Source organism: Phasianus colchicus, chromosome 29 (genome assembly GCF_987193195.1).
Source record: "Phasianus colchicus chromosome 29, bPhaCol1.hap1.1, whole genome shotgun sequence".
Lineage (NCBI taxonomy): Eukaryota > Metazoa > Chordata > Aves > Galliformes > Phasianidae > Phasianus > Phasianus colchicus.
In genome coordinates, this window is record NC_143464.1 from 1,466,459 (window position 1) to 1,534,510 (window position 68,052).

Consider the following 68,052-nt stretch of genomic DNA (forward strand, 5'->3'; position numbering starts at 1 on the left):
TGGCCTTGCACAGGAACCATTTCTACACAGCAAGGGAAGTCCTTCACTGCCTTAGGATGTGAGTAACACAGAGGAAGGGCCCCAAAGCCTTCAAAACATGCTATCAAGCCACCGGGCAAAGGTAGGGAGAGCCTTTTAGCCCCACATTCCCTTATAACCCACCCTACAGCCCCGTATCACCCTATGGCCCCACACAACCCTTTAGAGATCCATATCCCCCATAGACTCCCTATAGCCCCATTCTCCCTATACCCACCAATAACCTCCCACAGCCACCCTATTTCCTCCCCACAGCCTCCCTCACAACCCCTCATAGCACAACATCCCTCTCTATAGCCCCCTGCCTCCTATCACCCCAAACCCTCTCACAGCCCACCACAAACCCTTATAACCCTATATCCCTCTATAACACCCCTTATAATTCTATATCCCCCTATAACACCCCCCCTATTGCCCCATATCTCCCTATATCCCTCCACAACCCCCTGTACCTCCCCAATAGAATTGTATAGCCCCTTACAGCCCCATTTCGCCCCGATAGCCCCCTGAGATCCCAACAGCCCCCTATAGAGCCCACATAGCCCTAAAACCCTCCCTACAGCCCTCCCTTTATAGCCACCCACAGCCCCACATCAGCCCTGTACCCCCCCACGGCGCCCCACAGTCCCCTATATCACCCCCACAGCCCCTCTTGTTCCATATCCTCTTATACCCCTTCTATAGTCCCCCACAGCTTTCTATACCCCATATCCCCCAGAGCCCCCGACAGCCCCCATCACCCCTACATTCTGCTCAGAACTTCCTGTTTCCTCACAGCCCCCGATATCCCCCCATATCCACCCCTACAGACCCCCCACAGCCCCCAGTATCCCCACATTACTCCATGCCCCCCTGTAGCCCCACAGTACCCCACATCCCCCAATACCCCCCAATATCCCCACAGCCCCTAAACTCCCACATCCCCCCGGATCTCCCCCACCGCCCCCCGCACCCACAGCCCACCTCAGCCCCGGGGGGCACCGCGAGCAGCGCTGCCGGCTCCTCTCCCCGGCCCCGGCCCGGAGCCGTTCTCCCGCGCACCTCCGGCGCCGCTGTCCTCAGCACCGCTCCCGTCGTGCCGCGGTTCCGTCTCGGTGCTGCCCGGACAGCTCCGGCGCGCAGCGGCTGTGGGACCGGCGCCGTCCGAGGGGAGAGCCGGCTGCCGACGGCCGTTCCCGCGCGCGGCGCCTCAGCCAATCGGAGCCGGCGGCGCTACCGCTGACCAATGAGAGGCACGAATGAGCCGGAACTGCCTATAACTAGAGAGAGGCGGGGGCGGGACAGAGCAGCACTTGACCAATGAGATGCTGCGACAAGCCGGAACTGCCCCTGACCAATGAGAGCCCGGGGGCGGGACGGAGCTGCGGAGGGGGCGGGGCTCGGAGTGTTCCCTATTGCTGTAGGGGATGGGATTGGGATTGGGATTGGGATTTGGGATGAGGGATTGGGATTGACAGGTGTGAGATGGGGTTGGGATGAGGGATGGGGAATGAGATTTGGAATTGGGATTGGGATGTGGGATATAGGATGTGGGGTTGGCATGTGGGATACAGAATGTGGGCTATAGGATATGGGGTTGGGATGGGGGATATAGGACATGGGTTTGGGATATGGAGTTGGGATGTTGGATGTGAGGTTGGAATGTGCAGTTGGGATGTTGGATGTGGCATTGGGATGTGGGGTGCGGGAATATGGATATGGGATGGATACGGGATGGGATATCGGGAAATGGGATATATATGGGCTGGGCTCTGCATACGGGATGGACTTGGAATGGATATGGCAGCTAGCGTGGAAGCTTAGAAGCACAGAACGGCTCAGGTTGGCAGAGCAGCGCTCCCTCTGAACTCGGTGCCGTCTGTGAACGCACTGAGGGTGCACTCAGTGCCCTGCTCAAGGTCATTGATAAAGGTGTTCAGTAGGAGTGGCCCCAGTCCCCAGCCCTGGGGGACAGCACTCGTGAGCGGCCGCCAGCTGGAAAATCCTGCTCTGGGTGTACAGACTTGGCCGGGTCCCCGTCTGCAGACAAAAGTGCCAGGAGCCAAACGGTGTGGGGGAGGAAGAGCCGTGACGTGGGAGGCGTCTTGATGCCTGTCTGTCCGTCTGCACGGCAGGCCCAGCCGCCCCTGCTTCCCCCCTCCATGGGAACTGCCCCTGCTGCCGCTGCCGGAGTCTCTGCTGGCCACGGTGAGCCGATGCGATTCCCCTCCATCCGCCCGTGCCCTGCCTGCTGCCCATCCCCACGGCAATTCACAGCACTGGGCAGAGCAGGCGAGCTGTGTGAAACGCCCTCTGCATCCTGCTGCACAAAGGACTGCAGGGAGAGAGGAGGGCTGGGGCTGCTGGTGGCAGCTGAGGGACACCGTGGCCATCTGTGGTGCCCCATCCTGCCCCGGAGGTGGGCGTGGGGAGCTGGGGGGCTGTGACACAGCACAAATGACTGCAGGCAGAGGGACGTAGCAAAACACAAACACAAAGCTTTTAATAACCTATCCGAGAATACAACGAGAAACAGAAACGACAGTAATCGCCGCGCTGGAATAAACATTGGAGGAAACGGCAGCCAAGGTTTGCAGAGAGCTTCCAGATCGTGCCAGAGATAGGATATCAGAGTGCTGAGATGTTAATTATCACTAAGGGAAAATACAGCCTGAGCCATGTCCACATCATTAGCCCAGTGAGCGCAGAATCCAACCGCTTATTGAGGTCACAAAAGAGCAAAAGGGCTCCTCCTGCTCCATCCCGTCCCTTAAAATGAGAAAAAAAGAAGAAATATCAAGCAAAAGACACCCAGCCATACCTTTCCACTCACAAGGCAGAAATAGGAATAGCAGTCCTCTCCTTGCTGAGACATGACCAGTGAAGTGTCAGAGGAAACTGAAGTTCCGAGGGCTCTCTCCGCAGGAACTTCCCCCGCTCTTGGAAAGAGCTGGCTTCACTCTTCCTCAGACTGCCTCGATCCCCAGACTCTCCTTTTGGACAGGAATCCTGCAGAAAGCACCAACAAGCGACAAATCATGAGGAAGAAGCATTTTCCCACCTTTCTTCTGCCACGCAATTCAGTCTCTTGAGGAGGGCAATGTCTGCAAATCAGCTGGCTGCAAGAGCTGCCCAACCCTAGCTCCAGCTTGTGTCTGACTGCATGGCTTGTGTCAGCAAGTGCTCTTCTCCATCTCCTCAGCAGCTCTGCACCCAGCCATCCGTGGGGCAGCAAGGCACGACTTGAACTCTACGATGTTTGTGCTCTCCTTCCTTGTCAGGGTCTGACATGAAGGCGGGGGTCCGGCAGCAACTGACCAGGGGAGGAATGACATTTCATCATCCTCACCAAAACGTGGGATGGAATCACAACAAGAACCCATTTCCCCTGGAAACAGCCGTGCTGAGGGGCACTGCTGGAGCTGGGAACTCCTCCCCAGCCCAGCCTTCCTGCTGAGACAGCTCCCGGCAAGCAGCCGGCACCAAACCCAGCTCACCTGGTCCCTGCTCAGCCGGAGCTGTGCCCAGCTCACACACACGCCGCAGCGGTGCTTCTGACGGGCTCTCACAGGTGATCTGCTCCAAGGAAGGCTCACAGCTCAGTCTGCGTGCAGCACGCTCACCAGAGCACCAGCTCTGCTCACCAGCTGTGGCACAAACGCTCCCAGCCCAGCAACCACTGTGACCTCAGCGAGTGCCCGCATCGCTTCTGTGCCTTCATCACAAGGGAAGGAAACGGACGCCTCCCAGATCCAGCTTTTGGGAAATAAACACTGGGGTCACCCAATGGGGTTATGTGCAGTAAAGTAACGGAGAAGCGAGGATGACTTTGTGCAGCCCAATAGAAACCAGGAAAGACCAATACGGCCTCATGGTGGTCAGTGGAGTCCCAGGGAACCAGCAGCAGCACTAGGAATGCACATCTGTATGCCCCAGGGCCGGTGCTGGCCTCTGGCTGTGGCTTCAGGCCCCGGGGCCGATGTCGGCCTCCCGGGCTGTGGCTTCAGGCCCTGTGGCCAGTGCCGGCCTCGCTGGCTGTGGCTGTGGCTTTCGGTCCCTGGTCTGGTTCCAGCCTCTCGCGCTGTGTCTCTGGTCCCCAGGGCTGGTGCCGGCCTTTCTGGCTGTCGACGTGGCTTTAGGCCCCAGGGCTGCTGTCGGCCTCTGTGGCTGTAACTGGCTGAACAGCCCAGGGCTGGTGCTGGCCTCTCGAGCTGCGGCTCTGGCTTCAGGCCCTTGGCCTGGCTCTGGTCAGCATGCCATGACTAAACCTTCCATGCTAAGACTTGTCTCTTGATAGGGATGTTCCCTTAACCTCACACCTTTAGCACAACAGCTTCTGTTGAGATTCCCACCAGTGAAGAAGTATTAGTGCCACTCCTCACTCCTTGCTGCTAGGAGGGGCTGTTTGAAGACTGACGCACGTGCCGTGATCAAATCTCTCTTGCAGGAATAATGTGCTGAGAAAAAAGAATGTTTGGGCCAGGTGGCCTCAGAAACCTGGCTGTTCTGGATGATGGCTGCTGATGGAAACAGGTATTCTTGTGGCTGTTCAGCTTTTAACATGAGCCAGGTGTGCTGTAGCAAGAACCATTGGGCTCTAAAATGCCTTTAAACACGCACACTACCTATTTCTGTCCTGCATGCCATCTTTGCTGCTTTTTGGTGCAGGAGTTTTTACTAGCATGTATTGGGCTTGTTTGCTTGCGGAAGGAACATTATGTGTAGTTTTCACAGAGAACTTCTGTTATGATTTCTTTATGCTTTTAATTCTAACTATCAGGAGTGGTGCTGCAAGAAAGGGCCCTGCCAGTGCCAGTAAGTTCCTACCCAGCTCTGTGTGACAGACCCCACTGTGGAGGGAAGCATAAAGGATGGCAGTTCAGAATCCTCTCTTGCCAGCCTGACGTGCTGGATTTTGAGCATATGAAGTGTGCTCTGTCTACCCAAGGTGTTCCCTTCTGCTTTAAAGGAGAAGGCTGCAGGGTGATATTTCCCTTTTGTCTTGCAGATGCGCTCCTTGGCACAGACCTCTCTCGGCCTTCAGCATTGTTTCCTCGTGCCAGACTATTTTGCAGACTGTGGGTGTCCCAGATTCAGCCTTCTATTTCTCTAGTCTGACAAATATTTTATTTGGAGGAGGAAAGAAAGAATGTAGTTTAATGAGAATAACATCTGAGTGCTAACGCAGTGAGGTGAATGAGGGCCACAGAGGCAACTTGGTGCTGCTGAAGCACTGCCCAGTGACGAGGTCGGGGGTAACACCTGCTGGCAGATGAGGATAATGCTTTTGGACCGAGTGAGGAGAGAATGAAACACGATGACTGAGCTGCCTGCAAAGAGCTGCTGGGGGAAGCTTGGTGCCAACTTTGTGTTTGATCTGATAACCTCCTGTGCATGTTCTACGTTTATCCCACCCTCCATCTTTCCCACAGCCACACACGGGGCTCTGGGCAGCGGACGTTTCCGTTGCTGGGGGTCCTGCTGCCACCTCGAGGTGCTGAGCCAAACTGCCACCTTCTGTGTGAAACATGAGGAAAAAACGCAATTCTGAACCCGCAGCACCTCAAAGTCCCTTCAAGAGCCCCCACCTACTGTCCTCAGCCCTCCGGTTTTCCCTGCTGTCCCTTAGAAGCCTCAGGAGTGCCAGCAGCACCTTGTGCCTCAGGAGGCCTTGTGGATTTAATGAGGATGCACTCATCTCCTGCATCCTCTATCAAAAGAGGGGTGGCCAGCTGGGACAGGGAGGTGATTGTTCCCCTCTACTCTGCTCTTGTGAGGCCCCATCTGGAGTACTGCGTCCAAGTGTGGAGCCCCCAGTACAAGAAAGACAGGGAGCTGCTGGAGAGGGTCCAGAGGAGCCACAAAGATGATCAGGGGACTGGAGCACCTCCCCTATGAGGACAAGCTGAAGGAGCTGGGCTTGTTCAGCCTGGAGAAAAGAAAGCTGCGGGGTGACCTCATTGCAGCCTTTCAGTACCTAAAGGGAGCCTACAAACAGGAGGGGAATCAACTCTTTGAAAGGGTGAGTGACAGCAGGACAAGGGGAAATGGTTTTAAGCTGAGGGAAGGGAGATTTAGGTTGGATGTCAGGGGGAAATTCTTTACAGAGAGAGTGGTGAGGTACTGGAACAGCTGCCCAGAGAGGTTGTGGATGCCCCGTCCCTGGAGGTGTTCAAGGCCAGATTGGATGGGGCCCTGGGCAGCCTGGTCTAGCATTAGGTGGGAAGGTTGGTGGCCCTGCATGTGGCAGGGGCGTTGGAGATGCATGATCCTTCAGGTCCCTTCCAACCCTGGCAATTGTGTGTGTGATTCTGAGTGATCCTGATCACGGGCAAAAATATCGAACAGTGCTGACCCAAGCTGGGGGCTCAGTGGTGACATACAGGGAAACCTGCTGTGCTGCAGTGCGAGCCTCCGGTCCTGCTGCTGGGCACTGCTGGGTGCAGCCCGGCTCCGTCCTCTCTGCACCTCCCTGCAGGGTTTGATGGCTGTGCCCGGGATCCACCGAGCCTCCTCTTCTGCAGGCTGAGCCGCCCCAGCTCTCCCAGAATCCCACCCCAACCATTCCCCATCCTTACATTCTCAGGCAGTGCTGACTGAGGAAGAGAGGGGATTTTGGAGGGGTGGAATTGGGCCGGTGAGGGCAGGCCTGGGACACGGCCCTTTGTGCTGCCCCATCCTGCCCCATAGGTGTCTGTAGGGGACCTTGGGGGATTTGGTGCTGCATGAACAACTGCAGGTGGAGGCGTAGGAAAGTGAATGCAAAACATTTAATGATATAACGTAATGTCAAGTAAAATAATTGATCATAACTGAACAGAATCTAACAGGATTTAACATAACTTAATTTAACACAGTCCCACATCGTCCTAGTCCAAGATGACGTTTGTGGACAGCCCAGGTTTGGAGGAGTAGGGCTGGGCCAGTGCTGGTGCCCCTGGAGCACTGCTGCTGCTCTCTGTGTGCCACTGGGGCCGGCGAGGAGCCCAGGGCTACAGGTAGGCTTCTTTGTTGGCTATGGCCGTGCCTCCTGCTGCACCACGTGGGCCGGTTTCTGCGGAGGCTCCCGCTCGTGCTGAGCCCACCCAGCTTCACCTAGCGCCGGCGTTTCTGTCCTGGAGCGTCCTGGCCCAGGGGCAGCTCCCTCTTTCTGGTTGGGACGCTGCCAGTGTGCTGCTCGTGCCCTCTGCTCTTGCCTTTCCCGGTGGTGCAGGCGGGCGCTGGGCACTCGGCCGGCTCGGTGCCATCCCCGTGGGGGTCGTCTGGCACGTGGCAGGAGATGCAGCCGGGTGGCAGCGCCAGGCGGGTGAGAACCACCCGGGGCTGCCTCTGCCGCGCCTCTTCCGTCAGATGCCCAAAGGGCAGCGACTCGGAGAGCTGCCCACAGCATGCTGGCTGCCTCCAGAACAGGTCGCTGATGGGCCTGGCATCAGCCTCTGCCTCTCTGCTGAGCCCTGTGCCGGCCCAGGGAAAGTCAGGGAGCGCTGCGATGAAAGGAGCGCTGTCGAGGCTGCTGGGGACAGCTGGGCTCGGTGGCCGCGTGGCATCGATCCACCGCAGCAGCTCTGCCCTTTCCTGGACATTCAGTTCTGGCAGCAGCTCACTGTGACCATTTTCCATAGTCTCAGTGCAATCGGTCCCCTCTGCTTGGACATCAACCAGGTCCTGGTTCTGCTGGGGGACCTCCAGAGGACTCGTCACTTCTGAAAAAGCAAGAACATCCCCCAGAATGATGATCACAGCATTCCCACAGCCACCCAATGCAGACACCCCCCGCCAGCTCTGCAGCCCCCAGACTCACCATTGTTGACCCATGCCAGGAGGTCATCCATGTCCGGGATGTCGTCCGGGATCTCTGTGCTGGATGTCACTTCTGGAAAAGGGAAGAGAATCCCCACATGGGCAATTCCAGCTTTCCCACAGCCGCTCAATGCGAACAGCTCCCTGCCAGCTCTGCTGCCCCCAAACTCACCGCTGTTCATCCACGTCAGGAGGTCGTCGATGTCCATTATGTCCTGCGAGACGTCTGCGCTCGTTGTCGCTGCTGGAAAAGCAAGAAAATCCCCAGTGGGGCAATGCCAGCTTTCCCACAACCAGCCGGTGCGGACAGCCTGCCGCCCGCTCTGCAGCCCCCAAACTCACCACCTGATTCCAGCGCTGCGGTGCTGCAGGTGAGTGGAGCCGTGGTGGGATGGGGGCACACGTTGGTGGGCGCTGGGTGCCCCTGGTCCTCCGTGAGCACCACGGCATCTCCAAAGGGCCCCACTGCCTGCTCCCAGCTGGCGGGCAGCGTGCAGGGCACGGGGAGCACCTGCTGCTGCACCGAAGGTGCTGGCAGAAGGACGGGGCTGCCGGAGGCCTGCAGCGGGCAGCTGCCTGCGGGCTGCAGGGGCTCCCCATGGAACACGGCCCCAGGCCACAGCCCCATCGGCCGCTGGGGCTGCCGCGTCCCTGCCAGCAGGGGATGTCCCCAGCAGTGGGCAGGGGCCGTGGGGGGAGCCATGCCTGGGTGCTGATCCCAGGGTAGCAGCTGCAGCAGCGGTAAGTGCTGCCCCCCGGGTGGCAGCTGAACCACGGCTGGAGGCTCCCCAGGTGGGAGCTGCGCTCCCTGTCCCTGGATGCCTGGTAGCCCAGGCCAGACGGAGGCCTGAGGCGCCACGTGGGTGACACTGGGGACAGGGAGGGGTTGCGGTGACACCGGCACTGCTCCGCCGATGCTGGGCTGCATTGCAGCAGTGGCCGGTGGTGGCACAAGGGATCCAAAGAAAGCAGCGTTGGGTGTCGGAAGCACCGTCAGCGTCCCTGAAGGGATTCTCTCTGTGGGGAAATGCCCAAATGGGTACCGGGTTGAGATCTGGGGCACTGGGATCACCCGGAGGGCCGCAGTGCCAGGAGCAGAGCAGCCTGCTGCCTTACCTGCCGCAAGAGCTCAAGAGTGGCAGCGGGGGGTTCCGTGACCGCTGAGGTCAGCCCCTCTCCCCTGAGCTCACAAGGATTCTCTGTGACACTGTCACAGGCATTGCTCTCTGCCTGCCCCGTCACCAACACTCGCTGTGGCTGCTCACTGTGGCCTTCCATTGTTTCAGTGGAGATGATAAACTTGATGGAAATGAACTTTTTACGTGTCGAGATGTTGATCGGACAAAGGGGAACGGTTTTAACGTAAAGGGGGCAGATTTGGATTAGATGTCAGGGAAGTTCATCCCAGAGGCAGCCGAGGCCCTGGCACTGCTGCCCAGACAGGCCATGGGTGCCCCAGCCCTGCAGCTGCACACAACTCAGCTCCCATTGCAGTGAAGGGAGACAAAGGGAGGGACGTGGCTGATGACGCTCAAACAAGCGGTGGCATCGCAGGGCTGCGGCGCTCTGACTCTGCAAAGCCACCAAACTTCCACCTGCTGGCCGTCTCCCTTCACACATCTGCCTGTCACAGAAGCACAGGGGCTGGAAGGGATCTCTGCAGATGAGCGCAGTACAACCTCTCCCAGAGCAGCTTCCCTGCAGCGCTTCCACAGGAGAGGCTGCCTGGAGCTGCGGAGCCCAGAACTGACCCAGAGCTCCATACGTGCCCAGCGCTTCCTGCGGCCGTCCACAGCCTCCCAGGGCCACCAGTCCTGCCCAGTGCCCCCACTGGGGCCAACACACCCGACGCTCAGTACATGACCATCTCCTTCCCCGGGCACAAAGCAGGGCGACGGGGGCACTGGCGGCAGCAGCGAGGAGGAGCTGGAGGAGCCGCAGCTCTCGGCCCGCTGCAACCACCCCAACATCCCCCACTCCACGCCTCCCTGCGGGGACCGACGGCCGTGCCCGGGATCCCCCCGAGCCTCCTCTTCTGCGGGCTGAGCCGCCCCGGCTCTCCCAGAATCCCAGCCCAGCCATTTCCCACGCGGTGCCGAGGACGGCAGGGGATGCGGGGGGAGCGACGGGGCCGGCGCTCGCATCCTATGACGCGGCCGTTCGCGCCGCCCCGTCCTCACCCGGCGCCGGGCGCGGGGACGGGGCGGGTTATCGGAGCCGCAGAAACGACCGCGGGCAGAAGCGCCGGGAAACGAAGCTCCGACGTTTAATCGACGAACGCGCAGAGCGATCAACGGAAACGACCGCGTTCCCGACCGGCTCCCGTCCGAACGGCGACTCCGGAGGACGGCTCGGCGCCGACGGGGGACGGACGGCCCCGCGCCGCCTTCCCCTGACCGCCCGGCGTCCCCCGGACGGGGCCGTCGCAGCCGCGGCCGCCATTGGCGGAGAGCCCGCGCTCGGCTCGACCCCGCCGCGCTGCCATTGGTCGGGCCGCGGAACGGGGCGGGCTCTGCGCGCGGGGTCCTTTCTGTGGGTGGTCGCGCGCTTTTTTGCGTCATCACCGTCGCGTCCCGGCTGGCCCCGGGCTGGCTGCCCGCTTCCACGGCCGCTCGGAGCGTCTGTATGCGCGTGTGTGCAGAACCGTGCACACGAGTGCAAAGAGGCACTCACACGCACCCCTCTGCATTCACACACGCGGGCACTGATGTGCACGCAGCGCCCACGAGCGTGCAGCCGTGTGCAAAACCACGCAGCCACGTGCAAAGACCCCGATGCTCCCAGCCGTGGTTATGCAGGCACACACGCGCGTGCAGACACGTGTGCAACGCAGCCCTTTTGCACGCTCACACGCAGGTGCCGTCGAGGAAACATCCTCGTGCGCGTGCACGCGTGCAATCCCACCGCTCTGCACCGCCTTTGGCTGTCTGTCCGTCTGTCCGTCCCAGGGTACGTTTGGAGCTGACAGACAGGCTGTCTCAGGAGCAGAGGCGAGCAAACCACGCACCCAGAGCAGCACACGGCCCTGTGAGTTTCGTTCAGCACGCTCACACGGACACACACACAGGCACCCCTTGCAGGTGCTGGAAACATCCCAGTGATTTTTGTCAGGACGGGATCTCTGAGAAAAGCAGATTTTAGTCGCGATTGCAACGGCGGGCGTCCCACGGGCAGGAGCACCTCTGGACACAACACAACAGTCTGCATACCCTGTTCTTCCCCCCTTGCCTCCCGCGTTTCCCCGCTGGCTGGGTACTCCAGGTTCACAATCGTATCAAAGGTTCACATTTGTTAATTACTGTTAATTTGTTTGTTATCTGGTGTCAGCCCTGAAGATGTCTCAACTCTTCTTGTTCATACTGATATGGTGATTTTCTTCAGAGTCCTTGTTAAACAAAGGGTACGGAGGGGACGTGCCCCATCTTCCTCAATACCTTCTTCAGGCACTCCCTGAGCCATGTAACAAGTTGTCCTTTTAATTTGGGCAGGATACTCTTGCAGTGCGTGACATCTATTTTCAATGCTGGCTATACATAAGTTGTCGCTGGCCTATCTGTATGTTTTAAATTATTTATTACCTCTAGCTTGCCTTGGATACTGTCTCCCACAACATCCTTATAACAAAGCTGAGGAAGTGTGGACAGATGAGTGGACAGTGAGGTGGGTTGAGAACTGGCTGACTGGCAGAGCGCAGAGGGTCGTCGTTGGCGCTGCAGAGTCCGGTTGCAGACCTGTAACCAGCGGTGTTCCTCAGGGGTCGGTGCTGGGTCCGGTCTCATTCAACATCTTCATCAGTGACCTCGATGAGGGGACGGTGGCCACCCTCAGCAAGTTTGCTGATGATACGAAGTTGGGAGGATCGGCTGACACGCCTGAAGGCTGTGCTGCCATTCAGCGAGACCTGGACAGGCTGGAGAGCTGGGCAGTAAGAGACCAGATGAGGTTTAACAAAAAAAAGTGTTGAGTCTTGCATTTGGGGAGGAATAATCGCATGCACCAGTACAGGTTGGGGGATGAGCTGCTGGAGAGGAGCTCTGCGGAGAGGGACCTGGGTGTCCTGGTGGATGACAGTTTGGCCATAAGCCCGCAGTGTGCCCTTGTGGCCAAAAAGCCCAATGGCATTCTGGGGTGCATTAAAAAGAGCATGGCAAATGGGTCGAGGGAGGCGATCCTCCCTCTCTAATCTGCCCTGGTAAGGCCTCATCTGGAGTACTGTGTCCATTTCTGGGCTCCCCAGTACAAGAAAGACAGGGATCGCTTGGAAAGAGTCCAGCGGAGGGCCACAAAGATGGTGAAGGGCCTGGAGCATCTCCCCTATGAAGAAAGGTTGAGTGAGCTGGGTCTGTTTAGCCTTGAGAAAAGAAGACTGAGAGGGGACCTGAATCAAGTCTATAAATATCTAAGGTGTGGGGGGCAGAGTGTCGAGGCCAGACTCTTTTCAGTAGTATGTGGAGACAGGACGAGGGGAAACGGCAAGAAACTGGAGCATAGGAAGTTCCGCACCAATGTGCACAAGGACTTCTTTACGGCGAGGTGACGGAGCACTGGAACAGGCTGCCCAGGGAGGTGGTGGAGTCTCCTTCTCTGGAGATATTCAAGACCTGCCTGGACATCTACTTGTGTGACCTGGTGTAGGGAACCTGCTTTGGCAGGGGGGTTGACTCCATGATCTCTGGAGGTCCCTTCCAACCCCTACGACTCTGTGATTCTGTGATTCTGTGAAGAAGGGCTATGGAGAACTGCTCTGAGTTAGAGGATGGATGAGAAGGAACATGCTCTGCTTGCCCTCCTGCTGCAGTTTCGAGGGGGCTCTGGTCTCCTGCAGGTCCTATCGGAAAGCTGCCTGTTCCAGACAGGACCTCTGAGGCCTCTGGAGATGGCGTGGGATGCTTGTGATCACACAGTGGTGTTTTGCTCCTTATCATTTATCCTTCAATTAATGTGTTTCCTATTAACATTTATCATTTCCTATCTACCTATGTAAAGTACTTCTCCTATTGGGAAGGTGAACCACACTGGTGGGATATGGCTGAGGAGCATGCTCTGTTTTTAGGGAAGTTGTATTTTATTGCTGCTTGATTTAAAGTTGGAAACCTGTCCTGTGCCCGTGCGCAGAGAGTTCTCTAAGGAAAGCAGGTAAAGGAATGGTCTGAGGGAACTGTAACATCCAGCTGCAGACTTCAGTGGAGAATTCTGCTGTCGGGAAAAGTGATGCAAGTGCCAGGTGGCATACAGCAGACACGTCAGGCCTGGGGAGGTGAGCAGTCAGGTTGTCCGTACTGTGTCAGACCTCAAGCAATTGCTTTTCCTGCCTATGCAGCTCTCCTTAGGAGACTCTCTGGATCAACATCAGTTGGTGAATGATGCTCCATAAGCAACAAGATGCACTACTTTAAATCAGAAAAAAAATATTATCGGGTGCCCTTTGAAATCTTCTTCCTTTACTACATTATGAAACCTCTCCACCTAGCTGTATAAATCTTGACTTTAAGCATATTATGAAACAGACATGGCTCACTGCAACTTTCTGCACTTCAGAGAGACGCGTGGTACATTAGATGCCAGGTCTATCAACTTCAGGTACTGAGAGGAGAATGCTGTAAGCACTTGAGAAAGTAAAGTTGGAAGAAAAAGAGGAGGGATCTTGGCGTACTAATGGGGCCCACTGAGGGACATTACCAACACAGCCTCCCTTGGACTTGTTAGAGCAGGGAATTGGAGGCAATGATTATAGTTAGGTAAAGCATTGTGCTGAGAAATCTTCTGGTTTGCTTGATGAAGAAAGACAAGGCCTGACATCCAGACCCCGGAGGGGAGATCCATCGTATGTGAGGGAATGAGCTCAGGGCTCATCCTGGGGTTGGTGTGGTGGGGCAGATTGTACTCCATGTGAAGGACAGCGGTGTGACACCTCCCAGCCTCTGCACAGGGATGCAAGGAGGCATTGAGGCCCCATTACCATAACCATAATAAATCTCCTCAGAGGTAGAGCTGAGCTCATGGCAGCATTCCTACCCACCTCCTCCTTATGGCCTCAAGCTGATCAGTCACACGTCACCTCCTGTACAGACATCGCCTCACATTCATCACTGCATTACATGGATTTGCTCTAAGACTCCACCATTCCTGCTCTTCCCTGAAGAGCCAAGTACCCAAAGTTTAGGGTTAGGGGAGGGGTTGATGTTCAAGAGGGCAGAGCGCAGGAGCAGGGTCTGTGGGTGTTGGGTGTTCAGGATAGGGATTCAGGGTTAGACGTCACCTTTTGGGGCAGCAAGTAAGCAAAGGTTTAGTGAAAGGGCTTGGTGTTTTGCTAAGGTTTTCAGGACAGTGTTAGGGTACAGGTAAGCATTACGGATTAGCGTTCTGTTTTGGGCTGCAGTGAGGGTATTTAACAATTGTTAAATACAATACTATAATGCTAGCAATTAAAGCTTGGTAGGTACAAACAGAGTAGTACTTGATGTGGATAATGACATTTAAGTGAAAAACATTACAATAAATAAAACATGGAATAAAACAATCAATAAATTACACTTAGAAAACTAATATATAAACCAAGTAAGACAGTTTGATTCTGTTAAAATCTGTATTACAACTCTTAGATAGAAAAAGGTGGGCAATTCTCTGCTTTCGAAACACATTTGGTCATCAGTTTCCGAAGAGCATCCTTGAGCTCCTGGTTCCTCATGCTGTAGATGAGGGGGTTCACTGCTGGAGGCACCACCGAGTACAGAAATGACACCACCAGGTCCAGGGATGGGGAGGAGATGGAGGGTGGCTTCAGGTAGGCAACCATGGCAGTGCTGAGAAACAGGGAGACCACGGCCAGGTGAGGGAGGCACGTGGAGAAGGCTTTGTGCTGTCCCTGCTCAGAGGGCATCCTCAACACGGCCCTGAAGATCTGCACATAGGACACAACAATGAATACAAAACAAGCAAGAAAGATTAAGGCACTAAATATGATAAGCCCAACTTCTCTGAGGTAAGAACCAGGGCAGGAGAGCTTGAGGATCTGGGCAATTTCACAGAAGAACTGATTGATGGCATTGCCTTGGCAGAGAGGCAGGGAAAATGTATTGGCAGTGTGCAGCAGGGAATAGAGAACCCCAGTGCCCCAGGCAGCTGCTGCCATGGTGGCACAAGCTCTGCTGTCCATCAAGGTCCTGTAGTGCAGGGGCTTGCAGATGGCAACGTAGCGGTCATAGGACATGATGGTGAGAATGCAATACTCAGCTGAAAAGAAAAAGAAAAAGACCTGTGCAGCACATCCTGTGTAAGAGATGTGCCTGGTGTCGCAGAGGGCATTGGCCATGGCTTTGGGGAGAGTGGTGGAGATGCAGCCCAGGTCGAGGAGGGCGAGGTTGAGGAGGAAGAAGTACATGGGGGTGTGCAGGCGGTGGTGGCAGGCTACGGCTGTGCTGATGAGGCCGTTGCCCAGGAGGGCAGCCAGGTAGATGCCCAGCAAGAGCCAGAAGTGCAGGAGCTGCAGCTGCCGCGTGTCTGCCAACGCCAGCAGGAGGAACTCGCTGATGGAGCTGCTGTTGGGCATCTGCAGTTCCTGGGCATGGAGTCCTGTGCAGAGTACAGAAGATAATGACGAGTCAAGACCATTTGCACAAACGCTCTTCCCACTGCTATACAGAAGTTTTTCTATGTCTATGGATAATGTTCATTTAACTCCATTACGGGAGTTTATTTTAATGAGCTTCACCGTACCTTAATAAGTAGAAGTTTATGGGGCTCTTATTTCCTGTCATTCTCTGATCATATCTCAGCTGCCTGGATATTTTACAAGCCATTTCCATGTCTCATGTCTTTACCTGTCGGCACACAGAGTGCCCATCTCAAGTTCTCTGCATTCAAAGTTCTCTTAGAGAAAGCTGCCTGTTTGCAGACAAAGTGCATTGTTCCCGTCTGCAGAGAATTACGAAAATTTCAGCTGGTGCTGTCCTTTGGGAGAGGAGAAACTGAAAGCACTTGAGGACATGATTCATATAACAGCAGAATGAGAAATGTACAATTCAGGATTCTCAGTGCTCATATTCCACAGCTCCTTTCAGATTTCTGTCTGAACACTTCCCCTTTCCTATGTACAGAAAATGGAAAATCCCTGCCTTCTCTCTCCTCTTGCAAAGTGCCTTTGGAAACAGCCTACAGTGCAGTGTAGCTGTGATCCCCGTGCCCAGGCAGCAGCTGTGGCAGCAGAAGGCCCCTGCCCTGCCCTGCCCTGCCGGGGGGCTCCTTCCCCCACACATCTCCCCACAGCGCCGTGGGCAGCTCCCTGGGCAGGCTGAGAACTGAGTGCTGAGTGCTGAGCCTGGCAGCCGGCAGAGTCCCTGGCCCGGCACACAGCCCCTGGGGCACAGCAGGGACCTGCTCTGCAGTTCAGCCCTGGGCACCCGGCTGCAGCCCCGGCTGCACAGCCTGCAGCCGTCCTGGGACACGCAGCCCTCAGGGCTGTGCTCTGATGCTGCAGCACAGAAGCCCTCAGCTGGAGCAGGTCTTTTTCCATGATAAAGAAACAGAGTTTGCAGCCTGATCTGCAATGGGATGTCACCAGCATAGTGATCCCCGCAGAAAAAGCCACAACATTGCCTGCAATGAGAAATTACCTTGTCAAGGGTTGTGAGCAATGCTCCTTCAGTGATCTCACAGCCTGGAAACGTACCTCACAGCCTGTAAGCTCTTTCCTTCTGTCCCAGTCACCTTCAGATCATGCTCCCAGCACTGCTGTGTGCTGCACAGGAGCTGCTCCTGGGCACAGCTGTCTCTCTGCTGTGCTGCCCACTACTATAAGCTCCCTGTGTCCCAGGAGCCCAACCCAGCTCAGCAGCAGAGAATGTGATTTCCTTCTCTCCCTCGAGGTATCCATGGCCCTCCTGAACTGAGAGCTCCTGCAACGCAGTAGGGTCATAGCTACAGAATGTACTTCAAAGTCAGCTCAATTAATCAACACATCCACTGGATTCCGAAAGCACAGCTGTTCCTACAAGAAGAAATTTTATCATGAGAGAAACAAATGGCAAATCTGGAAATGCTCCATTCATGACTTGTAAATGCAGTCGTAACATTACAGAACCATAGGAAAGTTTTGGCTGGAGGGGACTTTGAAGATCACCCAGTTCTGGTCCCTAGCCATGGCCAGAGTTGCCAAACACCAGATCAGGCTGCCCAGAATCTCATCCATTCTGACCTTGAATGCCTCCAAAGTTGGGTCATCCACAGCTTCTTTTGGCAACATTTTCCAGTGCCCGTGTGTAAAAAAATGTCTTCTTAACATCTAACCTCAGTCCCCTTTTAAATTTAAAGCTATTTCCCCTTGTCCTGTTTCTATCAGGCCATCTCACCCTAACACTAAGTTTAGGCATTTCATCTTCAGATGCAAACCCTGGAGCTGAAATGGGATTCTGTTCCTCACAGGATCATGGGAGCCAGAAGTCCTCTTAGCTGAGTTCAGATGTGCACAGTGAGGTGTCTGTGTGTGAGCCCCTCATCTGAATCCTTGCTCTTTATTCAACAGGGACTGCACTGCTCACACACACACACTCAGGGATGACCAAGGTGCCTGGGGTGATCCTAGCTGTGTGCTCGTGCTTGTAAACTGTGGTGGAAAATCTGTGAGACAGACAGCTCCTTCCTGAGCATCAGCTGAGGGCCAGAAGGGAAGTATTCTTGGCCATCCTAAATGCCACCACAGCCCTGTGCTTGGGGCACCCACTGTGCCTTTTGCACCTGTCCCCATGGAGCATGTTGTGTCATTCTGCTGACCAAATGGATGAGCTCAGAACAGAAGAGCCAAATCTTCCTCTCTGTTCCCTCTGTGGCAAATTCTGGAGTTCCCAGCTGACAGGAAACTGGCAAACGTTCCAGTTTTAAACAAGAGAAAGAAAGAGGACACAGGCAATTACAGAGCTGTCAGTCTCACTTCTGTTCCTGGTATTATTATGGAAAAAAAGATGCTGGGAGTTACTGAGAAACACCTGAAGGACAATTCTGTCATTGGTCACAGCCAACACAAATTCACTAGAGGAAGGTCTTATTAAACTTAATGTCCTTTTATGACAAGGTCACACATCTAGTTGACCAAAGGAAGCCAGTTGATGTTACCATTGAAGAGTTCACCGTAGTTTTTGATACTATTACTTAATTCTTCCAGACAAATTTTCCTGCACAGGGCTAAACAGAAACATAATGTGATGGATGAGCAGTTGGCCGATGGGTCTGGCTCTAAAGGGTTAAATTAAATGAGGTTCCCTCAGGCTGGTGGACGTTCGCTATCAGGGTTCCCCAGGGCTCCACTTGAGGGCCACTTCTCTATAAGGTTTCCTCAATGACTTGCATGCAGGACTAGAAAATGCTTTGAGTACATTTGCTGATGAGACAAAGCTGGGTACAGCTGTTTCCTCTACTGAGGGTAGAGAAGACTTTCAGGGAGATGTGGACAAGTTAGAGAACTGGGTAAACATAAAATGCACATGAATTATAACAAGAACAAGTGCCAGATTCTGCACCTGGGTAGGGGCAACACTGAAGATAGTCACTGACTGGAGAATGGGATACTGGAGAGCAGTCCCAATGAAAGGGGCTGGGTGTCCTGGTCAACATCAAATCAAACATGAGTCAGCAGTGTGCCCAGGCATCCAGGAAGGCCAGCTGTCCTCTGGGTGCATTGAGCATGGCAATGCCAGCTGTGTGCAGGAAGGATTGTCCCATTCTGCTCTGCACTGCTGCAGCCTCACCTGGAGCACTGGGAGCACTACTGGGCACCACAGAACACAAAGAAAATAAAGGACATAAAACTATTGGAGACTGTCCAAAGGAGGGCAGAAGAGGTGAGAGATCTGGAGTTCAAGGTTTCATTGTGACTGACTGCTTGTTCAGACTGGGCCCTTCTCACATGCCTCATCCTCTGCTGAGACACACTGCCCACATGGGACTTGGGCCTCACGGCATCCTTGCACCCCATGCAGAGTCTGGCAGCTGCTGTGCCCTGGTCTTTCATTTGACATCAGACAAACCTCCATCCCACTGCCCCAGGAAGGGCCCTGAGCCAGCAGGAGGGAGGGACACGATCTCCCTGCCAAGGCTCTGGGCATCAGGGCTTGGCCTTTCTGCTTCAGAAGACAAAGGAGGCTTTGCTCAGCATCACAGCCACCATCCCAGTGCCTTGGTCTGCCTGCAATCATGGCTTCCAATTATCTGCTCTAACAAGTCCCTGGGGAAGCTTGCTTGTCCATGGCCCTCAGTGGGGCCCATTAATACTCCAGGAAACTTTACTGTTCCTTCTGATTTTGGCTTCTTGAGCACTTCTTGCAATCTTCTCTCAGCACTGGAGGTGGATGGACTCAGCAGCAAAAGTCCCGTGGGGCCCATTACAACCTGAAGATCCCTCCTGTGCCTTGTGCCTTCCTGTCATTTTCTTCAGGTGTTCAGAACTTGTACAGCAAACTGGAGAGGTATCTCGAAAGTGCTTAAAGAGGAAGACAATGATGGGCATTTATGAAGACTATTTATTTATTTATTTATAGTTGGGTTTAAACAAGAAGTTGCAGCAGCACTTTGTAAATTATATTGACCCAGGATGTCCCCTAATGAGCTTTGCCCCATCACTGTGTGGACAAATGTCCTCCCCAGCTACTCCACCCCATTTCTACTCCCATTGGCCCTATGGGACTTGCATCAGTTTTTCTCACATCACACTTCTCTGCATTCCTCCACTCGGTGTTAAACCTCATTTGCACCAACTCCCACTGGCTTTCCTCAGTGAACCAGCTGCACATGGGAAATGACAAATTTTTTTTTTTTTTTTTTTTTTGCCATCAGCTGTAAACATCATGCAATTGAATGAACAGTAGAACAATGTAATCAACTGCATGCCTTGTCCAAACCACACCTAATGAGGTTTGTCTTTTACTGGGAATATCTGTACAAGAAATATGTTAGGCAGAGATAGGAAGACATAGATAGACAGTTAAGGAGTTGATCAAAGAGTCCATCAGACTTTGCAGAGATGGAGCAATTTCCAATAATCTCCCTGAAGTTCACAGATCAGCTAGATAACTGGGAGGTATCTGAGTGAACAAAGAGCAAGGGAAGGAAAAATTTGTAGAGCAGTGGGAAGAGCATGTGTCCAGATGGCCTGCAGAAAACTTGCCCTGAACCATGGTCATTGATTTCGGAGAGCTGGAGACACCTGGAGGATGAGGGACATCAAATACACAGCAGGGTAGAGCAGCGGTGGATGCTGGGCATCGGTCACAGGGCATTGGCACTGGCACCAATTCCTCAGAGAACCAGCTGCACATGGGCAATGAAAGATTTCTCTTTTTTCCAACAAACAGAATTCCTTCATGATGAACAATGAAACACAGTCTGTGTCCCTGTACCTGAAGGCTTGTGTTTCCTGCTAACACAGTTCTGCAAAATGCTGTTCTTTTTGGAATAAGATAGAAAGGACACAAAATCCCCTGAAAGACTTGAATTTTCAACTTAAAAAAAAACAGATCTCATGAGTATTTCAGAACTTGAGAGGTGTGTTAACTCATTTTCACTGATTTCTGTCTTGGTCTTCAATCCATTCAATTCAGTTCAATTGCTTCAGTTTTATTGACATGAACATCTTTCAGACTTACAGCTTCAAAAATAAAAGAAAATCCGTCTGTGTTTTGAACAGAGCCTGGCGCTCCCCAGAATTTCCCTGCCGAGAATTGTCCATGGCAGCTCTCAGTGTTCCCACTATCTGGGTCACACTGTGGTACTGAGATCTTCTCACGTTCTCAGACCTTGTTTTAGAAGGTCACATGCAGCACAGGACGCTTCACGCCCTTCATGCCAGGTAGCATGCCCCATTTCACTGTGAGCTCACATTCACCCTAGCTTTCCTTTTGCTGTGTATAAATTTCTGAAAGCCCTTCTGTCTTTGATATGTCTGGGCAGGTTCAATTCTGTGTGAGCTTTAGACTTTCTAAATTAATCTCAGCAGGTGCACTAGGACAAACACTCTGCATTGCTCCCAGCTGACCCGTTCTTGTTTCCAATTCCTATATCTGCTTTCTTTCTGTACCGTACACCACAGACACTTGAAGAAGCCAAGGTGTGCTCTCCTGAAACCCAAAGGTGTGAGGTTGACTTTTGCCCTCCCTTCAGACTCCTCAGCTCCACCATCCCATGGCCACTGCAGACCAGGTTCACTTTGACCTTCAACTTCTCCACCAGCCCTTCCTTGCCGGTGAGTATGAGATGCAGCAGAGCACCTCTCCTCTTTGGTTCCTCTGAGGTTTGGCGAAGAAACTGTCAGCTGCGCTGTCCAAGGATATCCTGGATCTTGTATGCCCTGCTGTGCCGTCCCTGCAGCAGATACTGGAGTGAAAAAGGCCCCCAAAGGGGACAAGGGCCTGACAACATCAGGCTCCCATCTGTCTGCAGAGGGCACCTTCCACTTGCTCTTCCTGATCAGGAAGCCAGGAGCAGACACTGCTGGTCTCCTCTGTTTGCCACTGCCATTCACTCTGACCTGGCTGCTCTGCCATCCCCAGGAAGAGCTCAGTGCACTCCCACAGAGAGCAGTTGCCCTTCCTTGTCTCCTCATCCATCTATCATAAAGACTTGTGCTACAGTCCAGTTGTGGAAGCCATTAAACCACGTCCCTGTGATCCAAGCAAGAACTCAGACCTGCAAGTGTACAAAGCTTTCTAGCCCAGCACATATTGGTGTTCTCATTCGTGTAAAACCACATAAGAAATCGTCCTGTTCAGGAGGCATTATTGGATTCAGTGCATCCATGGTATCTATGAAGGTGGCACATAATCATGGGACCCACTGTGGGGCGCTAAGTTGTCCAAGCAGCATGGACACTCCTGGGCATGGCTTTCCTGAAGGCCCTGAGCTGCATTTGCAGCTGCATGTGAGTGTGCTGGACAGCCCAGGGAACTGGTAGCACACATCCAGGAGCACCCCAGGCACCTTGGTCATTACCCAGGGTCTGTGTGTGAGCAACTGACTCTCCTCTGGAAGACCAAGGACTCAGAGCAGGAGCTCACATGCAGGCAACTCCTTGTGCACATCTGAACTGAACCAGAGAAATCCCAAACCCATTTCCGCCATAGGGTTTCCATCCAGGGATGAGATGCCAGCACAGCCTCAGCAGGATCACTGCCCTGCCCAGGGCAAGTCTACCCCTCCCTGTCCTTGCCTGTGTGATCTTTTTTGTACAGCAACACTTTCTGATAGGACTAACCGTATGTCTGGAATTAGTCACTGTCCACTGGACATTTGGTGGTTAATGCAGCATATTTCAGAGTACAATCATGACACTGTTGTCTTTCAGGAGCTTTTGGCCACGGAGACCCAGGGACATCGCATGGGAGATGTTTGGGAGGATAGAAATGAAATCCTCTGCTGCTGAGCTGGGCTGGGCCCCTGGGACACAGGGAGCTCCTACAAGTGGGCAGTGCTGCAGAGACACAGCTCTGACTAAGAGCAGCTCCCGTGTACTGTGCATCAGTACTAGGGGCACATTCTGCAGGTGACATGAAGATAGAAGAGAAAGGAGAGAGGGATTACAGGATGTGTGGGGTGTGAGCGGGCTGCGACCTCACTGCAGGAGCATTGCTTTCAACCACTGACAAGGTAAGTCTCTCACTATAGGTAATGCAAACACTTTTCCAACAGGGATCACCAAATCTGGCACATCCCAGTGCAGATCAGGCTGCATACACTCTGTGTTTCTTTATCATGGAGTAAGAGCTGTTCCAGCTGAGGGCTTCCCTGCTGCAGTGCCAGAGCTCAGCCCTGAGGACACATCAAGAGAGAACCCTTAAGTGTGTTTTACCTCTCTGCTTTCCTTTAACGTATATATTCTTTCAGTAAAGCCATGGGAGCTCTCTTAGGTTCCCTTTTTCACTTGAAAAAATGAATCTGAAGACGGAGTGGGTTCTGGACAGCAAATAGGAATGCAGAGATTTGGGCTGGTGCCTGCATGCTCAGTCAGGGAAATGGCAGGAAAACAGCCCCCAGGATAAAAATCTGCAGACCACAGAGATATGATCAGGGAATTACCCCCTATAATGCAGGGACCTTCTTCTGGGCAAGCTCCCATCTAGAAAAGCCTCTGCCCACATGGCCTTGGGTTCCGATGCTTGAAGCAGCTCCTGTGCAGGCAGAGCTCCAGCAGAGCAGAGCAGCATCTCCCCAGGCACGTGTCCATCACCCTCTGCAGTGCACAGGGGCTGAGAGCCACTGCCTGGGGCTGTGGGCAATGCAGTCTGTGAGGCTGGGAAGGAGCTGGCTTTCCCTTAATGAGATCCCATCAGTAGGACACATCTCCCTGAGGTGTCCTTCAGAGCCGTGAGCTGACCTTCAGGATGCAAATATTTCCCCTAGTCATGAAATCAAAGTGCAGGGAAGAAGCAGAGAGATGCAATATGCAAATGCTGTGGGGTTGGTGAAATCAGGGTTAGGGGTCATTTGCAAGATGTGTGGTGATGAGGCACTGCTGAAGTACATTGAGAAAGGGTGAATACACAGTGATGGGCAGAGGACTCCTGTTTTCAGAGCTGGGTCTGACTTCAGAACTTTATGGGAATGCAATCGTCTTGCGTCTGCTAAGTAGTCAAGCTCAGAGCAATTGGAAAGAAACCCAGTCAGCTCCCCTTACCCTGCACTAAGCAGCAGTGAATCCCTTTGCCTCTCAGGTCTTACAGCTGTTCAGACTTCAGCAAACACTCCTTAGGCATGGTGAGCAGGATGATAATTTGTAGGAAAAAGTGATCCCTAGAACTTCTATTTTTTATCCACATATTTTTGGCATTAACATTCAGATGCCAACCAGCACTTCTGCATTAGAAGTGATTTTATCTGATACATTCTGAAAGTAAAGTTTGACTCCACACCATCACCATGGTTCCATGTAACCATTGGGACAAGTCTGCTTCATTGAGATTAAAAGTGCAGAGACCCTCATGGCAAATTTGACCTCATGAAATGTAGATCACATCATGGAGATGAATGAACACAGCCCACATGGAAAGACTTGTCCTTGACTTTTATCCTCTTTGAACAGGTCCTGGTGCCCAGAAGTACTGCAGATGCCCAACAGCAGCTCCATCAGCGAGTTCCTCCTGCTGGCGTTGGCAGACACGCGGCAGCTGCAGCTCCTGCACTTCTGGCTCTTGCTGGGCATCTACCTGGCTGCCCTCCTGGGCAACGGCCTCATCAGCACAGCCGTAGCCTGCCACCACCGCCTGCACACCCCCATGTACTTCTTCCTCCTCAACCTCGCCCTCCTCGACCTGGGCTGCATCTCCACCACTCTCCCCAAAGCCATGGCCAATGCCCTCTGGGACACCAGGCACATCTCCTACGCAGGATGTGCTGCACAGGTCTTTTTCTTTCTCTTCTTCACCTCAGCAGAGTATTGCATTCTCACCATCATGTCCTATGACCGCTACGTTGCCATCTGCAAGCCCCTGCACTACGGGACCTTGATGGACAGCAGAGCTTGTGCCACCATGGCAGCAGCTGCCTGGGGCACTGGGGTTCTCTATTCCCTGCTGCACACTGCCAATACATTTTCCCTGCCTCTCTGCCAAGGCAATGCCATCATCCAGTTTTTTTGTGAAATCCCCCACATCCTTAAGCTCTCCTGCTCACACTCCTACCTCAGGGAAGTTGGGCTTATTTTATTTTGTATCCCTTTGGAGTTTGGGTGCTTTGTATTCATTGCTGGGTCATATATGCAGATCTTCAGGGCCGTGCTGAGGATGCCCTCTGAGCAGGGACGGCACAAAGCCTTCTCCACATGCCTCCCTCACCTGGCCGTGGTCTCCCTGTTTCTCAGCACAGGCATGGTTGCTTATTTGAAGCCCCCCTCCATCTCCTTCCCATCCCTGGACCTGGTGGTGTCATTTCTGTACTCGGTGGTGCCTCCAGCAGTGAACCCCCTCATCTACAGCATGAGGAACCAGGAGCTCAAAGATGCTCTGCCGAAACTGATGACCAAAAGTGTTTTGAAAGCAGTGAACTGCCCACCTTTTTCTATCTAAGAGTTGTAATACAGATTTTTACGGAATCAAACTGTCTTACATGTTTTATGTATTAGTTTCCTAAGTGTAATTTATTGAATGTTTTATTCTGTGTTTTAATTATTGTAATGTTTTTCACTTAAATGTCATTATCCACATCAAGTAGTACTCTGTTTGTACCTGTGCAGTATTGCCCAGTCACAGAGTACATTATAAACCAGGATCTCTGTGAAGCTTATCCAAACATCTGGAATGCAATGACTTTGTCTGTCTTACTTCCTGTGGGACATTTATGAAGCTGCCAGGGTCAGCTGTTCTCAGCACCCCATAATCCAGCACGAAGCATACAGCTGTTAATCAAACTGTGCGGTGACTGCAGCCTGCAATAGCTGACGGGCCATCCCTTGGCGCCTGGCTGGGGTCTGTGCTTTCAGGCTCACATCTGTCAGTGCCTCTGACAGGCCAGCAGCAGGACCTGGTTTGCACACTGGTTGTCAGATCCCCTCTTCCTCAGTCCCTGTGAGACCTTGTGTAAGAAAATGTCTTGGATATGGGTTTTCATCTCAGAGGCTTAAACTTTTCCCTGAAGTCTCCCTTCAGTCTTCTTTCCATTTGCCACACAGAGGTGGGCACTGCCTCCACGATGACCGAGAGTAGCTGAAGCACACATGAGAGCCCAGGAAAGGTTCCCCAGGACTCTCAGGAGACATTCTGGAGCATGAATTTGTAGGTAGGAAGTGCAACTGTGGGGTAGCACAGAGCTGCTGGGCAGGTGGTGCAGGTCCTCCTGCAGAGCTCTGTGTCCTTCTCCTTCCTGAGTCAGGTGCCACTTCCATCTCAGGAATGGAACAGCCAACAGAGGTGAGACAGAAACTTTTCAAGAAAAGGCTCAGGGTTGCATGAGAGACAGAATTCAGTGGTGTGGTGGCGGTGTGTTGAGCTGAAACTCAGCCCCACAGACCCTTAGCCTTGCAGCTCCTGTGGCTTGGTGACAGTGCTGCTGTGTGGCTGCAAACACAAGCAAGGACACACAGTGGGCACTTCTGTCACACAGACTGATTCCACCACAGCAAGTCCATCGTTAATGGAGATCTCCTCATGGCAGTGCCTGAAGGCTCAGGGCTTCTTTAAAAGTTGCTGCCAAGAACATTCCCAAGGAATGGACTGCACAGATTCCCACACTTACTCTCCCACTCATGCTAAAACCAAGCTTTAATTGCTAGCATTATAGTATTGTATTTAACAAATGTTAAATACCCTCACTGCAGCCCAAAACAGAACGCTAATCCGTAATGCTTACCTGTACCCTAACACTGTCCTGAAAACCTTAGCAGAACACCAAGCCCTCTCACTAAACCTTTGCTTACTTGCTGCCCCAAAAGGTGACGTCTAACCCCTAATCCCTATCCTGAACACCCAACACCCACAGACCCTGCTCCTGTGCTCTGCCCTCTTGAACATCAACCCCTCCCCTAACCCTAAACTTTGGGTACTTGGCCCTTCAGGGCAGAGCAGGAATGGTGGAGTCTTAGAGCAAATCCATGTAATGCAGTGATGAATGTGAGGCGATGTCTGTACAGGAGGTGACGTGTGACTGATCAGCTTGAGGCCATAAGGAGGAGGTGGGTAGGAATGCTGCCATGAGCTCAGCTCTACCTCAGGCCCTCATGGGCCTGCAGGTGGCACGAGGCTGTGAAGGTGGCTGTGAGGTCACTTCTGTGTGTGCAGTTGACAGGCCAGCCCCAGGAGCGTGTCCCAGAAAGGAATGGTGTGCTGCCTTCTGCCTGAAGCAGCTGGTGGTCAGCCCTTGACTTCTGGCTGGGATCTGTGCACACAGGATCACATCTGCAGTGTCCCTGAGAGGCCGACAGAAAGTGCCAGGTTGCCGTGTTGCCTGTGGGATCCTCTCTGCCTGAGCACCTGGCAGGGCCCATGGAGGAAGAAGGAGGTTTGTGTAAGGGATTGTGATGGCTCTTCTGTGTGAGGACACAACTCCATAGCAGGAGGGACGTGACTCGGTCGTGTCTGTCCATGAAGCTGGCACGTGCCTTGGAAGATGATGGTGAGGTTCCTTCTTCTCAATGGCTGACAGGCCACAAGAAAGCTGATGGGTGGCGTTTCCATGAGGAAGTGATTTCCAACATGATGGAGTTGACCTTGGTAGTGGAAATGAGCAAAGGGGGAAAAAACTCCCTCAAAGTGCAGCTTGAAAGCTCGAGACTGTGCATGAGAAGGAGGAAATGGTTATGATGTGGGGCCATGCTGAGGGATCACTCCATGGCTTTGTGTTTCAAGGGACGTTCAGAGGGGCTTGAGAGACATCAGTGACATGACTGCAGTGCCAGGGTCAGAGTGGGGCAGAGAGGAGAGGTGGGTGTCTGCAGACCACAGGGAAATAAGGGCTGGGCTGGAGCAGCATTGGAAATCCTGCAGAGAAGGCAGTGGGTGCTGGTGAGGATGGAAGGCCCCAAAAGCAGTGAAATCTTTGTCCCCTTGGCCATGGTTTGTGAGGAGATTTATTATGGTCATGGTAATGGGGCCTCAATGCCTCCTTGCATCTCTGTGCAGAGGCTGGGAGGTGTCACACTGCTGTCCTTCACATGGAGTACAATCTGCCCCACCACACCAACCCCAGGATGAGCCCTGAGCTCATTCCCTCACATACGATGGATCTCCCCTCCAGGCTCTGGATGTCAGGCCTTGTCTTTCTTCATCAAACAAACCAGAAGATTTCTCAGCACAATGCTTTACCTAACTATAATCATTGCCTCCAATTCCCTGCTCTAACAAGTCCAAGGGAGGCTGTGTTGGTAATGTCCCTCAGTGGGCCCCATTACTACGCCAAGATCCCTCCTCTTTTTCTTCCAACTTTACTTTCTCAAGTGCTTACAGCATCCTCCTCTCAGTTCCTGAAGTTGATAGACCTGGCATCAAATGTACCACGCGTCTCTCTGAAGTGCAGAAAGTTGCAGTGAGTCATGTCTGTTTCATAATATGCTTAAAGTCGAGATTTATACAGCTAGGTGGAGAGGTTTCATAATGTAGTAAAGGAAGAAGATTTCAAAGGGCACCCAATAATTTATTTTTTTTCTGATTTAAAGTAGTGCATCTTGTTGCTTTTGGAGCATCATTCACCAACTGATGTTGATCCAGAGAGTCTCCTAAAGAGAGCTGCATAGGCAGGAAAAGCAATTGCTTGAGGTCTGACACAGTACGGACAACCTGACTGCTCACCTCCCCAGGCCTGACGTGTCTGCTGTATGCCACCTGGCACTTGCATCACTTTTCCCGACAGCAGAATTCTCCACTGAAGTCTGCAGCTGGATGTTACAGTTCCTTCAGACCACTCCTTTACCTGCTTTCCTTAGAGAACTGTCTGCGCACGGGCACAGAACAGGTTTCCAACTTTAAATCAAGCAACAATAAAATACAATACAACTTCCCTAAAAACAGCATGTTCCTCAGCCATATCCCACCAGTGTGGTTCACCTTCCCAATAGGAGAAGTACTTTACATAGGTAGATAGGAAATGATAAATGTTAATAGGAAACACATTAATTGAAGGATAAATGATAAGGAGGAGAACCCCACTGTGTGATCACAAGCATCCCACGCCATCTCCAGAGGCCTCAGAGGTCCTTTCTGGAACAGGCAGCTTTCCGATAGGACCTGCAGGAGACCAGAGCCCCCTCGAAACTGCAGCAGGAGGGCAAGCAGAGCATGTTCCTTTGCATCCATCCTCTAACTCAGAGCAATTCTCCATAGCCCTTCTTCACAGAGTCACAGAATCACAGAGTTGTAGGGGTTGGAAGGGACCTCCAGAGATCATGGAGTCAACCCCCCTGCCAAAGCAGGTTCCCTACACCAGGTCGCACAGGTAGATGTCCTGGCAGGTCTTGAATATCTCCAGAGAAGGAGACTCCACCAACCTCCCTGGGCAGCCTGTTCCAGTGCTCCGTCACCTCGCCGTAAAGAAGTCCTTGTGCACATTGGTGCGGAACTTCCTATGCTCCAGTTTCTGGCCGTTTCCCCTCGTCCTGTCTCCACATACTACTGAAAAGAGTCTGGCCTCAACACTCTGCCCCCCACACCTTAGATATTTATAGACTTGATTCAGGTCCCCTCTCAGTCTTCTTTTCTCAAGGCTAAACAGACCCAGCTCACTCAACCTTTCTTCATAGGGGAGATGCTCCAGGCCCTTCACCATCTTTTTGGCCCTCCGCTGGACTCTTTCCAAGCGATCCCAGTCTTTCTTGTACTGGGGAGCCCAGAACTGGACACAGTACTCCAGATGAGGCCTTACCAGGGCAGATTAGAGAGGGAGGATCGCCTCCCTCGACCCATTTGCCATGCTCTTTTTAATGCACCCCAGAATGCCATTGGGCTTTTTGGCCACAAGGGCACACTGCTGGCTTATGGCCAAACTGTCATCCACCAGGACACCCAGGTCCCTTTCTGCAGAGCTCCTCTCCAGCAGCTCATCCCCCAACCTGTACCGGTGCATGCGATTATTCCTCCCCAAATGCAAGACTCGACACTTGCTTTTGTTAAACCTCATCTGGTCTCTTACTGCCCAGCTCTCCAGCCTGTCCAGGTCTCGCTGAATGGAAGCACAGCCTTCAGGCGTGTCAGCCGATCCTCCCAACTTCGTATCATCAGCAAACTTGCTGAGGGTGGCCACCGTCCCCTCATCGAGGTCACGGATGAAGATGTTGAATGAGACCGGACCCAGCACCGACCCCTGAGGAACACCGCTGGTTACAGGTCTGCAACCGGACTCTGCAGCGCCAACGACGACCCTCTGCGCTCTGCCAGTCAGCCAGTTCTCAACCCACCTCACTGTCCACTCATCTATCCCACACTTCCTCAGCTTTGTTATAAGGATGTTGTGGGAGACAGTATCCAAGGCAAGGTAGAGGTAATAAATAATTTAAAACATACAGATAGGCCAGCGACAACTTATGTATAGCCAGCATTGAAAATAGATGTCACGCACTGCAAGAGTATCCTGCCCAAATTAAAAGGACAATTTGTTACATGGCTCAGGGAGTGCCTGAAGAAGGTATTGCGGAAGATGGGGCACGTCCCCTCCGTACCCTTTGTTTAACAAGGACTCTGAAGAAAATCACCATATCAGTATGAACAAGAAGAGTTGAGACATCTTCAGGGCTGACACCAGATAACAAACAAATTAACAGTAATTAACAAATGTGAACCTTTGATACGATTGTGAACCTGGAGTACCCAGCCAGCGGGGAAACGCGGGAGGCAAGGGGGGAAGAACAGGGTATGCAGACTGTTGTGTTGTGTCCAGAGGTGCTCCTGCCCGTGGGACGCCCGCCGTTGCAATCGCGACTAAAATCTGCTTTTCTCAGAGATCCCGTCCTGACAAAAATCACTGGGATGTTTCCAGCACCTGCAAGGGGTGCCTGTGTGTGTGTCCGTGTGAGCGTGCTGAACGAAACTCACAGGGCCGTGTGCTGCTCTGGGTGCGTGGTTTGCTCGCCTCTGCTCCTGAGACAGCCTGTCTGTCAGCTCCAAACGTACCCTGGGACGGACAGACGGACAGACAGCCAAAGGCGGTGCAGAGCGGTGGGATTGCACGCGTGCACGCGCACGAGGACGTTTCCTCGACGGCATCTGCGTGTGAGCGTGCAAAAGGGCTGCGTTGCACACGTGTCTGCACGCGCGTGTGTGCCTGCATAACCACGGCTGGGAGCATCGGGGTCTTTGCACGTGGCTGCGTGGTTTTGCACACGGCTGCACGCTCGTCGGTGGTGCGTGCACATGGACGCACGCGTGTGTGAATGCAGAGGGGTGCGTGTGAGTGCCTCTCTGCACTCGTGTGCACGGTTCTGCACACACGCGCATACAGACGCTCCCAGGGGCCGTGGAAGCGGGCAGCCAGCCCGGGGCCAGCCGGGACGCGCGCGGTGATGACGCAAAAAACCGCGCGACCGCCACAGAAAGGACCCCGCGCGCAGCGCCCACCCCGTTCCGCAGCCCGACCAATGGCAGCGCGACGGGGGCGAACCGAGCGCGGGCTCTCCGCCAATGGCGGCCGCGGCTGCGACGGCGCCGGCGGAGCGCGGGGCTCCGCGGGGGGAAAGCGGCGCTCCGCCGCCCCGCGTCCCCGCCGCCGCCCGCCCCGTGCCTCGGGGACGCCGGGCGGTCAGGGGAAGGCGGCGCGGGGCCGTCCGTCCCCCGTCGGCGCCGAGCCGTCCTCCGGAGTCGCCGTTCGGACGGGAGCCGGTCGGGAACGCGGTCGTTTCCGTTGATCGCTCTGCGCGTTCGTCGATTAAACGTCGAAGCTTCGTTTCCCGGCGCTTCTGCCCGCGGTCGTTTCTGCGGCTCCGATAACCCGCCCCGTCCCCGCGCCCGGCGCCGGGTGAGGACGGGGCGGCGCGAACGGCCGCGTCATAGGATGCGAGCGCCGGCCCCGTCGCTCCCCCCGCATCCCCTGCCGTCCTCGGCACCGCGTGGGAAATGGCTGGGCTGGGATTCTGGGAGAGCCGGGGCGGCTCAGCCCGCAGAAGAGGAGGCTCGGGGGGATCCCGGGCACGGCCGTCGGTCCCCGCAGGGAGGCGCGGAGAGGACGGAGCCGGGCCGCGCCCGGCGGTGCCCAGCGGCAGGACCGGAGGCTCGCGCTGCAGCACAGCGGGTTTCCCCGCGGCGCTGCCGCTGCCGCCGCCGCGCCGCTTCCCCCTGCTTGCACTGAGACAGTAAAGTGGGAAGATGAAAGGGGTCTGTAACACCGCTTGGTTTTGCTACCTCAAAAGAAATTCGCATCACGTAATTCAACCCTTCTTGCTAACTCAGGAGGAATTTATTGCTTAGCTTAGGGAATTTGTTTCTTAGTTTAAACTCTTGTTAGCTCAAGGGGAACTTATTGCTTAACCTTTGCTAGCCCAAAATACGCTCACAGAATCACAGAATTGCCAGGGTTGGAAGGGACCTCAAGGATCATGCATCTCCAACCCCCTGCCACATGCAGGGCCACCAATCATCCCACCTATTGCTAGACCAGGCTGCCCAGGGCCCCATCCAATCTGGCCTTGAACACCTCCAGGGACGGCGCATCCACAACCTCTCTGGGCAGCTGTTCCAGTACCTCACCACTCTCTCTGTAAAGAATTTCCCCCTGACGTCCAACCTCTGGGTCAGTTCTGGGCTCCGCAGCTCCAGGCAGCCTCTCCTGTGCAAGCGCTGCAGGGAAGCTGCTCTGGGAGAGGTTGTACTGCGCTCATCTGCAGAGGTCCCTTCCAGCCCCTGTGCTTCTGTGACAGGCGGATGTGTGAAGGGAGACGGCCAGCAGGTGGAAGTTTGGTGGCTTTGCAGAGTCAGAGCGCCGCAGCCCTGCGATGCCACCGCTTGTTTGAGCGTCATCAGCCACGTCCCTCCCTTTGTCTCCCTTCACTGCAATGGGAGCTGAGTCGAGTGCAGCTGCAGGGCTGGGGCACCCACGGCCTGTCTGGGCAGCAGTGCCAGGGCCTCGGCTGCCTCTGGGATGAAGTTCCCTGACATCTAATCCAAATCTCCCCCCTTTATGTTAAAACCGTTCCCCTTTGTCCGATCACCATCTCGACACTTAAAAAGTTCATTTCCATCAAGTTTATCATCTCCACTGAAACAATGGAAGGCCACAGTGAGCAGCCATAGCAAGTGTTGGTGACGGGGCAGGCAGAGAGCAATGCCTGTGACAGTGTCACAGAGAATCCTTGTGAGCTCAGGGGAGAGGGGCTGACCTCAGCGGTCACGGAACCCCCCGCTGCCACTCTTGAGCTCTTGCGGCAGGTAAGGCAGCAGGCTGCTCTGCTCCTGGCACTGCGGCCCTCCGGGTGATCCCAGTGCCCAGATCTCAGCCCGGCGCCCATTTGGGCATTTCCCCACAGAGAGAATCCCTTCAGGGACGCTGACGGTGCTTCCGACACCCAACGCTGCTTTCTTTGGATCCCTTGTGCCACCACCGGCCACTGCTGCAATGCAGCCCAGCATTGGCAGAGCAGTGCCGGTGTCACCGCAACCCCTCCCTGTCCCCAGTGTCACCCACGTGGCGCCTCAGGCCTCCGTCTGGCCTGGGCTACCAGGCGTCCAGGGACAGGGAGCGCAGCTCCCACCTGGGGGGCTGCCTCCAGCCGTGGTTCAGCTGCCACCCGGGGGGCAGCACTTACCGCTGCTGCAGCTGCTACCCTGGGATCAGCACCCAGGCATGGCTCCCCCCACAGCCCCTGCCCACTGCTGGGGACATCCCCTGCTGGCAGGGACGCCGCAGCCCCAGCAGCCAATGGGGCCGTGGCCTGGGGCCGTGTTCCATGGGGAGCCCCCGCAGCCCGCAGGCAGCTGCCCGCTGCAGGCCTCCGGCAGCCCCATCCTTCTGCCAGCACCTTCGGTGCAGCAGCAGGTGCTCCCCGTGCCCTGCACGCTGCCCGCCAGCTGGGAGCAGGCGGTGGGGCCCTTTGGAGATGCCCTGGTGCTCACGGAGGACCAGGGGCACCCAGCGCCCACCGACGTGTGCCCCCATCCCACCACGGCTCCGCTCACCTGCAGCACCGCAGCGCTGGAATCAGGTGGTGAGTTTGGGGCTGCAGAGCGGGCGGCAGGCTGTCCGCACCGGCTGGCTGTGGGAAAGCTGGCATTGCCCCACTGGGGATTTTCTTGCTTTTCCAGAAGCGACAACGAGCGCAGACGTCTCGCAGGACATCATGGACATTGATGACCTCCTGACGTGGATGAACAGCGGTGAGTTTGGGGGCAGCAGAGCTGGTGGGGGGGTGTCTGCATTGGGTGGCTGTGGGAATGCTGTGATCATCATTCTGGGGGATGTTCTTGCTTTTTCAGAAGTGACGAGTCCTCTGGAGGTCCCCCAGCAGAACCAGGACCTGGTTGATGTCCAAGCAGAGGGGACCGATTGCACTGAGACTGTGGAAAACGGTCACAGTGAGCTGCTGCCAGAACTGAACGTCCAGGAAAGGGCAGAGCTGCTGCGGTGGATCGATGCCACGCGGCCACTGAGCCCAGCTGTCCCCAGCAGCCTCGACAGCGCTCCTTTCATCGCAGCGCTCCCTGACTTTCCCTGGGCCGGCACAGAGCTCAGCGGAGAGGCAGAGGCTGATGCCAGGCCCATCAGCGACCTGTTCTGGAGGCAGCCAGCATGCTGTGGGCAGCTCTCCGAGTCGCTGCCCTTTGGGCATCTGACGGAAGAGGCGCGGCAGAGGCAGCCCCGGGTGGTTCTCACCCGCCTGGCGCTGCCACCCGGCTGCATCTCCTGCCACGTGCCAGACGACCCCCACAGGGATGGCACCAAGCCGGCCGAGTGCCCAGCGCCCGCCTGCACCACCGGGAAAGGCAAGAGCAGAGGGCACGAGCAGCGCACTGGCAGCGTCCCAACCAGAAAGAGGGAGCTGCCCCTGGGCCAGGACGCTCCAGGACAGAAACGCCGGCGCTAGGTGAAGCTGGGTGGGCTCAGCACGAGCGGGAGCCTCCGCAGAAACCGGCCCACGTGGTGCAGCAGGAGGCATGGCCATAGCCAACAAAGAAGCCTACCTGTAGCCCTGGGCTCCTCGCCGGCCCCAGTGGCACACAGAGATCAGCAGCAGTGCTCCAGGGGCACCAGCACCGGCCCAGCCCTACTCCTCCAAACCTGGGCTGTCCACAAACGTCATCTTGGACTAGGATGATGTGGGACTGTGTTAAATTACGTTGTGTTAAATCCTGTTAGATTCTGTTCAGTTATGATCAAATATGTTATTTTACATTACGTTATATTATTACATGTTTTGCATTCACTTTCCTACGCCTCCACCTGCAGTTGTTCATGCAGCACCAAATCCCCCCCAGGCCCCCTGCAGACACCTATGGGGCAGGATGGGGCAGCACAAAGGGCCGTGTCCCAGGCCTGCCCTCACCGGCCCAATTCCACCCCTCCAAAATCCCCTCTCCCCCTCAGTCAGCACTGCCTGGGAACGTAAGAATGGGGAATGGTTGGGGTGGGATTCTGGGAGAGCTGGGGCGGCTCAGCCTGCAGAAGAGGAGGCTCGGTGGATCCCGGGCACCGCCATCAAACCCTGCAGTGAGGTGCAGAGAGGACGGAGCCGGGCTGCACCCAGCAGTGCCCAGCAGCAGGACCGGAGGCTCCCACTGCAGCACAGCAGGTTTCCCTGTATGTCACCACTGAGCCCCCAGGTTGGGTCAGCACTGTTCGATATTTTTGCCCGTGATCAGGATCACTCAGAATCACACACACAATTGCCAGGGTTGGAAGGGACCTGAAGGATCATGCATCTCCAACGCCCCTGCCACATGCAGGGCCACCAACCTTCCCACCTAATGCTAGACCAGGCTGCCCAGGGCCCCATCCAATCTGGCCTTGAAACACCTCCAGGGACGGGGCATCCACAACCTCTCTGGACAGCCTGTTCCAGTACTTCACCACTCTCTCTGTAAAGAATTTCCCCCTGACATCCAACCTAAATCTCCCTTCCCTCAGCTTAAAACCATTTCCCCTTGTCCTGCTGTCACTCACCCTTTCAAAGAGTTGATTCCCTTCCTGTCTGTAGGCTCCCTTTAGGTACTGAAAGGCTGCAATGAGGTCACCCCGCAGCTTTCTTTTCTCCAGGCTGAACAAGCCCAGCTCCTTCAGCCTGTCCTCATAGGGGAGGTGCTCCAGTCCCCTGATCATCTTTGTGGCCCTCCTCTGGACCCTCTCCAACAGTTCCCTGTCTTTCTTGTACTGGGGGCTCCAGACTTGGACACAGTACTCCAGATGGGGCCTCAAAAGAGCAGAGTAGAGGGGAACAATCACCTCCCTGTCCCTGCTGGCCACCCCTCTTTTGATAGAGGATGCAGGAGATGAGTGCATCCTCATGAAATCCACAAGGCATCCTGAGGCACAAGGTGCTGCTGGCATTCCTGAGGCTTTCAAGGGACAGCAGGGAAAACCGGAGGGCTCAGGGCAGTAGGTGGGGGCTCTTGAAGGGACTTTGAGGTGCTGCGGGTTCAGAATTGCGTTTTTTCCTCATGTTTCACACAGAAGGAGGCAGTTTGGCTCAGCACCTCGAGGTGGCAGCAGGACCCCCAGCAACGGAAACGTCCGCTGCCCAGAGCCCCGTGTGTGGCTGTGGGAAAGATGGAGGGTGGGATAAACGTAGAACATGCACAGGAGGTTATCAGATCAAACACAAAGTTGGCACCAAGCTTCCCCCAGCAGCTCTTTGCAGGCAGCTCAGTCATCGTGTTTCATTCGCTCCTCACTCAGTCCAAAAGCATTATCCCCATCTGCCAGCAGGTGTTACCCCCGACCTCGTCACTGGGCAGTGCTTCAGCAGCACCAAGTTGCCTCTGTGGCCCTCATTCACCTCACTGCGTTAGCACTCAGATGTTATTCTCATTAAACTACATTCTTTCTTTCCTCCTCCAAATAAAATATTTGTCAGACTAGAGAAATAGAAAGCTGAATCTGGGACACCCACAGTCTGCAAAATAGTCTGGCACGAGGAAACAATGCTGAAGGCCGAGAGAGGTCTGTGCCAAGGAGCGCATCTGCAAGACAAAAGGGAAATATCACCCTGCAGCCTTCTCCTTTAAAGCAGAAGGGAACACCTTGGGTAGACAGAGCACACTTCATATGCCCAAAATCCAGCACGTCAGGCTGGCAAGAGAGGATTCTGAACTGCCATCCTTTACGCTTCCCTCCACAGTGGGGTCTGTCACACAGAGCTGGGTAGGAACTTACTGGCACTGGCAGGGCCCTTTCTTGCAGCACCACTCCTGATATTTAGAATTAAAAGCATAAAGAAATCATAACAGAAGTTCTCTGTGAAAACTACACATAATGTTCCTTCCGCAAGCAAACAAGCCCAATACATGCTAGTAAAAACTCCTGCACCAAAAAGCAGCAAAGATGGCATGCAGGACAGAAATAGGTAGTGTGCGTGTTTAAAGGCATTTTAGAGCCCAATGGTTCTTGCTACAGCACACCTGACTCACGTTAAAAGCTGAACAGCCACAAGAATACCTGTTTCCATCAGCAGCCATCATCCACAACAGCCAGATTTCTGAGGCCACCTGGCCCAAACATTCTTTTTGCTCAGCACATTATTCCTACAAGAGAGATTTGATCACAGCACGTGCGTCAGTCTTCAAACAGCCCCTCCTAGCAGCAAGGAGCGAGGAGTGGCACTAATACTTCTTCACTGGTGGGAATCTCAACAGAAGGTGTTACAAATGTGGCAGAGATTGCTGCATACAGCCAAGCACACACGACTGTGCACGCTCTCCTGTCTCTGTCCCAGTGCTAGAAATACCCAGAAGAGCTCAGTGTTGTCCTGCTTTCATTTGCTTACGTGATCTGTTTTAAAATGCATGTTGTTCCAGGCTGGCACAAGCTTTAGTGCCTAAAACCACCACTTGAGAGGCCGACACCAGCTCTGGGGCCTGAGAACTCAGCAGAGAGACCGGCACTGGCACCGGGGCCTGGAGCCACAGCCACTGCCTGAGAGGCTGGCACCGGCCCCGAGCACTGAAGCCACCACCACAGAGGCCAGCACAGCCATGGGGCTTAAAGCCACATCCACAGCCAGACAGGTTGGCACCAGCCATGGGGCCTAAAGCTGCAACCAGAGCCCAGCACCGACCCCGGGGCCTGAATCCACAGCCAGGGATGCTGACGGCGGCCATGGGGCCCGGAGCCACAGCCAGGCAGAGCAGCACCAGCCCTGGGCTGTGCAGCCACAGTTACAGCCACAGAGGCCGACAGCAGCCCTGGGGCCTAAAGCCACATCGACAGCCAGATAGGCCGGCACCAGCCCTGGGGACCAGAGACACAGCGCGAGAGGCTGGAACCAGACCAGGGACCGAAAGCCACAGCCACAGCCAGCGAGGCCGGCACTGGCCACAGGGCCTGAAGCCACAGCCCGGGAGACCGACATCGGCCCCGGGGCCTGAAGCCACAGCCAGAGGCCAGCACCGGCCCTGGGGCATACAGATGTGCATTCCTAGTGCTGCTGCTGGTTCCCTGGGACTCCACTGACCACCACGAGGCCGTATTGGTCTTTCCTGGTTTCTATTGGGCTGCACAAAGTCATCCTCGCTTCTCCGTTACTTTACTGCACATAACCCCATTGGGTGACCCCAGTGTTTATTTCCCAAAAGCTGGATCTGGGAGGCGTCCGTTTCCTTCCCTTGTGATGAAGGCACAGAAGCGATGCGGGCACTCGCTGAGGTCACAGTGGTTGCTGGGCTGGGAGCGTTTGTGCCACAGCTGGTGAGCAGAGCTGGTGCTCTGGTGAGCGTGCTGCACGCAGACTGAGCTGTGAGCCTTCCTTGGAGCAGATCACCTGTGAGAGCCCGTCAGAAGCACCGCTGCGGCGTGTGTGTGAGCTGGGCACAGCTCCGGCTGAGCAGGGACCAGGTGAGCTGGGTTTGGTGCCGGCTGCTTGCCGGGAGCTGTCAGGGCAGGAAGGCTGGGCTGGGGAGGAGTTCCCAGCTCCAGCAGTGCCCCTCAGCACGGCTGTTTCCAGGGGAAATGGGTTCTTGTTGTGATTCCATCCCACGATTCGGTGAGGACGATGAAATGTCATTCCTCCCCTGGTCAGTTGCTGCCGGGCCCCCGCCTTCATGTCAGTTCCGGAAAAAGGAGAGCACAGACATCATAGAGTTCAAGTCGTGCCTTGCTGCCCCACGGATGGCTGGGTGCAGAGCTGCTGAGGAGATGGAGAAGAGCACTTGCTGACACAAGCCATGCAGTCAGACACAAGCTGGAGCTAGGGTTGGGCAGCTCTTGCAGCCAGCTGATTTGCAGACATTGCCCTCCTCAAGAGACTGAATTGCGTGGCAGAAGAAAGGTGGGAAAATGCTTCTTCCTCATGATTTGTCACTTGTTGGTGCTTTCTGCAGGATTCCTGTCCAAAAGGAGAGTCTGGGGATCGAGGCAGTCTGAGGAAGAGTGAAGCCAGCTCTTTCCAAGAGCGGGGGAAGTTCCTGCGGAGAGAGCCCTCGGAACTTCAGTTTCCTCTGACACTTCACCGGTCATGTCTCAGCGAGGAGAGGACTGCTATTCCTATTTCTGCCTTGTGAGTGGAAAGGTATGGCTGGGTGTCTTTTGCTTGATATTTCTTCTTTTTTTCTCATTTTAAGGGACGGGATGGAGCAGGAGGAGCCCTTCTGCTCTTTTGTGACCTCAATAAGCGGTTGGATTCTGCGCTCACTGGGCTAATGATTTGGACATGGCTCAGGCTGTATTTTCCCTTAGTGATAATTAACATCTCAGCACTCTGATATCCTATCTCTGGCACGATCTGGAAGCTCTCTGCAAACCTTGGCTGCCGTTTCCTCCAATGTTTATTCCTTTCTCTCTTCAGAAGCAGCGCGGTGTGGTTCCCTGTGTTTGGGAACAGCAGCCAGCAGGCTGCCAGAGATCCAACTGCGCCTTGCAGTGCACAGAGGGACGCGATGGGGACGGACCGTCCTTCCTGCCAGGCAAGAGTGAGTTTCTTCAGTCCTCTGTCATGAAGGATGGAAGGATGAATTTTGAGTATTGCTTCTGGGCGGGTGCAGTGCTGCAGGAGATGTCGAGCCACCTTCCATTTGGATGCAGGAAGGAGCAGTGAGAAGTGAACTATCAGTGTGTGTTTTGGCTGTCAAAGTAGCATCTTTCTGTTTTTTGGGGGGACGTGGGCTTACTGGACAATACTTCTGCTGCTTGCTGGTGTCTGTGAAATCAACACAGTCTGTTGTTGTAGGGACGGAGCCTGCACGTCCACGGAATGGTGCAGGGCAAGGAGGGAAACGGAAAGCCTCCGCTGGTAAGAAGCTCTTGTGAGCTGTGGTGTGGGTACCTGCCTCTAAATAGGGCTGCGTGAAGGGCAGTGTGTGTGAGGGAGGGGAGAGGAAAGGGCATGGCAGTTCTGTGCTGACTGCAGAAAGGCACAACGTTGGAGCAGCGGAAAGGCAGCTTGAATCATCTGCTCTTGAAGACCAGAAGTTTGTGGTTGGCTGTGCTCAAACCTTCCTCCACGGAGATGCTCTTCATGTCTTTGTTGTCTCCTTTCTGTCAGAAGCTGATGCAAGCTGCCTTCCAGCAAAGCGCAGCCATGTGGAAAGCCAGGGGAGGAGCACAGAGTGTGGCACAGCACCCAAGAGAGGTACAGACGCACAACAGGCATCTGGGTTTGGTGCACTGCATTTCTAGTTAGGCTTTCTGCCTGTTCTTTCCTGGGACTGATCTTATTGTATGTTGCTTTGGGTCTTAATCCCTGGGCTTTGCAGTTACCTTTCCTGTTCTGATTTGTAATGGGAACCCAACGTTCACCCGACATCCCTTACCGTGAACATGGTACGGGAGAGCTGGCATTGAGCCTTTGGGATTTTCTTGGTTTTACAACAGTGACGGATGTGCCGGAGGACATCACGGACATTCAGAGTTTGCTCTCTTGGATCAGTGGTGAGTTTGGGGGCTGCAGAGCCCGCAGGTGCGTGTTTACACCGAGTGGGTGCAGTTCCTGCTGCAGCGGGAGATAGACATGGCCATAGCCAACCGGTACGGCTACCCGTAACCCTGCGCTCCTTGCCGGCCCTGCAGCTCCAGGCGGCAGCTGCAGCGTTCCAGGGGCACCACCAGCGGCCCCATCCCTCCCCTCCTGAACCCAGCCGTCCTCCACAGTCAGCAGTGTGGTGGGATGGGACGTTGTCTGGGCGCTCAGCTGTGGTGGGATGGGAAATTTAGGATTACTGTTGTTTCTGTTTCTCGTATTCTCGTATAGGTAATTAAAAGCTTTGTGTTTGTGTTTTGCTACGTCCCTCTGCCTGCAGTCATTTGTGCTGTGTCACAGCCCCCCAGCTCCCCACGCCCACCTCCGGGGCAGGATGGGGCACCACAGATGGCCACGGTGTCCCTCAGCTGCCACCAGCAGCCCCAGCCCTCCTCTCTCCCTGCAGTCCTTTGTGCAGCGGGATGCAGAGGGCGTTTCACACAGCTCGCCTGCTCTGCCCAGTGCTGTGAATTGCCGTGGGGATGGGCAGCAGGCAGGGCACGGGCGGATGGAGGGGAATCGCACTGGGTCACCGTGGCCAGCAGAGACTCCGGCAGCGGCAGCAGGGGCAGTTCCCATGGAGGGGGGAAGCAGGGGCAGCTGGGCCTGCCGTGCATACGGACAGACAGGCATCAAGACGCCTCCCACGTCACGGCTCTTCCGCCCCCACACCGTTTGGCTCCTGGCAGTTTTGTCTGCAGACGGGGACCCGGCCAAGTCTGTACACCCAGAGCAGGATTCTCCAGCTGGCGGCCGCTCACGAGTGCTGTCCCCCCGGGCTGGGGACTGGGGCCACTCCTACTGAACACCTTTATCAATGACCTTGAGCAGGGCACTGAGCGCACCCTCAGTGCGTTCACAGACGGCACCGAGTTCAGAGGGAGCGCTGCTCTGCCAACCTGAGCCGTTCTGTGCTTCTAAGCTTCCACGCTCGCTGCCATATCCATTCCAAGTCCATCCCGTATGCAGAGCCCAGCCCATATATATCCCATTTCCCGATATCCCATCCCGTATCCATCCCATATCCATATTCCCGCACCCCACATCCCAATGCCACATCCAACATCCCAACTGCACATTCCAACCTCAGATCCAACATCCCAACTCCATATCCCAAACCCATGTCCTATATCCCCAACCCAACCCCATATCCTATAGCCCACATCCTGTATCCCACATCCCAACCCCACATCCTATATCCCACATCGCAATTCCAATTCCAAATCTCATTCCCCATCCCTCATCCCAACCCCATCTCACACCTGTCAATCCCAATCCCTCATCCCAAATCCCGATCCCAATCCCATCCCCTACAGCAATAGAGAACACTCCGAGCCCCGCCCCCATCGCAGCTCCGTCCCGCCCCCGGGCTCTCATTGGTCAGGGGCAGTTCCGGCTTGTCGCAGCATCTCATTGGTTAAGTGCAGCTCTGTCCCGCCCCCGAGCTCTCATTGGTCAGGGGCAGTTCCGGCTCATTCGTGCCTGTCATTGGTCAGCGGCAGCGCCGCCGGCTCCGATTGGCTGAGGCGCCGCGCGCGGGAACGGCCGTCGGCAGCCGACTCTCCCCTCGGACGGCGCCGGTCCCACAGCCGCTGCGCGCCGGAGCTGTCCGGGCAGCACCGAGACGGAACCGCGGCACGACGGGAGCGGTGCTGAGGACAGCGGCGCCGGAGGTGCGCGGGAGAACGGCTCCGGGCCGGGGCCGGGGAGAGGAGCCGGCAGCGCTGCTCGCGGTGCCCCCCGGGGCTGAGGTGGGCTGTGGGTGCGGGGGGCGGTGGGGGAGATCCGGGGGGATGTGGGAGTTTAGGGGCTGTGGGGATATTGGGGGGTATTGGGGGATGTGGGGTACTGTGGGGCTACAGGGGGGCATGGAGTAATGTGGGGATATTGGGGGCTGCGGGGGGTCTGTAGGGGTGGATATGGGGGGATATCGGGGGCTGTGAGGAAAAAGGAAGTTCTGAGCAGAATGTAGGGGTGATGGGGGCTGTCAGGGGCTCTGGGGGATATGGGGTATAGAAAGCTGTGGGGGACTATAGAAAGGGTCCAAGAGGGGGCTGTGGGGGTGATATAGGGGACTGTGGGGGAGTGTGGAAGGGTATAGGGCCGATGTGGGGCTTTGGTTGGCTATAAGGGCTGGGAGGGCTGTAGGGAGGGTTTTAGGGTTATAAGGGCTCTATAGGGGGCTATTGGGATCTGGGGGGGCTATAGGGGCAAAATGGGGCTGTAAGGTGCTATACAATTCTATTGGGGAGGTACTGGGGGTTGTGGAGGGATATAGGGAGATATGGGGTCATAGGAGGGGTGTTATAGGGGGATATAGGGTTATAAGGGTTTGTGGTGGGCTGTGGGAGGGTGTTTGGGGTGATAGGAGGCAGAGGGCTACAGAGAGGGATGTTGTGCTATAAGGGGTTGTGAGGGGAGCTATGGGGGGGAAATAGGGTGGCTGTGGGAGTTTATTGGTGGATATAGGGAGAATGGGGCTATAGGGAGTCTATGGGGGATATGGATCTCTAAAGGGTTGTGTGGGGCCATAGGGTGATACGGGGCTGTAGGGTGGGTTATAAGGGAATGTGGGGCTAAAAGGCTCTCCCTACCTTTGCCCGGTGGCTTGATAGCATGTTTTGAAGGCTTTGGGGCCCTTCCTCCGTGTTACTCACATCCTAAGGCAGTGAAGGACTTCCCTTGCTGTGTAGGAATGGTTCCTGTGCAAGGCCATGGTCGTCTGCCTGTAGCAGATACTGAAGGTGATGGTTTTGTGACTGCAATTATGGAGTCGGCTTTTTAATGGCAGTTGCACCCCACTAACACGCAGCTCTTTCTGACACAGGCAGGAGGTGGGCAGCGGTACTGCAGCTCCTCTGGCAGCTTTGCAGCTAAGTTGGGAAGCAGAAGATGTGGATTTGAAAGAAGAACTCAGTTCCTGGGACGTTCCCCTGTTCTTCCCCTAGCTGTTCCCTTACCTCAGCCCAAATTCCCCTTGCATTCCTGTAGGTTTCCCTTCCATCCCCCTGGCTGCCCCTTGTTTTCCCCAAGCTTGCCCTTTCCTTTCACATGACAGCCCACCCATAATTCCCTCAGAGCGCCAATAACCCCCTCAGTATTTCCCCAGCAAGATCCCTGTAGGCACCCCGCAGCCCCCACAGAACCCCATAGCCCTTTCAGGACCTCCTCAGACCTGGTACTCCTCCCCCATAGCTGCCTGGAAACATCCCAGACCTCCACAGTCCCCAGCAGCACCCCATGTCCCTTACTGGACTCCCACTGAGCCCCCTTATTTCCTCCCTCTGTCCTCCCTTGCCACCTCCAGGACCTCCCTGGGATCTCCCCCACAGTCCCTGACACAGGACCCAGGTCACCATTCCAGGAATCCCGTAGCCCACCTGGGGCCCCTCCTCACCTCCGTGTCCTCCCAGATCCCATACAATCGCACAATAATGGGTCAGGGCTGCCTGCTGCAGGAGAGGAATTTGGAGCTGGAGAAGGGGTAGGGTACAGATGTGGGTAACAGTGACGTGTGGGGCATTAGAGATATGGGGGCACAGGAACATGGGAGGATATGGGGATCTGGGCCACAGGCTGCAGGAGCAGAGTGCTGCACAGCAGAAGGCAACGTGTGAGGTAAAGGTGGGACTTGTGGGCACGGGGACATGGGGTGGCATGAGGACGTAGCTGGTCTGGGGGCACGTGGGGAGAGGTTTGGGGTCAGAATGGGGGATGTGGGCCATGTTGGAGTGCATGTATTGATTTCTTCCTGAGAGGGGACTGGGGTTCCCTGTGGCCCAAAGGTGGAGACGTGATCCATAACCCCACATGACCCCATAACCCCATAGAACTCTGTGTGACACCAAGGCTCCACATGACCCATAGCCGTATGAGCACCATCAGCCCATATGAGGCTGTGGACAGTGATGGGTCTGTTCTTGGGTTGTTCAGGCGGTACTGGAGGGTGGCTGTGGGGCTGCTGTAGAACAGCAGTCTCTATCTGCCCCGACCCTCATCTTGCCCACATGTTGGGGGGCAAGATGGGGGTCAAAAGGGCAATGGGGGGCTATGGAGGGGGTCCCATGATCAGAGCAGATTCCCCACCAGCTGCGTGTGAGGGAACATCAGCCCCACTGAGCTGTGGGTGTGTCCCATAGCTGCCCCATAGCAGCCCCAGAGCCAACCTAGAGCAGCCCCAGAACAGCCCCATCACTGCCCACGGCCCGTGGCCAGCAGCATTTCCACCACAGCGGTGTGTTGGGTAAAGACAGCTCCTAGGTGTGGCTCTGCCCCATAGCTGCCCCAGAGTGCCCCTATAGCCCTCCCATAGGCGTCCTTTAACTGCCCCACAACCCTGTATGACTTACCCACATCCCAGCAGATCCCCCCAAGTGCCTTTGGGATGTGCAAGAAACGCTCTCATCTGATGTTCCATTAGGCACAGTTCTCGGTGCAGCAGCAAAGCTCATTTCTTATTGCTCAGATGATTTCCAGCAGCACACAGCTGACACACACAGCCATGCTGACCACGGCAGGGTGCAGCTTCGTGTTGCAGAGTCCCGTAGCGGTGGGTGACCGTGCAAAAGGGGAATCCCACCGCTGATGTTCTCCATCCTTCTCCTTCTGCACCACCATGCATTCCTTCCTCCTCGTGCTGCGCTGCCATCAGAGTTCTTTGTCCATTCCTGCTCCAACAGCCCCAATCTGGGATACCTTTTTTTTTGTAAGGAGTTCTGCTGTTTGTTCTGCAGCTGACTTGGATTTCTTCTCCTGCTGTCCTGTGAAGGAGTTGATTTGCTTCAGTCCATCCCAGCTCCATTCCTGGTTCAAGTCTCCCTCATTGCCACGCAGCACTGCAGCAGCCAAGCTCCAGTGCCTTCCCCAGTCTCAGTGGGATCAGTTTGTTCTGTTCTCGTCCACTTAAAGGAACAGAAGCTACCAACCCACCAACCTTTGTGACAGGTATTTCCCTCCAAAGCATTCCTGTCCTTCTTGTGGCCCCTTTGTCCAGTTCCCAGCTCTCCAAACTGAGACGTATGGCTGCAACCCGCCCCATGTCTTCCTTGGGGCAGCTCTAGGGCAGCCCCACTCTGAGGAAGGAGGAGATGCCTTTTCCCCACACACAGCTGGTTCTATGGCCACATGGGGTGAGGACACGGGGTCGTTGGTCACATAGGGGTTGTGCAGGGTCAGAGAGCTGTAGGTTTATGTGGGGTTATGGGGTGGCACAGAGTTATGGGCTCAGATGGGGTTCTGGGTCACAGTGATGGGGTCAGATGGGATGGTAGAGTCAAGTTGGGGTGACATGGAGTTATGGGCCAGATAGGGTTATATGGTGGGGGTGAGGTGGGGGCAGGGATCCCAGAGTTCTGGGGGCACATGTCATGGGGTTGCAGTGTGATGGGGGCAGGTAGGGTCAAGGAGTCCCAGGGTCATGTGCGGGTCATGGCTCAGGGCCCCACCTTGGGGTCACAGGGACCCCCAGTCCAGTCCCACAAAGAAAGAAATGCGCTCCAACACTGCCCCACATCCCCCCCTTTTACCCAAAAATGCTCCCCACATCCCCCCGTTCCCCGTGTCCCCATACAACTCCATACCCCTGTGTCCTACCTGCAGCCAACATCCTGCCTACTTGAGAGCAGCATTCTGCCCCCGCAGGCTGTGTTTTCATATCCAGCCCATGTCCCTATATCCCCCATAGCACCCCACAGAGCCCCAGATCTCCTCAAGGACTTTCTCAGACCCAGTACACCTCCCCCAAAGTCTGGCTGGTACCTCACAGAGCCCCACAGTCCCCAGCAGCACCCCATGTCCCCCACTGGGCTCCCTTTCAACCCCCCTATTTCCTCCCTCACACCGTCCTTACCCATTCCAGCTCCCCCCAGGGATCTCACAGCCCCCCAGAGTCCCTGACAGGACCCCCATCACCGTCCCAGGCCCCCCATAGCCCACCCGGGGCTCTGGTGCTGAACCCGGCGTCCTCAGGGAGCTGTGCCGCAGTGCTGCGCCCTGAGCCCTTGTGCAGTGCTGCAGATCCCAGGGCAGTGGGCGCTGCTCTGCATGTCCCCGCCCGGCCCAGGAACGCCACCCCTGCGCTGTCTGTGAAAGTCTTGTCTTGGCTCCTGGCACATCTTCCATCTGCAGAGCACATGAGGAGTGTCCCTCAGACTGCGGCTCCGGGTTAACCCCGCAGCGTCCAAACGAGGAATCCCGCAGCAACCCGCATCTCGGGATGGGGCTGCAGCTGTGCCCCAGTGCCTTCATTACAGGTGTCCTTGCACACGCGCGTGTGTTTGCACACGGGGTGTGTGCGGGTGTGTGGATACACGTGTGTGTGCATGCACAGGGGTGCAGCAGCTCTGCCTCAGAGCCTCGTGGGCCCGCAGGAGGCACGTGGCTGTGGAGGTGGCTGGGAGCGCACTGCTGGCTGCAGAGCTGCTGGGCGGTGACAGTTTGAAGGGTGAGCGGGAAAGGGGGCCCCTTCCATAGCATCACAGAATCACTCAGGCTGGAAAAGACCTTCAAGATCATCGAGTCCAACCTAACCATCCTACCCTAACTCTAACATCCCTCAGCTACATCACGTCCCTGAGCACCACATCCAAACTGTTTTCAAACACATCCAGGGATGGTGACTCTAAGACTCCACCATTCCTGCTCTGCCCTGAAGAGCCAAGTACCCAAAGTTTAGGGTTAGCGGAGGAGTTGAAGGTGAGGAGGGCAGAGCACAAGAGCAGGGTCTGTGGGTGTTGGGTGTTCAGGATAGGGATTAGGGGTTAGAACTCACCATTTTGGGGCAGCAAGTAAGCAAAAGTTTAGTAAGAGGGCTTGGTGTTCTGCTGAATTTTTCAGAACACTGGGTACAGGTAAGCATTACGGATAGGTGTTTTGTTTTGGGCTGCAGGGAAGGCTAGAGTTAAATACAATATTTTAATGCTAGCAATTAAAGCTTGGTTTTAGCATGAGGGGGAGAGTACGTGTGGGAATCTGTGCAGTCCATTTCTTGGGAATGTTCTTGGCAGCAACTTTTAAAGAAGCCCTGAGCCTTCAGGCACTGCCATGAGGAGATCTCCATTAACGATGGACTTGCTGTGGTGGAAACTGTGTGACAGAAGTGCTCACTGCGTGTCCTTGCTTGTGTTTGCAGCCACACAGCAGCACTGTCACCAAGCCACAGGAGCTGCAAGGCTAAGGGTCAGTGGGGTTGAGTTTCAGCTCAACACACCACCACCACACCACTGAATTCTGTCTCTCATGCAACCCTGAGCCTTTTCTTGAAAAGTTTCTGTCTCACCTCTGTTGGCTGTTCCATTCCTGAGATGGAAGTGGCACCTGACTCAGGAAGGAGAAGGACACAGAGCTCTGCAGGAGGACCTGCACCACCTGCCCAGCAGCTCTGTGCTACCCCACAGTTGCACTTCCTACCTACAAATTCATGCTCCAGAATGTCTCCTGAGAGTCCTGGGCAACCTTTCCTGGGCTCTCATGTGTGCTTCAGCTACCCTAGGGCATCGTGGAGGCAGTGCCCACCTCTGTGTGGCAAATGGAAAGAAGCACAGAAGGGAGACTTCAGGGAAATGTTTTAGCCTCTGAGATGAGAACCCATATCCAAGACATTTTCTTATACAACGTCTCACAGGGACTGAGGAAGAGGGGATCTGACAACCAGCGTGCAAACCAGGTGCTGCTGCTGGCCTGTCAGAGGCACTGACAGATGTGAGCCTGAAAGCACAGACCCCAGCCAGGCGCCAAGGGATGGCCCGTCAGCTATTGCAGGCTGCAGTCGCCGCACAGTTTGATTAACAGCTGTATGCCTCCTGCTGGATTATGGGGTGCTGAGAACAGCTGACCCTGGCAGCTCCATAAATGTCCCACAGTAAGGAAGACAGACAAAGTCATTGCATTCCCGTTGTTTGGATAAGCTTCACGGATATCCTGCTTTATAATATACTGTGTGACTGGGCAACACTGCACAGGTACAAACAGAGTAGTACTTGATGTGGATAATGACATTTAAGTGAAAAACATTACAATAAATAAAACACAGAATAAAACATTCAATAAATTACACTTAGGAAACTAATACATAAGCCAAGTAAGACAGTTTGATTCCATTAAAATCTGTATTACAACTCTTAGATAGAAAAAGGTGGGCAGTTCACTGCTTTCGAAACACATTTGGTCATCAGTTTCCGAAGAGCATCTTTGAGCTCCTGGTTCCTCATGCTGTAGATGAGGGGGTTCACTGCTGGAGGCAGCACCGAGTACAGAAATGACACCACCAGGTCCAGGGATGGGAAGGAAATGGAGGGTGGCTTCAAATAGGCAACCATGCCTGTGCTGAGAAACAGGGAGACCACGGCCAGGTGAGGGAGGCACGTGGAGAAGGCTTTGTGCCGTCCCTGCTCAGAGGGCATCCTCAGCACAGCCCTGAAGATCTGCACATAGGACACAACAATGAATACAAAGCACCCAAAAAACACAAGGATACCAACCACAATAAGCACAACTTCCCTGAGGTAGGCATCTGAGCAGGAGAGCTTGAGTATCTGGGGAATTTCACAGAAGAATTGGTCCACAGCATTGCCTTGGCAGAGAGGCAGTGAAAATGTGCTGGCAGTGTGCAGCAGAGCATGGAGAACCCCAGTGCCCCAGGCAGCTGCTGCCATGGTGGCACAAGCTCTGCTGTCCATCAAGGTCCCGTAGTGCAGGGGCTTGCAGATGGCAACGTAGCGATCATAGGACATGATGGTGAGAATGCAATACTCTGTGGAGAACAAAAACAAAAAAAAAAAGACCTGTGCAGCACATCCTGAGTAGGAGATGTGCCTGGTGTCCCAGAGGGCATTGGCCATGGCTTTGGGGAGAGTGGTGGAGATGCAGCCCAGGTCGAGGAGGGCGAGGTTGAGGAGGAAGAAGTACATGGGGGTGTGCAGGCGGTGGTGGCAGGCTACGGCTGTGCTGATGAGGCCGTTGCCCAGGAGGGCAGCCAGGTAGATGCCCAGCAAGAGCCAGAAGTGCAGGAGCTGCAGCTGCCGCGTGTCTGCCAACGCCAGCAGGAGGAACTCGCTGATGGAGCTGCTGTTGGGCATCTGCAGTTCCTGGGCATGGAGTCCTGTGCAGAGTGCAGAAAATAATGACAGAAGTCAAGATAACTTGCAGACACTCTCCTCCTGCTATACTATAGAAATGTTTCTTTCTCTTTGAAAAATGTTCATTTAACTCCATAACTTCAATTTCCTTGCATGAGCTTTAGTGTACCTTAAGAAGTAGAAGCTGAAAGAGCTCTTACTTTCCTCTCATTTCCTAATCATATCTCAGCTTCCTAGATAATTTCCTCTTACAATCAATTTCCATCCCTCATATCTTTATGCTGTCTGCACTCACAGTGCCCATCTTTTCTGCACTTAAATTTCTGTTAGAGAAAGCTGTCTGTTTTCAGGATAAGAGCATTATTCATGTCAGCAGAAAACGATAGCAATTTCAGCTGAAAGCACTTTAGGAGAATGTTCATATAAGGGCAAATTGTGAATGGTACAATTCAGGATTCTCAGAGATGTGTTCATATTTCACATCTCCTTTCAGAATTCTGCCTCCAACTCATTCTCCTTCCCTAAGAACAGGTGTTGGAAAATCCCTGCCTTGTCTCTCCTCCTGCAAAGCACCCTTGGAAAAAAAAAAAACACCCAGTGGTGAGTGTAGCTGTTATCCCCCTGCCCCAGGCAGCAGCTGTAGCAGCAGAAGACCTCTGCCCTGCCCTGCCGTGGGACTCCTTCCCCCCACACGTCTCCCCGCAGCGCCCTGGGCAGCTCCCCTGGCAGGCTGAGTGCTGAGTGCTGAGTGCTGAGTGCTGAGTGCTGAGCCTGGCAGGCGGCAGAGTCAAAGCCTGCAGTGAGACTTACCTTGTCAAAGGCTGTGAGCAGTGCTCCTGCAGTGAACTCAACACCTGCTCAAACCATACACATCCTATAAGCTCTCTGCCCTTTCTCTCCTCTCCTCCTGTCACCTGCAGGCTGTGCTGTGCAGAGGAGCTGCTCCTGGGCACAGCTGTCTCTCTGCAGCGCTGCCCACTTGTAGGAGCTCCCTGAGTCCCAGGAGCCCAGCCCAGCCCAGCAGAGGATGTCATTTTCTCTTCCTCACTGCTCTCCCTGGAGATGACTTGGGGGCTGCAGGGTTGGCAGCTCCTGATAGACAACAGGGTCATCTCTGCAAAACGTACTTTGAAGTCAGATGAATTAATCACCAGTAGACAGTTTGATTCCAGAAGCATTGTTTGTCCTAAAAAATTGTGTGTGCCGAGCAAAGCTGCCAATGCCCCATCTGGTGTCATGGTTTTATGATTCTTGTTATCAGTATTCCACATCATAACATCATGTAAAGCACCGGGAATGAAAGAGTTAATACTCCAGTTCTGTGGACGGACAACTTTCTGGATACCTGGTTCTCAGAAGAGAAGAAGAACCGCATATCCCAGGGGACTCTGAGTTCAGAGGGGAAGATAAGCCGTGGGAGGAAGACCTGGGATCTCTCACTTGCTCGCTGCCTGGCAGTGTGTGGCTGCGCGCCCCAGCCGTGCGCCTTCAGTTCAAAGTAAGGCTTTTGGTTTCAGACACTTGCTCTCTCATTATATTTGAGTTATTACCCTAAATTCCAATTTTATTTTATAACATTGTGTTATCTTACATTCCAGAATCATATTTAGTAAAAATAAGTTTCCTTCTTCAATCATTGATGCTGTTTTTTATTATTTTATTATTATTTTATTTCTTTATTTATTATTATAATTTTTTTATATTTTATTTTATTTTATTTTATTTTATTTTATTTTATTTTATTTTATTTTATTTTATTTTATTTTATTTTATTTTATTTTATTTTACTTTGTTTTATTTTATTTTATTTTTATTTTTTGGCCAGTGGGACTGCCAAGCCTTCAGCCCTCTGTCACGGACACACATTGATCCAGATAACTCCGTAACAAGACAACACACTCAGTCATATGCTCTGCTTTTAGGACGGGTGTGTGGAGCCAAACATTGGACCTGGTGATCACTATGGGTCCTTCCCATTGTGGGTTGTCTTAAAATTCCATGACAAGCTGGATACAAGCACGGTGGGTTGGAATGACTGTGGTGTCACTGTGGGTAGGAGTTCAGTAACACAGTCACGATGTTCTCTCAAAAGTGTGGAGAGCAGTGATGTCAGAATTACTGAGTTATGGCAGTGATCATTATTACAGTGATGTCAGAGTCACTGTGCTGTAAAGGGGAGACAAGCTCAGTGATTTCAGCTCCACTGTGTCGTCACAGCTGATATGAGCACAGTGGTGTTGCAGTCAGACAGGAGCTCTGCATGTGGGTGAGCATCAAACACGGCATCCCCAGAACCAAATGCTACCAGTGAGGAAATGGTGCCTCCACCTTGGGCCTGGGAGTTCAAAGTTCTGTTGTGATTGACTGCTTGTTCAGACTGAGCCCCTCTCACATCCCACATCCTGGCATGAGACACACTGCCCACATGGGACTTGGGCCTCACGGCATCCTTGCACCCCATGCAGAGTCTGGCAGCTGCTGTGCCCTGGTCTTCCATTTGACATCAGACAAACCTCCATCCCACTGCCCCAGGAAGGGCCCTGAGCCAGCAGGAGGGAGGGACACGATCTCCCTGCCAAGGCTCTGGGGATCAGGCCTTGGCCTTTCTGCTTCAGAAGACAAAGGAGGCTTTGCTCAGCATCACAGCCACCATCCCAGTGCCTTGGTCTGCCTGCAATCATGGCTTCCAATTATCTGCTCTAACGAGTCCCTGGGGAAGCTTGCTTGTCCATGGCCCTCAGTGGGGCCCATTAATACTCCAAGAAACTTCACTGTTCCTTCTGACTTTGTCTTCTTGAGCACTTCTTGCAATCTTCTTTCTGCACTGGAGGTGATGGACTCAGCAGCAAATGCCCCCTGGGGCCCATTACAACCTGAAGAGCCCTCCTGTGCCTTGTGCCTTCCTGTCATCTTCTTCAGGTGTTCAGAACTTGTGCAGCAAACTGGACAGGTATCTGGAGACATCTAAAAGAGGAAGAGAACGACAGGCATTAATGAAGTCTATTTATTTAGTTAGTTATTGTTCAGTTTAAACAGGAATTTAAAGCAACACTTTGGAACTGATATTGACCCAGGATGTCCCCTAATGAGCTCTGCTCTGTCACTGTGTGGACAGATCCCCATCAGGCTTCCGTTGTCCTTGCTGGACAAGCCCAGCTCCATCAGTCTCTCCTCACATGTGAAGTGCTCCATCCCCAGTCACCTTGAGTGAACCTTCCCAAACTCACTTTGTCTTGCTCTCATCAGCCTTGTGTTGGGGATCTGAACTGTAGAGGCAATGCTCTGGATAATGCCTTCCCTCCATCTTCCACCCATTATCTTCTTCATATTAAAAAACTGGAAACTTGATTTCTTACCAGATTTCCAAATTCTGAAACAAGGAAGAATAGTTATTGATTACAGGAGATACTAACATTAAACATTTGGAAGGAATTCTTAACATTTCTAAGATCATGATTGTGAGGCATGGAACAGCTGTGGAACAGGTAGCCCAGAGAAGTGGTGGATGCCCCATCCCTGGCAAAGTTTAAGATGTCAAGGGCCCCAAGCATCCTCATGTACTGGATGACAGCGCTGCCCACAGCAAGGGAGGTGAAACTGGATGGTCTTTTAGGTCCTTCCGATCCAAGCCATTCAAGGATTCTGTGGTTCCTCTCAGTCTCGTCCAACTCAGAATCCTGCTTGCTTAGGTATTCCCTGATCACCTCTTTTTTCACCAAGGACACATCTGCCATGCACCAACAATTCCCACCTGTCTCTGCCTCCTAGGATTCCAAGAAGACCAGACAAACTAATAAACCGTGAGGTCAGGAAGGAAATGAGTATCAGAGACTTTTCCATGTCCTGTCTCACCATGTTCCCTACACCATTCTACTGTGGGCCCACATTCTCGTTAGCCTTTCTTTTGTAGACTACATATTTCTACAAGCCCTTCTTGTCTGTGATATGCCTGGGCACATTCAATTGCAGTTGAACTCTGACTTTCCTAGACTCATCTCAGGAACACTGGACAAAGTCTCTGCATTGCTGCCACTTCTTGTTTCCATTTCCTGTACGCTTCCTTTCTGTGTTTGGGTTAGAGCAACACAATCAATTCACAATAATGCAGGATTTCTGACATCTTAACTTGCCTTCCTCTTCCTCGGAATGGAAATATTCTGCTTGGAAGCCAAGTTGCTTAGATAGTTGCCACATTTTTTGACCCTATTCCCTCAGTACCTTTCCCTGCTGTTCTGTACACCACAGACACTTGAAGAAGCCAAGGTGTGCTCTCCTGAAGCCCAAAGGTGTGAGCTTCTCATTTGCTCTCCCTTCAGATTCCTCAGCTCCACCATCCCATGGCCACTGCAGACCAGGTTCTCTTTCACATTCACATTCCCCATCAACCCTTCCTTGGCAGTATGAGATGCAGCAGAGCACCTCTGCTCTTTGGTTCCTCTATGGCTTGGTCAAGAAGCTGCCAGCTGTGCTCTCCAGGGTTCTTCTGGATGGTGCATGCCCTGCTCTGCTGTCCCTGCAGCAGACACTGCAGTGGAAAAAGCCCCCAAATGGGACACGGGCCTGACAACACGAGGCTCCCATCTGCATGTAAAGGGCACCTTCCACTTGCTCTTCCTGATCAGGAAGCCAGGAACAGACGCCGTTGGTCTCCTCTGTTTGCCATTGCCATTGCCATTGCCATTCACTCTGACCTGGCTGCTCTGCCTCCCCCAAGATGAGCTCAGTGCACTCTCTGAAAGGGCAGTTGCCCTTCCTTGTCTCTTTTGGAAGCCATTTCACCACATCCCTGAGATCCAAACAAGACCTCAGGTCTGCAACTCTTCAAAGCTTTCTAGCCCAGCATGTGCTGGTGTTCTCATTAGTGAAAAAGCACAGAAGAAAACAACCTATTCAGGATGGGTCATTGGATTCAGTGCATCCATGGTCTTTATGAAGATGGCACAAAGGCATTGGATCCACTGTGGGGCGTCAAGTTGACTAAGCAGCACAGACACTCCTGGATCTGTCTTTCCTGAAGGCCCTGTGCTGCATTTGCAGCTGCATGTGAGTGTGCTGGACAGCCTGGAGAACTGGCATGACATGACATGACGTGGCTGCTTCTGACACCGTTTGCTTGAGAGCCCATAGAAAACTGAAGTGTTTTCTGTTAAACAATACAGATGTGTTAGCTCTGTCGTGCCTTGAGCTCCAGAATATTCAGCAGACGTAGAACAGAGAAAGATCTGCCTCTTCTTTGGAGAGCTCATCCATTTAGTCAGCTGCATACCTCTGCATGCTCCATGGAGAAAAGTGAAAAAAGACACACAAGTGCCATAAATTGCCATCAATGTAAGAATGCATCTGATGCAGAATATGCATCAGATGGAGAACAGAGAAAGATCTGGCTCATTTTGTGAGCTCAGCCCTTTAGTCAGCTACATAACTCTGCATGCTCCATGGAGAAGGGCAGAAAAAGGGTCTTAGAGGAGAACTCAATGCAGGGTCCTCTTGTTGTTTAGGATGGCCAAGAAATGCTTTATCCCCTCTCTGGCCCACAGCTGATGCTCAGGAAGGAAAGGAGGTGTCTAAGTCAGGGATTTCCCACGCACTTCCCAAGCACTAGCACACATCCAGGAGCACCCCAGGTACCTTGGTCATCACCCAGGGCCTGTGTGTGGGCAACTGACTCCCCGCTGAAGGACCAAGGACTCGGAGCAGCAGCTCACATGCAGGCAACTCCTTGTGCACATCTGAACTGAACCAGAGGAATCTCTGAAACTCCTGTTGGTCCGTGGGGAGCAGAATCTGATTTCAGCCCCAGAGTTTCCAACTAGCGATGAAATGCCTGCACTACCTCAGCTGGATCAGTGCCCTGCCCAGGGGAAGTCCACCCTTCCTGACCTTCTCAGTGTGTCCTTTTTGTTTCAGCAAACACTCTCTAATCATATGTCTGGAATTAGTCACTGTCCACTGGGCGTTTGGTGGTTAACTAAGTAGATTTCAAAGTAAAGTCACGACACGGTTGTTTTTCAGGAGCTGTTGGCCATGGAGATGCAGGGACATCTCAAGGGAGATTACCTGGGGAAAAAAAAATCACATCCTCTGTTGCTGAGTTGGGCCAGGCTCCTGGGACACAGGAAGCTCCTACAAGGGGGCAGTGCTGCAGAGAGACAGCTGTGCCCAGGAGCAGCTCTTCTGCACAGCACAGCAGGGCTGGGGGCATGATCCGCAGGTGACATGAGGATAGAAGAGAGAGGAAGGAGAGTTACAGTCTATGTGGAGTGTGAGCAGGCTGTGAGCTCACGGAAGGAACACTGCTCACAGCCATAGACACGGTAAGTCTCTGGCTGCAGGCAGTGCTGCTGCTTTTACTGGAGGGATCACTAAATCAGGGACTTCCCATTGCAGATCAGGATGCAGGGAGTCTGTGTTTCTTTATTATGAAAATGACTTGTTCCATATGAGGGCTTCCCCCCTCAGGGCAGGGGCCTTCAGCTGCCACAGCTTCTGCCTGGGGCGGGGGACTCACAGATTCACTGCATGCCAGCATGTTTCTAAGGACACTGTGCAAGAGGAGAGACAAGGCAGGGGAAGGGAAAGGACTGGAGGCAGAAATCTAGATGGGCTGTTCACTTAGAACACATCTCTGAGAGTCCTGATTCACACTATTCTCACTCATTCTGTGAACAGTCACACAATGTGCATTCAGCCTCTCCTCTCTTGAAGGATAGAACAAACATACAATACTGTCGTATTCTCCAGACATGAATAATGAAATTAGCCTGCAGTCGGGCAGCTTTCTCTAACAGAAATGTAATGGCACATAGGATGGGACTGGGTGCTTTAAAAGCAGTTGGGTTAAAGACAGGGAAAGAGATGAAAATATCCAGGGAGATGGGATAAGATTAAAAAATGAGAAAAATATATAAGCTGCATACTCGTCTTCTGCTTATGGAATGCTAAACTTCATGAAATTAAATTGAAGTTATGGAGCTAAATGAACATTGTGCAGAGAGAAAGAAAAAAAAATAAAATTATAGCAGAAGGAGTGCCTCTGAGAATGATCTTGACATTATCTTCTGCACTCTGCACAGGACTCCCTGCCCAGGAACTGCAGATGCCCAACAGCAGCTCCATCAGCGAGTTCCTCCTGCTGGCGTTGGCAGACACGCGGCAGCTGCAGCTCCTGCACTTCTGGCTCTTGCTGGGCATCTACCTGGCTGCCCTCCTGGGCAACGGCCTCATCAGCACAGCCGTAGCCTGCCACCACCGCCTGCACACCCCCATGTACTTCTTCCTCCTCAACCTCGCCCTCCTCGACCTGGGCTGCATCTCCACCACTCTCCCCAAAGCCATGGCCAATGCCCTCTGGGACACCAGGCACATCTCCTACTCAGGATGTGCTGCACAGGTCTTTTGCTTTTTGCTTTTGTTATCAGCAGAGTATTTCATTCTCACCATCATGTCCTATGACCGCTACGTTGCCATCTGCAAGCCCCTGCACTACGGGAAATTGATGGACAGCAGAGCTTGTGCCACCATGGCAGCAGCTGCCTGGGGCACTGGGGTTCTCAATGCTTTGCTGCACACTGCCAGCACATTTTCTCTGCCTTTTTGCCAAGGCAATGCAGTGGACCAGTTCTTCTGTGAAATCCCCCACATCCTCAAGCTCTCCTGCTCACAGTCCTACCTCAAAGAGATTTGGCTTCTTGTGATCAGTGCCTCTTTAGCATCTGGGTGTTTTCTTTTCATTCTTTTCTCCTATGTGCAGATCTTCAGGGCCGTGCTGAGGATGCCCTCTGAGCAGGGACGGCACAAAGCCTTCTCCACGTGCCTCCCTCACCTGGCTGTGGTCTCCCTCTTTGTCAGCACAGGCATGGTTGCCTACCTGAAGCTCCCCTCCATCTCCTCCCCATCCCTGGACCTGGTGGTGTCATTTCTGTACTCGGTGGTGCCTCCAGCAGTGAACCCCCTCATTTACAGCATGAGGAACCAGGAACTCAAGGATGCAGTGAGGAAAATGATGCCCTGGTCACATTTCAGCAGGCATAAACTTCACATGTCTCAACAAGTGACTCAGTCTGTACAATAACAAACTTACGTTCCTTACTGATTATAATATTTATTTATGTTTATCACTTCTTTTTTCTTTGCTGTTCATATATATGTGTGTGTGTGTAATTATCATTAGTGGCTATCATGGTCCTACACATATGTTTGGCTTCCTTCTTCTTGTACTGAGGCATCACCGTGCTCTCTTTCTCCTGGAGCCCATAGGAACTCTGGCTCAGTGCTGACTTTCTCACAGCCTCCATGTTCCACCTCTGTGTCTGCAGGCAAATAAGATGCCAGCAGGCACCGTGGAGCTGATATAGGCTTGATTAGCAAATGGGATCAATGTATTAGCCGGTTGAACAATATATTACTTTAGCAGAAGGAATCAGTGTGTGCTCGTGGTAAAACTTCTGTGTTTAGCTTTGACTGGTGTGTGAACAGCCCTGTTTTTATCAATGATCCTGTTTCACAGAAGCTCTGAAATCACTTTTTTGCCTCCACCAGGTGCAAGGACTTGTTCTTGGGTTTGATATAACTGTTTGCACTTACACCAGACCAAGATAGAAAGTTGTTGATTGTGGCAAAACAGGCAATGGAAGTTTGCCAAATTGGGGGGAAAGAGCTAAAAGGTAATCCAGGGTGCACCGTGATGAAGAGGAAGATGAACTAAAGGGGAGGAAGTAGGTGCTGTGAGAAGGAGGACATGTGGTGTCAGGGGCTGTGCTGGGGGCCCATCTCTGTACCACTGCACGCATGCTGCCCCACACAGTGCCTGCACTGAGCTGCCAGGGGCTGCCTGTGGGGCGGTGGGGCCGGGCTGTCCTGCAGAGGGGAAGGCACACGGAGCCTCATGCTGCGGGGCTGGGACCCCAAAATCAGCCTGCAACTCAGCGCCCAGCTGCGCTGTGCTCACCTTGCCTGGCTCCCAGGTGCCCCCTGTGCTGCTCTGTCACTGCCCCTCTACAGGACAGGGGAGAGAACACATCTCAGCAATTCCTGGGTTGAGGCACAAAGCGTTTTATTCTTTCTTTGCTTAAAACCCAAAGACAACAAACTGTGTGTGTCAATGGCTACATATCAATGCAGGGTTTTTTTTTGTTGTTGTTTGTTTGTTTGTTTCTGCACACTTGGGATCAGCTATTGAATTCTGCGTCCCTTTCACGTTAATACATTATTTGAAACTGCACCTAACCCACAACACATTTCACTGATATTCTATATAATATAAATTATTTCCAACACATACATCTGCTCACTGTTAGTTAGGATTTCACATCCTCTTCTTCCTTACCTATTTACTCTAATCCAAGTGATATGCCATGTTTCTATTTAATCTTTATTGTCTCATGTCCTGACTTTTTTTCCCTAATATTTAATAATAACTTCCCAAATTACCCCTGTGTACAAGTTGTTATTTCTGTTCTTGTTGTCAGACCCAGTCTGTTGTGTCACTGCAGCTCTGGTAATGATTCCTTTGCTGAACTCCAGACCATTCCAATAGCAGCTCTCTGGGTACTGAAGGGAAGGTTGCTAAGTTACAGAAACACACTTATCTACCAGGTGCCACTTGTAAGCAAAGAATCAATCTAATAAACAATTTCTTCGTGTGTGCTGTAAAAAGATGTGTTTTACTATAACACAGCCTTAGTCCTAGGATCTACAATGCTTTCTTTAGCTCAATATTACAAGGATCTAAATGAGAAATCAGTATTTTCCCCACAGTTCAATACATGTCCTGGTTCTTTATGGTCAGAATGATAATGTGGATGCTTTGTCAGTACATCAGTTACACAGAGTGGTACAGAAATCTCCCTGGACTTTTGGAAGTCCTTTGGCATGGTCCCACATCACTTCCTTATCTCTGTGGAGAGATGTCTGAGATGGATTTGAAGGGCAGAGTGTTCACTGGAGAAGAAATTGGTTGGAAGGTCGCAGCCAAAGGACTGTGGTAAATGGCTCTCTGGGAAATCGGCTCCACCAGGTGGAGGCTGATCACAAGTTATGTCCACAGGGGTCAGCCTTGGGACCAGAGCTGTTCAACGTCTATCAGAGGCATGGATGATGAGACAGAGAGCACCCTCAGCAAGTGTGCTGATGTCACCAAGCTGTGTGGTGCAGTTGGCATGACAGAATGAAGGGGTGCCATCCAGAGGGACCTGGCCAGGCTTGAAAAGTGGGCCCAAAGAAACAGCATGAGGTTCAACAAGATCAAATGCCAGTTTTTGCACTTGTGTCAATTGTGACAATCCCAGGCATGAGGGTTGAATTCCTAGAGAGCAGCCCTGAGGGGAAGGACTTCAAGATGGTAGATGAAAACCTGAACAGGAGCCAGCAGTGTGTGCTTGCAGCCTGAGAGGCCAACTGCACCCTGGGCTGCATCAACAGAGAGGTGGTCATCAGAGCAAGGGAGGGCACTGTCCTTCTCTACTCAGCCCTCAGAAGGCCCCATCTGGAGCATGATGTAAAGCTTTTAGAGAAGGTCCAGAGGAAAGCCACGAGGGTGATCAGAGGGCTGGAGGACCTCTCCTGGAAAGACAGGCTGAGGGAGATGGGAGAAGAAACAGCCTGGAGGAGAACACATTGCAGCCTCCCAGTACTCACAGAGAGCTCAGAAACACGATGGAAATCAACTTTTAACATGGGCAGATATCACAAGGTACAAATGTTTTAAATTACAAGAGTTGAGATTTAGATTAGAGACTGGGAGGATCTTTTCAGAGAGAGGGTGGTGAGGTCCTGGCTGTTGTGGTGTTGTGATTTTTTTTTATGTCAGTATTCCACACCAAAACATCATGTGAAGCAGTGGGAGTTAAAGAGTTAGCGTTCTGGTTCCACTTGCTGCCTTTTATGGGCATTTTGAGCATTCTGATGGGAGGGGAGGGGCAGAATTCCCTGGAGCACATGGTGTGAAGAGGAAGAGAGGTGGAGATCCAGACTGCACCACAGTGGCTCTCCCTCAGGCCCCACTCAGTTTGCAGCAGAGAAGGGCATGTGCTTCCCTTGTACTATCGTGGGGACTCACACTTTGGGCACACTTTGGTTCAGTAGGATTTAGTAAATTACCATTCCTCCTCAGATCGTTGCTGTTGTGATCCATTTGTTAAACCCATCTACTAGCTCTCGGCCCTTCCACCTCTCCCAGAGTGCGTGGCCTCCCTGGGGCCTCCCTGCACCACCAGCATCACCAGAAAAGTCCCAGGTCTGGTTTGCTCCTCTGATTACTACCCATTCTTGATAGTTCAGGTAAGCAGTGATGAAATTGTTCAGGGAAGCCTGCGACCTATGCAAAAGGATTTCAGGGGTTAGGGCGAATGGCTGAAGGAGTGGCTTCACAAGTGGTATTTTTCTCTCTCCTTTTTCTGGGGTGGTGAGGGATGCAGAGCAGTCTAGGAAATGGCAGGCTTTGAATAAGTGGCAGAAAGGTTGGTGCCACCACAGAACTCTGGGTTCTTTGACCATGGGGAGGACGGAAGAGAAAACTGGATGTGAATTGAGAGCAAATCTAAAGAAATGTGTGTGTAAAAACCAGAGTGAAGTATGGGTAAAGCACGTAGAGAAGTGTGAATAAAGCTGGACTAAAGTGTGAATAAACTTGAAGTGTGAGAAAGACCAGGAGCAAAGTGTGGGTAGACCAGGAGTAGAGCGTGAGTACACCCGGAGCAGGGTGTCAGTAAAAATCGGAGAAAAGTTTGAGTAAACCCAGAGTGAAGTGTGAGTAAACTTGAAGAAATGTTTCAGTAAACGCTGAGGAAAGTGTGAGTAAAACACACACACACACAAAATGTGAATAAACTCAGAGTAATGTGTGAGAGAACTTGGAGTGAAGAGTGAGGTGGGCATTTCAAGGATCCCTGCATTACATTTGTGATACTGTTGTGTGGGGAGGTGCAGCAGAAGTCACCTTCACAAAAGGAGAGCGAATAATCCAAATTCTTCTGCAAGCTGGTTTTGCTATTAAGCGAGGCAAAGTGAATGGACCTGCCCAGGAGATTCAGTTCCTAGGTATAAAGTGGCAAGATGGGCGTCATCACATTCCAGCAGATGTGACCAACAACATCACTGCTATGTCTCCACCCACTAGCAAGAGAGAGACACAGTCTTTTCTGGGTGCAGTGGGCTTTTGGAGACTGCATGTTCCAAACTATAGCCTTATTGTGCACTTCCTTCATCAGGTGACGCGGATGAAAAATGACTTTACATTTCAAAAGCAGCAGGCTTTTGAACAGACTGAAGAGGAAATAGCCCATGCCATGGCCCTAGGGCCAGTATGTGTGGGACAGGATGTAAAGAACATCCTGTACACTGCTGCTGGAGAGAAAGGTCCCACTTGGAGTTTGTGGTAAAGATCCTCAGGAGAGACCCGAGGATGATGCCTGGGATTTTGGAGGCGAGTATAAAGAGGGTCCAAAGAGTGCTACACTGCAACTGAGAAGGAGATCTTAGCTGCATATGAGGGGATTCGGGCTGCTTCTGAAGTGGTCGGTACTGAAACACAGCTCCTCTGGCACCTTGACTGCCAGTGCTGATCTGCATGTTTAAATGAAAGGTTCCCTCCACCCATCATGCAACTGATGCCACTTGGAGTAAGTGGGTTGCACTGATTACACAACGAGCGCGGATGGGGAACCTCAGCTGATTTGCAACCCCTGGTTGGATAACAGTTAAACTGGCACTCAGTGTCCAGACACAGGCATCAGTTTAATGTGAATCTGTGCACTACAGTTATCTGTAAGGTACTGGCACTTCTACACTTATTTCCATGTGCAGCTACAGCTTGTGATGTTTTAAGAAACCAATGTAAACCTTGTGTTTCTTGACAACTTTGTGAAAGGAAAAGAAAGAAAAGGGAGTGACAGAGTTGGGGGTGGGGGGGGGTGGGAGGGGGGAAGACAGAGAAAGAGATCACAGGTCCTGGTTCCAGCTTTGATCCAGCAGAGAGACGTGGGGGGTCCTTGACTTGTAAGCGTGCTTGTCTCATAGTTTTGAAGCAGGAAAGTCTCCAAACAGGACCTCAAGGATCTCTCTGGCATCCTTCTGTGGCTCCTAGGTTTACAGGTGTGCCATCCAGGGCTGTGAGTGAGGTGGCAATAAACAAGTCCATCAAAAACAAGTTTTCAGTCAGAACATCCTACAGCATGATGGGAACGTTTTGGGCAGAGCAAGGCTGTCTCATTTTTCACAGGATTCCCTCCTCCCCAAGTGTCCAGCCTTCAGTCTGTTGACATATCAATGTACTTCCAAGCCTTTGAGACAACTCCAGGCACACTGCAGGCAAATTTTTTTTTGTTGTACTGCTATGTAATGCAGGGCCTGCGGGCTGACACAAGTGCAAGGAGAAAGGAGAACAGCGTGCAAAGGTGGTGCAAGGAGAGCAGCACTGAAAATGCACGTCCTGCTGCTGCCCATGGCCGTGGCTCCAGGGAAGCAGCAGCACAACTCCAAGGCAGCAGAGAGGGAGCGCCCAGCGGGCGGTGAGGGGCAGCCCCACAGACACCAGGGCTGCTGCAACGTGTGGCATTGGGCTCTTGGTTCCTGCAGCCCTCCTGTGTGCAGGGCTGCTCTCTGAGATACAGATGATAATCTACATTTTATTTTTATTATTATTTTTTTAAATCTACTCAAACAGCCAAGTGCTTGAAGAATAGTAAAGATTTCAGGAGTAAGAAAAAAAAAATGTACATTGGAAATATCAATTAATAATATTATTTAAGTGGAGTAAAAACTATTGCAAGAATTAAAAAAAATCAACAGCGAAAAAAAAAAAAAATATTACCTGATGCCATTCCCAGCTTTTCTTGAGTTTGTGGTAATCATGTGAAGATGATGAAGATATAATTAATGCTGGAAAACCATACATAGAAATAGTTTCTTGAGGACATCGTTGAGCTCCCGGTTCCTCATGCTGTAGATGAGGGGGTTGACTACAGGAGGTACCACTGTGTATAACAGTGCCAGCACCAGGTCCAGAAATGGGGAAGAAAGTGATGGGGACTTCAGATTGGCAAATATACCAGTGCTGAGAAACAGGGAGACCACGGCCAGGTGAGGGAGGCACGTGGAGAAGGCTTTGTGCCGTCCCTGCTCAGAGGGCATCCTCAGCACGGCCCTGAAGATCTGCACATAGGACAGCACAACGAAAACAAAACAAGCAAGAAAGATTAAGGCACTAAATATGATACGCCCAACTTCTCTGAGGTAAGAACCAGGGCAGGAGAGCTTGAGGATCTGGGGGATTTCACAGAAGAACTGATTGATGGCATTGCCTTGGCAGAGAGGCAGGGAAAATGTGTTGGCAGTGTGCAGCAGGGAATAGAGAACCCCAGTGCCCCAGGCAGCTGCTGCCATGGTGACACAAGCTCTGCTGTCCATCAAGGTCCCGTAGTGCAGGGGCTTGCAGATGGCAACGTAGCGGTCATAGGACATGATGGTGAGAATGCAATACTCTGCCGATATCAGAAAGACAAACAGGAATGTCTGGGCAACACATCCTGAGTAGGAGATGTGCCTGGTGTCCCAGAGGGCATTGGCCATGGCTTTGGGGAGAGTGGTGGAGATGCAGCCCAGGTCGAGGAGGGCGAGGTTGAGGAGGAAGAAGTACATGGGGGTGTGCAGGCGGTGGTGGCAGGCTACGGCTGTGCTGATGAGGCCGTTGCCCAGGAGGGCAGCCAGGTAGATGCCCAGCAAGAGCCAGAAGTGCAGGAGCTGCAGCTGCCGCGTGTCTGCCAACGCCAGCAGGAGGAACTCGCTGATGGAGCTGCTGTTGGGCATCTGCAGTTGCTGGGCAGGGAGTCCTGTTCACAGAGCAGAAAATAGTTACGAGTCAAGACCATTCGCACAAACACTCTTCCCACTGCTATACAGAAGTTTTTCTATGTCTATGGATAATGTTCATTTAACTCCATTACGGGAGTTTATTTTAATGAGCTTCACCGTACCTTAATAAGTAGAAGCTTATGGGGCTCTTATTTCCTCTCTTTCTCTGATCATATCTCAGCTGCCTGGATATTTTACTCTTACAAGCCATTTCCATGTCTCATGTCTTTACCTGTCTGCACGCAGAGTTCCCATCTCAACTTTTGTGCATTCAAAGTTCTCTTAAAGAAAGCTGCCTGTTTGCAGACAAAGTGCATTGTTCCCGTCTGCAGAGAATTACGAAAATTTCAGCTGGTGCTGTCCTTCGGGAGAGGAGAAACTGAAAGCACTTGAGGACATGATTCATATAACAGCAGAATGAGAAATGTACAATTCAGGATTCTCAGTGCTCATATTCCACAGCTCCTTTCAGATTTCTGTCTAAAACACTTCCCCTTTCCTATGTACAGAAAATGGAAAATCCCTGCCTTATCTTTCCGCTTGCAAAGTGCCTTCGGAAACAGCCTACAGTGCAGTGTAGCTGTGATCCCCCTGCCCAGGCAGCAGCTGTGGCAGCAGAAGGCCCCTGCCCTGCCCTGCCCTGCCGGGGGGCTCCTTCCCCCCACACATCTCCCCGCAGTGCCCTGGGCAGCTCCCCGGGCAGGCTGAGTGCTGAGTGCTGAGTGCTGAGTGCTGAGTGCTGAGTGCTGAGTGCTGAGTGCTGAGCATGGCAGGCGGCAGAGTCCCTGGCCCGGCACACAGCCCCTGGGGCACAGCAGGGACCTGCTCTGCAGGACAGCCCTGGGCACCCGGCTGCAGCCCCGGCTGCACAGCCTGCAGCCGTCCTGGGACACGCAGCCCTCAGGGCTGTGCTCTGATGCTGCAGCACAGAAGCCCTCAGCTGGAGCAGGTCTTTTTCCATGATAAAGAACCAGAGTTTGCAGCCTGATCTGCAATGGGATGTCACCAGCATAGTGATCCCCGCAGAAAAAGTCACAACATTGCCTGCAATGAGAAATTACCTTGTCAAGGGTTGTGAGCAATGCTCCTTCAGTGATCTCACAGCCTGCAAACGTACCTCACAGCCTGTAAGCTCTTTCCTTCTGTCCCAGTCACCTGCAGATCATGTCCCCAGTCCAGCTGTGTGCTGCACAGGAGCTGCTCCTGGGCACAGCTGTCTCTCTACTGTGCTGCCCACTTCTATAAGCTCCCTGTGTCCCAGGAGCCCAACCCAGCTCAGCAGCAGAGAATGTGATTTCCTTCTCTCCCTGGAGGTATCCATGGCCCTCCTGAACTGAGAGCTCCTGCAACGCAGTAGGGTCATAGCTACAGAATATACTTCAAAGTCAGCTCAATTAATCAACACATCCACTGGATTCCGAAAGCACAGTTGTTCCTACAAGAAGAAATTTTATCATGAGAGAAACAAATGGCAAATCTGGAAATGCTCCATTCATGACTTGTAAATGCAGTCGTAACATTACAGAACCATAGAAAAGTTTTGGCTGGAGGGGACTTTGAAGATCACCCAGTTCTGGTCCCTAGCCATGGCCAGAGTTGCCAAACACCAGATCAGGCTGCCCAGAATCTCATCCATTCTGACCTTGAATGCCTCCAAAGATGGGTCATCCACAGCTTCTTTTGGCAACATTTTCCAGTGCCCGTGTGTAAAAAAATGTCTTCTTAACATCTAACCTCGGTCCCCTTTTAAATTTAAAGCTATTTCCCCTTGTCCTGTTTCTATCAGGCCATCTCACCCTAACACTAAGTTTAGGCATTTCATCTTCAGATGCAAACCTTGGGGCTGAAATGGGATTCTGTTCCTCACAGGATCATGGCACCTAGAATCCCCTTAGCTGAGTTCAGATGTGCACAGTGAGGTGTCTGTGTGTGAGCCCCTCATCTGAATCCTTGCTCTTTATTCAACAGGGACTGCACTGCTCACACACACACACTCAGGGATGACCAAGGTGCCTGGGGTGATCCTAGCTGTGTGCTCGTGCTTGTAAACTGTGGTGGAAAATCTGTGAGACAGACAGCTCCTTCATGAGCATCAGCTGAGGGCCAGAAGGGAGGTATTCTTGGCCATCCTAAATGACACCACAGCCCTGTGCTTGGGGCACCCACTGTGCCTTTTGCACCTGTCCCCATGGAGCATGTCGTGTTATTCTGCTGACCAAATGGATGAGCTCAGAACAGAAGAGCCAAATCTTCCTCTCTGTTCCATCTGTGGCAAATTCTGGAGTTCCCAGCTGACAGAAAACTGGCAAATGTTCCAGTTTTAAACAAGAGCAAGAAAGAGGACACAGGCAATTACAGAGCTGTCAGTCTCACTTCTGTTCCTGGTATAATTATGGAAAAAAAGATGCTGGGAGTTACTGAGAAACACCTGAAGGACAATTCTGTCATTGGTCACAGCCAACACAAATTCACTAGAGGAAGGTCTTATTAAACTTAATGTCCTTTTATGACAAGATCACACATCTAGTTGACCAAAGGAAGCCAGCTGATGTTACCATTGAAGATTTCACCGTAGTTTTTGATACTATTACTTAATTCTTCCAGACAAATTTTCCTGCACAGGGCTAAACAGAAACATAATGTGATGGATGAGCAGTTGGCCGATGGGTCTGGCTCTAAAGGGTTAAATTAAATGAGGTTCCCTCAGGCTGGTGGACGTTCGCTATCAGGGTTCCCCAGGGCTCCACTTGAGGGCCACTTCTCTATAAGGTTTCCTCAATGACTTGCATGCAGGACTAGAAAATGCTTTGAGTACATTTGCTGATGAGACAAAGCTGGGTACAGCTGTTTCCTCTACTGAGGGTAGAGAAGACTTTCAGGGAGATGTGGACAAGTTAGAGAACTGGGTAAACATAAAATGCACATGAATTATAACAAGAACAAGGGCCAGATTCTGCACCTGGGTAGGGGCAACACTGAAGACAGTCACTGACTGGAGAATGGGATACTGGTGAGCAGTCCCAATGAAAGGGGCTGGGTGTCCTGGTCATCATCAAATCAAACATGAGTCAGCAGTGTGCCCAGGCATCCAGGAAGGCCAACTGTCCCCTGGATGCATTGAGTATGGCAACGCCAGCTGTGTGCAGGAAGGATTGTCCCATTCTGCTCTGCACTGCTGCAGCCTCACCTGGAGCACTGGGAGCACTGCTGGGCACCACAGAACACAAAGAAAATAAAGGACATAAAACTATTGGAGACTGTCCAAAGGAGGGCAGAAGAGGTGAGAGATCTGGAGTTCAAGGTTTCATTGTGACTGACTGCTTGTTCAGACTGGGCCCTTCTCACATGCCTCATCCTCTGCTGAGACACACTGCCCACATGGGACTTGGGCCTCACGGCATCCTTGCACCCCATGCAGTCTGGCAGCTGCTGTGCCCTGGTCTTTCATTTGACATCAGACAAACCTCCATCCCACTGCCCCAGGAAGGGCCCTGAGCCAGCAGGAGGGACACGATCTCCCTGCCAAGGCTCTGGGGATCAGGCCTTGGCCTTTCTGCTTCAGAAGACAAAGGAGGCTTTGCTCAGCATCACAGCCACCATCCCAGTGCCTTGGTCTGCCTGCAATCATGGCTTCCAATTATCTGCTCTAACAAGTCCCTGGGGAAGCTTGCTTGTCCATGGCCCTCAGTGGGGCCCATTAATACTCCAGGAAGCTTCACTGTTCCTTCTGATTTTGGCTTCTTGAGCACTTCTTGCAATCTTCTC

The 68,052-nt window shown here is 53.1% G+C and overlaps 7 protein-coding genes and 1 long non-coding RNA gene across 10 annotated transcripts; 5 read left to right on the forward strand and 3 right to left on the reverse strand.

Annotated features, from left to right (window-relative positions):
• Positions 1–4,279: 4,279 nt before the first annotated feature.
• Positions 4,280–10,223, reverse strand: LOC149914489 (uncharacterized). Of its 2 annotated transcripts, XM_090126623.1 has the most exons (4): positions 8,161–10,223; positions 7,991–8,062; positions 7,820–7,891; positions 4,280–7,721 (listed from the first exon to the last, which is right to left on the reverse strand). In XM_090126623.1, exons 1-4 carry the CDS (start codon positions 8,744–8,746, stop codon positions 7,114–7,116), a joined length of 1,338 nt encoding a protein of 445 aa, XP_089982749.1. In that variant the 5' UTR covers positions 8,747–10,223; the 3' UTR covers positions 4,280–7,113. The 2 variants fall into 2 exon arrangements, with proteins under 2 accessions (XP_089982749.1, XP_089982748.1); XM_090126622.1 differs by having other exon boundaries at positions 7,820–8,062.
• Positions 10,224–23,903: 13,680 nt separating this feature from the next.
• LOC149914490 (olfactory receptor 14C36-like) lies at positions 23,904–24,860 on the forward strand. Its single transcript, XM_090126648.1, has one exon. The coding sequence runs from the start codon at positions 23,904–23,906 to the stop codon at positions 24,858–24,860; it is 957 nt and encodes a 318-aa protein (XP_089982774.1).
• A 6,111-nt stretch (positions 24,861–30,971) lies between these two features.
• On the forward strand, positions 30,972–35,376 carry LOC149914491 (uncharacterized). The gene is made up of 3 exons (XM_090126630.1): positions 30,972–33,409; positions 33,507–33,578; positions 33,678–35,376. Exons 1-3 carry the CDS (start codon positions 32,821–32,823, stop codon positions 34,283–34,285), a joined length of 1,269 nt encoding a protein of 422 aa, XP_089982756.1. The 5' UTR covers positions 30,972–32,820; the 3' UTR covers positions 34,286–35,376.
• A 122-nt stretch (positions 35,377–35,498) lies between these two features.
• Positions 35,499–41,813, forward strand: LOC116241351 (uncharacterized). The gene is made up of 6 exons (XM_090126660.1): positions 35,499–38,247; positions 38,733–38,920; positions 39,197–39,320; positions 39,578–39,640; positions 39,893–39,979; positions 40,222–41,813. Exons 2-6 carry the CDS (start codon positions 38,867–38,869, stop codon positions 40,353–40,355), a joined length of 462 nt encoding a protein of 153 aa, XP_089982786.1. The 5' UTR covers positions 35,499–38,247; positions 38,733–38,866; the 3' UTR covers positions 40,356–41,813.
• A 120-nt stretch (positions 41,814–41,933) lies between these two features.
• On the forward strand, positions 41,934–47,609 carry LOC149914492 (uncharacterized). Of its 2 annotated transcripts, XR_016460386.1 has the most exons (4): positions 41,934–42,117; positions 43,060–43,110; positions 43,194–45,310; positions 45,421–47,609. It is a non-coding gene; the product is annotated as an uncharacterized LOC149914492 (long non-coding RNA). The 2 variants fall into 2 exon arrangements; XR_016460385.1 differs by having other exon boundaries at positions 43,194–47,609.
• Positions 47,610–48,483: 874 nt separating this feature from the next.
• Positions 48,484–49,440, reverse strand: LOC149914493 (olfactory receptor 14C36-like). Its single transcript, XM_090126643.1, has one exon. It carries the CDS (start codon positions 49,438–49,440, stop codon positions 48,484–48,486), a length of 957 nt encoding a protein of 318 aa, XP_089982769.1.
• A 7,096-nt stretch (positions 49,441–56,536) lies between these two features.
• LOC149914494 (olfactory receptor 14C36-like) lies at positions 56,537–57,511 on the forward strand. The gene has a single exon (XM_090126381.1). It carries the CDS (start codon positions 56,537–56,539, stop codon positions 57,509–57,511), a length of 975 nt encoding a protein of 324 aa, XP_089982507.1.
• Positions 57,512–63,309: 5,798 nt separating this feature from the next.
• On the reverse strand, positions 63,310–64,242 carry LOC149914495 (olfactory receptor 14J1-like). Its single transcript, XM_090126383.1, has one exon. The coding sequence runs from the start codon at positions 64,240–64,242 to the stop codon at positions 63,310–63,312; it is 933 nt and encodes a 310-aa protein (XP_089982509.1).
• Positions 64,243–68,052: the final 3,810 nt, after the last annotated feature.

Bases quoted from the DNA above. Each gene is read 5' to 3' on its own strand.
- LOC149914494 (XM_090126381.1), top strand. From the start codon at position 56,537: ATGCCCAACAGCAGCTCCATCAGCGAGTTCCTCCTGCTGGCGTTGGCA.
- LOC149914490 (XM_090126648.1), top strand. From the start codon at position 23,904: ATGCCCAACAGCAGCTCCATCAGCGAGTTCCTCCTGCTGGCGTTGGCA.
- LOC149914489 (XM_090126622.1), bottom strand. From the start codon at position 8,746: ATGCAGCCCAGCATCGGCGGAGCAGTGCCGGTGTCACCGCAACCCCTC. The intron at 8,063-8,160 runs GTGAGTTTGGGG...TTGCTTTTCCAG, and splicing joins CGCAGCGCTGGAATCAGGTG to CAGCGACAACGAGCGCAGAC. The intron at 7,722-7,819 runs GTGAGTCTGGGG...TTGCTTTTTCAG, and splicing joins CCTGGCATGGGTCAACAATG to AAGTGACGAGTCCTCTGGAG.
- LOC116241351 (XM_090126660.1), top strand. From the start codon at position 38,867: ATGTCTCAGCGAGGAGAGGACTGCTATTCCTATTTCTGCCTTGTGAGT. The intron at 39,641-39,892 runs GTAAGAAGCTCT...CCTTTCTGTCAG, and splicing joins GAAACGGAAAGCCTCCGCTG to AAGCTGATGCAAGCTGCCTT. The intron at 39,980-40,221 runs GTACAGACGCAC...GTTTTACAACAG, and splicing joins TGGCACAGCACCCAAGAGAG to TGACGGATGTGCCGGAGGAC.
- LOC149914491 (XM_090126630.1), top strand. From the start codon at position 32,821: ATGCAGCCCAGCATTGGCAGAGCAGTGCCGGTGTCACCGCAACCCCTC. The intron at 33,410-33,506 runs GTGAGTTTGGGG...TTGCTTTTCCAG, and splicing joins CGCAGCGCTGGAATCAGGTG to AAGCGACAACGAGCGCAGAC. The intron at 33,579-33,677 runs GTGAGTTTGGGG...TTGCTTTTTCAG, and splicing joins CCTGACGTGGATGAACAGCG to AAGTGACGAGTCCTCTGGAG.
- LOC149914493 (XM_090126643.1), bottom strand. From the start codon at position 49,440: ATGCCCAACAGCAGCTCCATCAGCGAGTTCCTCCTGCTGGCGTTGGCA.
- LOC149914495 (XM_090126383.1), bottom strand. From the start codon at position 64,242: ATGCCCAACAGCAGCTCCATCAGCGAGTTCCTCCTGCTGGCGTTGGCA.